General features: G+C 44.9%; 2 protein-coding genes across 2 annotated transcripts; both read right to left on the bottom strand.

Annotated features, from left to right (window-relative positions):
• Positions 1 to 45,233: 45,233 nt before the first annotated feature.
• On the bottom strand, positions 45,234 to 45,982 carry LOC127301041 (uncharacterized). The gene is made up of 2 exons (XM_051331247.2): positions 45,767 to 45,982; positions 45,234 to 45,645 (listed from the first exon to the last, which is right to left on the bottom strand). Exons 1-2 carry the CDS (start codon positions 45,912 to 45,914, stop codon positions 45,404 to 45,406), a joined length of 390 nt encoding a protein of 129 aa, XP_051187207.1. The 5' UTR covers positions 45,915 to 45,982; the 3' UTR covers positions 45,234 to 45,403.
• A 1,533-nt stretch (positions 45,983 to 47,515) lies between these two features.
• On the bottom strand, positions 47,516 to 52,865 carry LOC127301040 (F-box protein SKIP1). The gene is made up of 2 exons (XM_051331246.1): positions 52,399 to 52,865; positions 47,516 to 48,303 (listed from the first exon to the last, which is right to left on the bottom strand). Exons 1-2 carry the CDS (start codon positions 52,758 to 52,760, stop codon positions 47,730 to 47,732), a joined length of 936 nt encoding a protein of 311 aa, XP_051187206.1. The 5' UTR covers positions 52,761 to 52,865; the 3' UTR covers positions 47,516 to 47,729.
• Positions 52,866 to 72,089: the final 19,224 nt, after the last annotated feature.

Genomic DNA, 72,089 nt, shown 5'->3' with positions numbered 1-72,089 from the left:
GACCAAGAACACTACGAATACCTTTAACATCCCTAGGATAGGGCATCTTCTCAATCGCTTCAACTTTAGCTCTATCAACTTCAATACCTCTTTCAGAAATTTTATGTCCCAATACAATTCCTTCATTAACCATAAAGTGGCATTCCTCCCAATTAAGAACAAGGTTAGTTTCTTCACATCTCTGCAAAACTTTATCAAGGTTTCGCAAGCAATTATCAAAAGAATTCCCATAGACAGAAAAATCATCCATGAATACCTCTACAATATTTTCACAAAAGCCATGAAAAATAGCAGACATGCATCTTTGAAAAGTAGCAGGAGCATTACATAAACCAAAAGGCATACGCCTATAAGCGTAAGTTCCATAGGGACAAGTGAAAGTGGTTTTCTCTTGATCTTTAGTTTTAACAGCAATTTGTGAAAACCCAGAATAACCATCAAGAAAGCAAAAATGAGTATTTTTAGACAACCTTTCTAACATTTGATCAATAAAAGGTAAAGGGTAACGATCTTTCTTAGTAACTTTATTAACTTTTCGATAATCAATGCACATTCTATACCCTACAACTACTCTTTGAGGGATAAGCTCATCATTATCATTAGGCATGATACGTCTCCGACGTATCGATAATTTCTTATGTTCCATGCCACATTATTAATGTTATCTACATGTTTTATGCAGACTTTATGTCATATTCGTGCATTTTCTGGAACTAACCTATTAACAAGATGCCGAAGTGCCAGTTCCTGTTTTCTGCTATTTTTGGTTTCAGAAATCCTAGTAACGAAATATTCTCGGAATCGGACGAAATCAACGCCCAAGTTCCTATTTTCACCGGAAGCATCCAGAACACCCGGGAAGGACCAGAGGGGGGGCACTGGGCCCCCAGACCATAGGCCGGCGCGGCCCAGGCCCTGGCCGCGCCGCCATATGGTGTGGTCGCCCCTTCGACCCTCTGACGCCGCCTCTTCGCCTATATAAAGCCCCTGGATCGAAAACCCTGATACGTTCAACGAAAACCACAGAAACCTTCCAGAGCCGCCGCCATCGCGAGGCCAAGATCTGGGGGACAGGAGTCTCTGTTCCGGCACGCTGCCGGAGTGGGGAAGTGCCCCCGGAAGGCTTCTCCATCAACACCGCTGCCATCTCCATCGCCATCTTCATCACCGCTGCTGCTCCCATGAGGAGGGAGTAGTTCTCCATCGAGGCTCGGGGCTGTACCGGTAGCTATGTGGTTCATCTCTCCCATGTACCTCAATACAATAATCTCATGAGCTGCTTTACATGATTGAGATTCATATGAGTTTTGTATCACAATTCATCTATGTGCTACTCTAGCAATGTTATTAAAGTAGTTCTATTCCTCCTGCACGTGTGTAAAGGTGACAGTGTGTGCACCGTGTTAGTACTTGGTTTATGCTATGATCATGATCTCTTGTAGATTATGAAGTTAACTATTGCTATGATACTATTGATGTGATCTATTCCTCCTACATATGCATGAAGGTGACAGTGTGCATGCTATGTTAGTACTTCGTTTAGTCTTTTGATCTATCTTACACTATAAGGTTACTTAAATATGAACAAATTGTGGAGCTTGTTAACTCCGGCATTGAGGGTTCGTGTAATCCTACGCAATGCGTTCATCATCCAACAAGAGTGTAGAGTATGCATTTATCTGTTCTGTTATGTGATCAATGTTGAGAGTGTCCACTAGTGAAAGTCTAATCCCTAGGCCTTGTTCCTAAATACTGCTGCGTTACTACTGCTTGTTTACTGTTTCACTGTGTTACTACTGCCTGCAATACTACCACCATCAACTACACGCCAGCAAGCTATTTTCTGGCACCGTTGCTACTGCTTATATATATTCATACCACCTGTATTTCACTATCTCTTCGCCGAACTAGTGCACCTATTAGGTGTGTTGGGGACACAAGAGACTTCTTGCTTTGTGGTTGCAGGGTTGCATGAGAGGGATATCTTTGACCTCTTCCTCCCTGAGTTCGATAAACCTTGGGTGATCCACTTAAGGGAAAACTTGCTGCTGTTCTACAAACCTCTGCTCTTGGAGGCCCAACACTGTCTACAGGAAAGGAGGGGGAACGTAGACATCAAGCTATTTTCTGGCGCCGTTGCCGGGGAGGAAAGGTAAAAGGTACTCACACTCCGGATCTCGGCTACTAAGCTATTTCCCGGCGCTGTAAGTACTCGAAGCTATTTCCTTTAGATCCTGCAATCGCATCTTTTTGTTTCTTGTTTACACTAGTTTGGCATAATGGACAAGAATGATCTTATTATTCTATTTCCTGATTTAAAACATGGATTGTTTGATGCGAAAATTAAAAAACCTATGGAATCTTATTTGCATGCTGGTAGTAATATTAGTATGAACGCTTTGAACACCATTGTTGATAATAATATAGAAAGTTCTAAGCTTGGGGAAGCTGGTTTTCATGATCTTTTTAGTCCCCCAAGAATTGAGGAGAAAATTTTCTTTGATGATACTTTGCCTCCTATTTATGATGATTATAATGATAGTAGCCTTTTGGTGCCACCTACTATGGAGAGTAAATTTTGTTGTGATTATACTATGCCTCCTACACTTGATGAAAATAATAATGATAGCTACTTTGTTGAATTTGCTCCTACTACAATTAATAAGAATAACTATGCTTATGTGGAGAGTAATAATTTTATGCATGAGACTCATGATAAGAATGTTTCATTTGATAGTTATATTGTTGAGTTTGCTCATGATACTACTGAAAGTTATTATGAGAGAGGAAAATATGGTTGTAGAAATTTTCATGTTACTAAAACACCTCTCTATGTGCTGAAATTTTTGAAACTACACTTGTTTTATCTTTCTATGCTTGTTGCATTATGCTTCTTGAACTTGTTTATTTACAAGATTCCTATGCATAGGAAGCATGTTAGGCTTAAATTTGTTTCATACTTGCCTCTTGATGCTCTCTTTTGCCTCAAATACTATTTCTTGCGAGTGCATCATTAAAACTGCTGAGCCCATCTTAATGGCTATAAAGAAAAGAACTTCTTGGGAGATAACCCATGTGTTTATTTTGCTACAGTAATTTGTTTTTATTTTGTGTCTTGGAAGTTGTTTACTACTGTAGCAACCTCTCCTTATCTTAGTTTTGTGTTTTGTTGTGCCAAGTAAAGTCTTTGATAGCAAGGTTGATACTAGATTTGGATTACTGCGCAGAAACAGATTTCTTTGCTGTCACGAATCTGGGCAAAATTCTCTGTAGGTAACTCAGAAAATTATGCCAATTTACGTGAGTGATCCTCAGATATGTATGCAACTTTCATTAAATTTGAGCATTTTCATCTGAGCAAGTCTGGTGCCATTTTAAAATTCGTCTTTACGGACTGTTCTGTTTTGACAGATTCTGCCTTTTATTTCGCATTGCTTCTTTCGCTGTGTTGGGTGGATTTCTTTGTTCCATTACCTTCCAGTAGCTTTGGGCAATGTCCAGAAGTGTTAAGAATGATTGTGTCACCTCTGAATATGTTAATTTTTATTGTGCACTAACCCTCTAATGAGTTGTTTCGAGTTTGGTGTGGAGGAAGTTTTCAAGGATCAAGAGAGGAGTATGATGCAACATGATCAAGGAGAGTGAAAGCTCTAAGCTTGGGGATGCCCCGGTGGTTCATCCCTGCATATTTCAAGAAGACTCAAGCGTCTAAGCTTGGGGATGCCCAAGGCATCCCCTTCTTCATCGACAACATTATCAGGTTCCTCCCCTGAAACTATATTTTTATTCCATCACATCATATGTGCTTTGCTTGGAGCGTCTGTATGTTTCTTGTTTTTGTTTTTGTTTGAATAAATGCTTGTGTGGGAGAGAGACACGCTCCGCTGGTTCGTATGAACACATGTGTTCTTAGCTCATAGTATTCATGGCGAAGTTTCTCCTTCGTTAAATTGTTATATGGTTGGAATTGGAAAATGATACATGTAGTAATTGCTATAAATGTCTTGGGTAATGTGATACTTGGCAATTGTTGTGCTCATGATTAAGCTCTTGCATCATATGCTTTGCACCCATTAATGAAGAAATACATAGAGCATGCTAAAATTTGGTTTGCATATTTGGTCTCTCTAAGGTCTAGATAATTTCTAGTATTGAGTTTTGAACAACAAGGAAGACGGTGTAGAGTCTTATAATGTTTACAATATGTCTTTTATGTGAGTTTTGCTGCACCGGTTCATCCTTGTGTTTGTTTCAAATAGCCTTGCTAGCCTAAACCTTGTATCGAGAGGGAATACTTCTCATGCATCCAAATCCTTGAGCCAAACAACACTATGCCATTTGTGTCCACCATACCTACCTACTACATGGTATTTTCCGCCATTCCAAAGTAAATTGCTTGAGTGCTACCTTTAAAATTCCATCATTCACCTTTGCAATATATAGCTCATGGGACAAATAGCTTAAAAACTATTGTGGTATTGAATATGTACTTATGCACTTTATCTCTTATTAAGTTGCTTGTTGTGCGATAACCATGTTCACTGGGGACGCCATCAACTATTCATTGTTGAATTTCATGTGAGTTGCTATGCATGTCCGTCTTGTCTGAAGTAAGAGAGATCTACCACCTTATGGTTAAGCATGCATATTGTTAGAGAAGAACATTGGGCCGCTAACTAAAGCCATGATCCATGGTGGAAGTTTCAGTTTTGGACATATATCCTCAATCTCAAATGAGAAAATTATTAATTGTTGTTACATGCTTATGCATAAAAGAGGAGTCCATTATCTGTTGTCTATGTTGTCCCGGTATGGATGTCTAAGTTGAAGAATAATCAATAGCGAGAAATCCAATGCGAGCTTTCTCCTTAGACCTTTGTACAGGCAGCATAGAGGTACCCCTTTGTGACACTTGGTTAAAACATGTGCATTGTGATGATCCGGTAGTCCAAGCTAATTAGGACAAGGTGCGGGCACTATTAGTACACTATGCATGAGGCTTGCAACTTGTAAGATATAATTTACATGATACATATGCTTTATTACTACCGTTGACAAAATTGTTTCATGTTTTCAAAATCAAAGCTCTAGCACAAATATAGCAATCGATGCTTTTCCTCTATGAGGACCATTCTTTTACTTTATTGTTGAGTCAGTTCACCTATTTCTCTCCACCTCAAGAAGCAAACACTTGTGTGAACTGTGCATTGATTCCTACATACTTGCTTATTGCACTTATTATATTACTCTATGTTGACAATATCCATGAGATATACATGTTACAAGTTGAAAGCAACCGCTGAAACTTAATCTTCTTTTGTGTTGCTTCAATGCCTTTACTTTGAATTATTGCTTTATGAGTTAACTCTTATGCAAGACTTATTGATGCTTGTCTTGAAGTGCTATTCATGAAAAGTCTTTGCTTTATGATTCAGTTGTTTACTCATGTCATTACCATTGTTTTGATCGCTGCATTCACTACATATGCTTTACAAATAGTATGATCAAGTTTATGATGGCATGTCACTCCAGAAATTATCTTTGTTATCATTTTACCTGCTCGGGACGAGCAGAACTAAGCTTGGGGATGCTGATACGTCTCCGACGTATCGATAATTTCTTATGTTCCATGCCACATTATTGATGTTATCTACATGTTTTATGCACACTTTATGTCATATTCATGCATTTTCTGGAACTAACCTATTAACAAGATGCCGAAGTGCCAGTTCCTGTTTTCTGCTGTTTTTGGTTTCAGAAATCCTAGTAACGAAATATTCTCGGAATCGGACGAAATCAACGCCCAAGTTCCTATTTTCACCGGAAGCATCCAGAACACCCGGGAAGGACCAGAGGGGGGGCACTGGGCCCCCAGACCATAGGCCGGCGCGGCCCAGGCCCTGGCCGCGCCGCCATATGGTGTGGTCGCCCCTTCGACCCTCTGACGCCGCCTCTTCGCCTATATAAAGCCCCTGGATCGAAAACCCTGATACGTTCGACGAAAACCACAGAAACCTTTCAGAGCCGCCGCCATCGCGAGGCCAAGATCTGGGGGACAGGAGTCTCTGTTCCGGCACACTGCCGGAGCGGGGAAGTGCCCCCGGAAGGCTTCTCCATCAACACCGCTGCCATCTCCATCGCCATCTTCATCACCGCTGCTGCTCCCATGAGGAGGGAGTAGTTCTCCATCGAGGCTCGGGGCTGTACCGGTAGCTATGTGGTTCATCTCTCCCATGTACCTCAATACAATAATCTCATGAGCTGCTTTACATGATTGAGATTCATATGAGTTTTGTATCACAATTCATCTATGTGCTACTCTAGCAATGTTATTAAAGTAGTTCTATTCCTCCTGCACGTGTGTAAAGGTGACAGTGTGTGCACCGTGTTAGTACTTGGTTTATGCTATGATCATGATCTCTTGTAGATTATGAAGTTAACTATTGCTATGATACTATTGATGTGATCTATTCCTCCTACATATGCATGAAGGTGACAGTGTGCATGCTATGTTAGTACTTGGTTTAGTCTTTTGATCTATCTTACACTATAAGGTTACTTAAATATGAACAAATTGTGGAGCTTGTTAACTCCGGCATTGAGGGTTCGTGTAATCCTACGCAATGCGTTCATCATCCAACAAGAGTATAGAGTATGCATTTATCTGTTCTGTTATGTGATCAATGTTGAGAGTGTCCACTAGTGAAAGTCTAATCCCTAGGCCTTGTTCCTAAATACTGCTGCGTTACTACTGCTTGTTTACTGTTTCACTGTGTTACTACTGCCTGCAATACTACCACCATCAACTACACGCCAGCAAGCTATTTTCTGGCACCGTTGCTACTGCTTATATATATTCATACCACCTGTATTTCACTATCTCTTCGCCGAACTAGTGCACCTATTAGGTGTGTTGGGGACACAAGAGACTTCTTGCTTTGTGGTTGCAGGGTTGCATGAGAGGGATATCTTTGACCTCTTCCTCCCTGAGTTCGATAAACCTTGGGTGATCCACTTAAGGGAAAACTTGCTGCTGTTCTACAAACCTCTGCTCTTGGAGGCCCAACACTGTCTACAGGAAAGGAGGGGGAACGTAGACATCAAGGCACAACAGTTATTCCTCCTTTCTTAGGAACGCAATGCACAGGGCTAACCCATCTACTATCAGCAATAGGATATATAATACCAGCTTCAAGAAGTTTTAATACCTCATTCCTTACCACATCCTTCATCTTAGGAATTAGACGATGCTGATGTTCAACAACAGGCTTTGCATCATCTTCCATGTTGATGGCATGTTGGCAAATAGAGGGAGAAATCCCCTTCAAATCATCAAGAGTGTAGCCAATAGCTCCTCGGTGTTTCTTCAATATTTCCAATAACCTTTCTTCCTCAAAATCTGAAAGCTTAGAACTAATAATAACAGGATATTTTCTTATCATCAATATGAGCATACTTAAGATTATCAGGCAACGGTTTTAAATCAAAAACAGGATCTTCCTTTGGTGGTGGTGTTGTACCTAGATCTTCAACCGGTAAGTCATGTTTAAGAATAGGTTGACGAAGGAAAATTTCATCAAGCTCATTCCTTTCTTCCCTAAAGACTTCACTCTCACTATCCTCCAAATGTTGCTGCAAAGGATTATTAGGAGCAAGAGCAATAGATGCACATTGTTCAAGTCTAAAATCATTATTAGGCAAATCAGCTTTATAAGGAGTTTTGGCAAATTTAGAGAAATTAAACTCATAAGATTCACCAGCAAATTTAGTTACAATTTTCTCTTTCTTGCAATCTATAATAGCTCCACAAGTATTTAGAAAAGGTCTACCAAAAATGATAGGACAAGACTTACTAGCAGCAGAACCAAGTACCAAAAAGTCAGCAGGATATTTAATCTTACCACATAGAACTTCCGCATCTCGAACAATACCAATAGGAGAGATAGTTTCTCTATTAGCTAGCCGAATAACCACATCAATATCTTCAAGTTCACAAGAACCAATTTCATGCATGATTTCCGTGTAAAGCTCATAAGGAATGGCACTAATACTTGCACCAATGTCGCATAAACCATAATAACAATGATCACCAATTCTAACAGAGAGCATAGGAACACTGGCTTTCCTAGACTTATTAGGATGCGAAACAATATTAGAAGCATCTTCACAGAAAATGATATGACCATCTTCTACATTTTTAGTCACAAGATCTTTAACTATTGCAATAGCAGGTTCAACTTTTATTTGCTCTTCAGGTTCTATAGGTTTCTTTGCACTTTTATTAACCGCACTAGTTATAACAGAATACTCCTTCATTTTAGCAGGAAAATGAGTTCTTTCAATATAAGCTTCAGGAATAATATGATCAACAGTTTTAATTTCAACACATTTATCTATAGGTGAACCAGTTTTATCTTTGTAAGGTTCATGATACTTATCAAAATTCTTCCTAGGCAATTCAAAATGAGAGGCAAAAGTTTTATAAAAATTTGCAACAACTTGAGAGTCAAGACCATAAGTAGCACTCATATTACGAAATTTATCAGTATCCATACAAGTTTCAGTATTCTCCTGAATCCGATCAAGAAGGTCCCATTTAAACTCTTCTTTGTTGCGTGTAAATGATCCAGAACAAGTAGTATCCAGCAAGGTTTTATCTTGAAAAGAAAGTCTTGCATAGAAATTATCAATAATGATATTACCAGGAAGCTCATGAATGGGGCATTTGAGCATAAAAGACTTCAATCTCCCCCATGCTTGGGCAATACTCTCTCCATCATGAGGCCAGAAATTATATATGCGGTTCCGGTCTTTGTGAATTTCACTTGGAGGATAGAATTTAGAATAAAATAGAGGCACCATATCCTTCCAATCAAGAGAATCCCCATTCTTCAGCAATTTATACCAATGCGCCGCTTTACCAGACAGCGATATAGAGAATAGTTTCTTCCTAACTTCATCCATAGCAATACCTGCACACTTGAATAACCCGCATAATTCATGTAAAAACAGTAAATGATCTCCGGGATGGACAGTTCCATCCCCTTCATAGCGGTTATCCACAACACGTTCAATAATTTTCATAGGTATTTTGTATGGAACCTCTTTCTCACTTGGCGCCTCATCCACTACCATTGCAGTAGTAGTAGATTTTCCAAATAGGAATGCAAGAGAAGACCTCTCCATAATGAATTATAGCAGCAGGCAGAAGTAAAATCAGCACGTACAGTAAAAGTTTTCCTTACCAATTCCACTTACCAATAGCGCTTCACTCCCCGGCAACGGCGCCAGAAAATATTCTTGATGACCCACAAGTATAGGGGGTGTATCGTAGTACTTTCGATAAATAAGAGTATCGAACCCAACGAGGAGCAGAAAGTGTTGACAAGCAGTTTCGACGAAGGATTCACTGTAAATGCTCACAGACAAGTATTCAGGGGGTTTTGATATAGCAGATAAATAAAGTACAAGTAAATAAAATGCGAGAGTAATAGTTGCAGCGAGTGGCCCAATCCTTTTTAGCACAAAGAACAAGCCGGTTTGTTTACTTATGATGACCAAACGTTCTTGAGAACACACGGGAATTTAGTCTAGCGCTTTCGCTTCATATAGTTGATTAATCTTCATTGTTTTGATAAGTGTTGTGTGGGTGAACCTATGCTAATGCATCGCCCTTCCTAGGACTAATACATACTTGTGATTATACCCCTTGCAAGCATCCGCAAATACAAGAAAGTAATTAAGATAAATCTAACCATAGCCTTAAACTCTGAGATCCTGCTATCCCTCCTGCATCGATATACCAACGGGGGTTCAGGTTGCTGTCACTCCAGCAACCCCACAATTAGCAAACGAATACAAGATGCATTCCCCTAGGCCCATAAAGGTGAAGTATCATGTAGTCGACGTTCACATGACACCACTAGAAGAATAACACCACAACTTAAATATCAAACCATTAAATATTACTCAACATAGTTCACTACTAACATTTAGACTTCACCCATGTCCTCAAGAACTAAACGAACTACTCACGAGACATCATATGGAACATGATCAGAGGTGATATGATGATGAATAACAATCTGAACATAAACCTTGGTTCAATGGTTTCACTCAATAGCATCAATAACAAGGAGTAATCAATACCGGGAGAGTTTCCACTATGAAATAATCAAGATTCAACCCTAGATGTTACAGCGGAGACGAGGTGCAGCGGTGGAGATGACGGTGACGGTGGTGGAGATGATGGTGATGATGATCCCAATGAAGTCCAGCTCGATGATGGTGACGATGGCATCGATTTCCCCCTCCGGGAGGGAATTTCCCCGGCGGATTTCAGCCTGCCGGAGAGCTCTTTTCTCTCTGGCGTTTTCCGCCCCGCAGAGGCGGCTGTGTCTCCACGCGATTATCCCCAGTACCTTAGGTTTTCGGGTAGATGAAGTACGCGAAAGAGAGGCGGCCGAAGGGGGCTGTGGGCCCCCTCCCCACAAGGCGGCGCGGCCAGGGTGGAGCCCGCGCCGGCCTATGGGGGGGCCCATGGTGGCCCTCCTCGGCCCCTCCTTTTGGTTGGCTCCTTCTTCTGGAGAAATAAGACCTTCGGTGTAATTTCCGTCAGATTGATCTTCAGAAATATTGCATTCTGACGGTGCTTTTTCCAGCAGAATCCTGACTCCAGTGAATGAGATTCTCCAATAATCATGAAACATGCAAAATAGGTGAAATAACATAAATATCATCTCTAAATATTAAATATATCAATGAATAACAGTAAATTATGATATAAAATAGTGATGCAAAATGGACGTATCACGCAGCCCCGCATCCTGTTCGACGAAATGGCGCCGCCTGCCCCGACGATGGATGACCCGGTACGTGAGCTCTGTCAATGTGTGTGAGTGCCGTGTATCATGCGTATGATGTCCGGTCGTTCGTAGGACTATTGGAAGGACCGCCATGATTCAGACATCCAGGAAATTATCTATGGCGGCGGCTTCGTTCGCGATGATCGGGCCGGGACAGGCGCGCATGATGACTGGCCACCAACGCAAGATGCGGAGGACATCGACACCGCACAGCTGTTCGCCACCCAGCAGACGCAGCCAACACCCGTGTCCGTCGACGACTTCGACGACGCGCCAACATAGCCTGACATTGCTCCGAAGAAGAAGGGTAAGAGCTTGAGGACACAAGGCTTCGTCGACGACGAGGATAAGTGTTTGTGTGAAGCGTGGCTGGCAACGACCCAAGATTGTATCAATGGCGCCCAGCAAAAGGGCAAGGTCTATTGGGCCAAGGTCTTGCAGCAGTACAACGAGACCAGGATGCACCTGCCCTACCATATCACAGGCCCTCGGACGGAAGAGTCCCTCCGGAAAAGATGGAACTACATCAAACAAGAGACAAGCAAGTTCTGCTTGGCGGTCGAACATGCTATTAACAACCCCGTAAGCGGAACTAGCGTCATGACAGTGGTAAACATGATACAACCATCATCATTCTACACAATTTGCAACATTGTATGTACATCATTGGCGGCTATGATTGCAGGTATCCCGCGCCTTGGAGAAGTTCAGGGCGACGCATAAGAAGGCTTCCATGTGGTCCATTGTTGGGAGGTGCTCAAAGACAACAACAAGTGGATGATAAGCTTTGCGGCCTACCAAGAAGCTGTGAAGCATGGGACAGCGGTCACCCTCGACGGCGAAGACGACGATCAAGGCCGTCCAGTCCTTCCACCTCGTCCATGAGGCCATAAGGCTACCAAGGCCGATCTTGTCCGGGAGGCACAGGCCATTGCGTACACGCAGAGCATGGAGAAGATAATGGCCGACAATCGTGATGCCATGGCTGCTAGGGACGAGAAGAGGCGTCTGGAAAAAGAGGCCGCAGCTGCCATCTACCAGAACCTCGCGAAGGAGGTCCTCGATGTCCAAAGGCTGGACATCGAGGCCAAAAAGGCAGACGCCGAGGCGAAATTGTGTGCAGAAGACACAAGGATCGTGCTTGCCGACTTGAGCACCGTCGACGACGACACCAGGGCATGGTTCATCAAGAGGCGCACCGAAATCCGCGCGCGGGACGCCTAATTACCGGCGCCATGCGCCCAGCACCTTGGCCTCCTTTTGGATTTTTTATTATTGCTGTTTCAGGCCTTGTTGTGCCCTTTTGGACTCCACTTTGCGCCGTACCAGCTGCAAAGGGTGATGGCCCTCAATTTGTGGTTGCAATTTCGTGCAAAGTTGACGCTAGTTCATCTTTTTTGAAATCTAGCCAGTGCCGAAAATGCGTCGCCCCGCTGGAGCCAACCCCAGACGCAAACGGACGCACGACCATTTCCGCGTCCGCCAGGCGACGCAAATGGACGCCCACGGACAATTTGGGCGTCCGAAATGCGTCGCGCCACTGGAGATTCCCTAAGGGCATCTTCAGGGGGCCGACGCATATTTATGTCCGTTTGCGTCGGGCACGGACACAAAAAATGTCCGCATGCGTCTGCCCCTTCTCCAGCGGCAGTGACGCATTTATTTGACCGCATGCGTGATTAGAGAGGAGAGAGAGGGAAAGATTATGTTTGTGTGGCTAGGAATGACCGCATGCGTGATTAAAGGAGGAGATAGAGGGTTGCATGCAGACCAAACGGACGCAAACGGACGCGCAGACGACGCATTCCTGGCGCATATTTGGTCCAAGTTTGCGTCAGAACGGACGCTGCGGATGTTTTGCGTCTAACCGCTGGAGCGCGTTTTTTATCCACGCAGACGCAAACGGACGAAAAACGTCCGTTTACGTCGCCCCGTTGGAGATGCCCTAACACCAAGGGCGGAGGCCGCCCCACCGCCCGGAATCGGACACCGCATCTTCCTTTGGTCACTGGTGAGGCACAACGACACCTCCAGCGACTAGGCAGAAAGCTGCACGGAACCTGGCAGTTCGTCCAATCATCTGTCGACATCAGTTCTACAATGGCTACCTCATAGTTCATCCGTCGAGTCTTTGACATTAGAGCATCTCCAGCAGCGTCCCTCACAGCATCCCCCAAACCGCGCCGGATTGAGCGTTTGGGGGACGTGTTTTGTTCGTGCCGCGTTTGGGGGACGTTGCTCCCCAGCCGCATCCCCCAAACGCCTCCCCCAAACATTTAAAATACTTTTTTGGCATTTTTATTTCAATTTCCACAAACTAATACATAATTGGGTACGTGGTTTCCACAAACTAATACATAGTTGGAACCGTGGTGGACATAAATATAAAATATTACAAATAAACTAAACCTAACTAGGCCGTGCATCGAAGGTTTCTTGTGTTCGCTGCTAAAAAAGAACACTCGAGGGCACACCCAGTCACCCAAACTGGAAAATCCAGCGGGAGGATGGTGCCCTTGTTGGTTCTACCGATGAGGCGAACATCCAGAAACCTCTGTGCACGTATTCGCTGCGAAGAAACAACACTAGTCGTCCTCCTCGTCGGTGCTGTCGCCGAGGAAGTCCCGGCGGCAGCGCGTCTCGTCGAAGACCTTGACGCTCAAGTCCCTGTCGCTGAAGTAGGAGAACAGGAGGATGAAGCCGGCTTTGAGGCTGTGGTGGCGCGCGAACTTCTCCCAGCCGATGTTGAGGTACATCTTGCCGCGCGCGTCGTAGATCGCGTCGACGATCCACCGGTAGAAGCCGCACGAAGCCTCCCGCAGATGCATCGTGCGCGGGCGGTCGTCGCCGGCGACGTACTCGGCGAAGGAGTCCGGCAGCCTCTGGATGCCGCGCGGGTCGCCCTTGAGGACGAGGACGAACTCGAACAGCACGTCCGGCTCCACGTCCATCCCCGACGATGAAGACGATGGCGTGGGAGGCGACGGCGAGCGTTCAGCTCTGCCGCGGCCACGGCCACAGCCACGACCACGACCACGGCCGCGAGGACGGCCTCCGCCTCTACTAGACATAGCGTCGAGTCTTTGTTGAGATGGTGGCGGCTAGGGTTTGGGGGAGAGGTGCTAGGGTTTGTGTGTGAGAGGGACGATGAGAGGCGGCCCTTTTATAGGCCGGAGGGAGGCGGAGGAGCGGTGGCGCTCATTAACGCCGCCACGCTGAGCTAGGCGCGACGAGACGCGTCGCTGCGCCTCTGCGGGAACTGCACCGTCGCTGCAAAGCCAATTAACTTCCGTCGCGAGGTTGGCGACGGTTAGGTTAAAATTTATTGTGCCGCTGACGGGTTGGCCCCGCCACTCCCCGCCTCGCTTTTTGGTGTGTCCGGCGTCCCCGGAGCATCCCCTGTGGGATGGGGACGAGCTCGGGGCGCCGGACACCGTATCGGGCCGCGCCAGACAAAAATGGGCTTTGAGGGACGCGGCTGGAACGGTTTTTTGGTCCGGCGCGCCCCAAATCCCTTTGGGGGACGCTTTGGGGGACGCGGCTGGTGACATAGGCATCCCCAATGGGCCTGCCAAAGATGGTACCCAGGGTTTACTGAAGGCCCATGACTCGAAGAATAAGAAGATTCGGAAGCCCAAGATGTTATTAAGGAAAGCTAGAGTTGTATTAGTAAGTATGACTTGTAATCTTGCGGGACGGGTTAGAAACCCTCCTGGACTCTGTAACTTGTGTATTATGAAACCCTCGGCTCCACCTCCTATATAAGGGGGGGTCGAGGGACGAAGAGAGGATCGAATCTATTGTCAACATAACCCTAGTTTCATAATCATCGAGTACTTTGATACGTCCAATTTGCATCACCATTTTATATCATAATTTGCTGTTATTCATTGATATATTTCATATTGGGGCACAATACTTATGTTATTTCATCTATTTTGCATGTTTCATCATTATTGGAGGATCAAGCACCGGAGCCAGGATTCTGCTGGAAAAAGCACCGTCAGAACGCAATATTTCGGAAGATCAACTGTGGAAGGAAATTATACCAAAAATCCTATTTTTCAAGATGACGAAGGTAGCTAGAAGGAGGAGCCAGCTGGACCCAGGGTGGGCCCACACCATAGGGCGGCGCGGCCCATGGCCTGGCCGCGCCACCATGTGGTGTGGGGGCCCCACAGCCCCTTTCGCCTCCTTTTCTTCGCGAAACCCTTCGTCCCGAAAACCTAAGCCACAGAGGGTACCTCGCGAAGAGTTACAGCCGCCTCTGCGGGGCGGAGAACACCAGAGAGAAAAGAGCTCTCCGGCGGGCAGGAATCCGCCGGGGAAATTCCCTCCGGAGGGGGAAATCGACGCCATCATCACCGTCATCGAGCTGGACATCATCTCCATCACCATCATCATCATCTCCACCATCATCACCGCCGTCTCCACCGCTGGACACCGTCACCGCCGTAGCAATTTGGGTTTGATCTTGATTGTTTGATAGGGGAAACTCTCCCGGTATCGATCTCTACTTGTTGTTGATGCTATTGAGTGAAACCATTGAACCAAGTTTATGTTCAGATTGTTATTCATCATCATATCACCTCTGATCATGTTCCATATGATGTCTCGTGAGTAGTTCGTTTAGTTCTTGAGGACATGGGTGAAGTCTAAATGTTAGTAGTGAATTATGGTTGAGTAATATTCAATGGTATGATATTTAAGTTGTGGTGTTATTCTTCTAGTGGTGTCATGTGAACGTCGACTACATGACACTTCACCATTTATGGGCCTAGGGGAATGCATCTTGTACTCGTTTGCCAATTGCGGGGTTGCCGGAGTGACAGAAACCTAAACCCCCGTTGGTACATCGATGCAGGAGGGATGGCAGGATCTCAGAGTTTAAGGCTGTGGTTAGATTTATCTTAATTACTTTCTTGTAGTTGCGGATGCTTGCAAGGGGTATAATCACAAGTATGTATTAGTCCTAGGAAGGGCGGTACATTAGCATAGGTTCACCCACACAACACTTATCATAACAATGAAGATTATTTAGCCGTATGTAGCGAAAGCACTAGACTAAAATCCCGTGTGTCCTCGAGAACGTTTGGTCATTATAAGTAAACAAACCGGCTTGTCCTTTGTGATAAAAAGGATTGGGCTACTTGCTGCAATTGTTACTCTCGCACTTTACTTACTCGTACTTTATTCAACTGTTACATCAAAACCCCCTGAATACTTGTCTGTGAGCATTTACAGTGAATCCTTCATCGAAACTGCTTGTCAACACCTTCTGCTCCTCGTTGGGATCGACATTCTTACTTATCGAAAATACTACGATACACCCCCTATACTTGTGGGTCATCAAGACTATTTTCTAGCGCCGTTGCCGGGGAGTGAAGCGCTATTGGTAAGTGGAATTGGTAAGGAAAACCTTTACTGTTTGTGCTGATTTTATTTCTGCCTGCTGCTATAAGTCATTATGGAGAGATCTTCTCTTCAATTTTTATTTGGGAAATCTACTACTACTGCAACGGTAGTGGATGAGGCGCCAGGTGAGGAAGTGATACCATATAAAATACCTATGAAAATTATTGAACGTGTTATGGATAACCGCTATGAAGGGGATGGAACTGTCCACCCCGGAGATCATTTATTGTTCTTGCATGAATTATGCGGTTTATTCAAGTGTGCAGGTATTGCTATGGATGAAGTGAGGAAGAAACTATTCTCTTTATCGCTGTCTGGTAAGGCGGCGCATTGGTATAAATTACTGGATAATGGGGATTCTCTTGAATGGAATGATATTGTGCCCCGGTTTTATTCTAAGTTCTATCCTCCAAGTGAAATTCACAAGGATCGGAATCGCATATATAATTTTTGGCCTCATGATGGAGAGAGTATTGCCCAAGCTTGGGGGAGATTGAAGTCTTTGATGCTCAAATGCCCCATTCATGAGCTTCCTGGTAATGTTATTATTGATAATTTCTATGCAAGACTTTCTTTTCAAGACAAGACCTTGCTGGATACTTCTTGTTCTGGATCATTTACACGCAACAAAGAAGAGTTTAAAAGGGACCTTCTTGATCGGATCCAAGAAAATACTGAAGGCTGGGAGAACGACAAGGATAGAGAATCAGGTATAATTTATGATTATAAATGCATTGAAGCTTTTATGGATACTTGATAAATTTCGTAATATGAGTGCTACATATGGTCTTGATTCTCAAGTTGCTGCAAATCTTTATAAAGCTTTTGCCTCTCATTATGAATTGCCAAAGAAGAATTTTGATAAGTATCATGAACCTTATAAAGATAAAATTGATTCATCTATTAATAAATGCGTTGTAGTTGAAACTGCTGATCATGTTATTCCTGAAGCTTATATTGAAAAAACTCCTTTCCCTGCTAAAATGAAGGAGTACTCTGTTATAAATAGTGCGGTTCATAAAAGTGAAAAGAAACCTATAGAACCTGAAGAACAAATAAAAGTTGAACCTGCTGTTGCAATAGTTAAAGATCTTGTGACTGAAAATGTGGAGGATGGTCATATTATTTTCTGTGAAGATGCTTCTAATATTGTTTCACATCCTAATAAACCCAAACAAGTTAGTGTTCCTATGCTATCTGTTAGAATTGGTGATCATTGCTATTATGGATTATGTGATATTGGTGCAAGTGTTAGTGCTATTCCTTATGAGCTTTACATGGAGATTATGCACGAAATTGATTCTTGTGAACTTGAAGATATTGATGTGGTTATTCAGCTGGCTAATAGAGAAACTATTTCTCCAATTGGTATTGTTCGAGATGTGGAAGTTTTATGCGGTAAGATTAAATATCCTGCTGACTTTTTGGTACTTGGTTCTGCTGCTAGTGATTATTGTCCTATTATTTTTGGTAGACCTTTTCTAAATACTTGTGGAGCTATTATAGATTGCAAGAAAGAGAAAATTTTGACTAAATTTGCTGGTGAATCTTATGAGTTTAACTTCTCTAAATTTACCAAAACTCCTTATAAAGCTGATTTGCCTAGTGATGATTTTAAAATGGAGCAAAGGTGCATCTATTGTTCTTGTTCCTAACAATCCTTTGCAGCAACATTTGGAGGATAGCGAGAGTGAAGTTTTTAGGAAAGAAAGAGATGAGCTTGAGGAAATTTTTCTCCGCCAACCTATTCTCAAGCATGATTTACCGGTGGAAGATTTGGGTACAACACCGCCACCAAAGGAAGATCCTGTTTTTGATTTAAAGCCTTTACCTGATAATCTTAAATATGCTCATATTGATGATAAGAAAATATATCCTGTTATTATTAGTTCTAAGCTTTCAGAGATTGAGGAAGAAAGGTTATTGGAAATATTGAAGAAACACCGAGGCGCTATTGGCTACACTCTTGATGATTTGAAAGGGATTTCTCCTTCTATTTGCCAACATGCTATTAATATGGAAGATGATGCAAAGCCTGTCGTTGAACATCAGCGTCGTCTAATTCCGAAGATGAAGGAAGTGGTAAGGAATGAGGTATTAAGACTTCTTGAAGCTGGTATTATATATCCTATTGCTGATAGTAGATGGGTTAGTCCTGTGCATTACGTTCCCAAGAAAGGAGGAATGACTGTTGTGCCTAATGATAATGATGAGCTCATCCCTCAAAGAGTAGTTGTAGGGTATAGAATGTGCATTGATTTTCGAAAAGTTAATAAAGTTACTAAGAAAGATCATTACCCTTTACCATTTATTGATCAAATGCTAGAAAGATTGTCTAAAAATACTCATTTTTGTTTTCTTGATGGTTATTCTGGGTTTTCACAAATTGCTGTTAAAGCTAAAGATCAAGAGAAAACCACTTTTACTTGTCCCTATGGAACTTACGCTTATAGACGTATGCCTTTTGGTTTATGTAATGCTCCTGCTACTTTTCAAAGATGCATGTCTGCTATTTTTCATGGTTTTTGTGAGAGTATTGTAGAGGTATTCATGGATGATTTTTCCGTCTATGGGAATTCTTTTGATAGTTGCTTGCGAAACCTTGATAAAGTTTTGCAGAGATGTGAAGAAACTAACCTTGTTCTTAATTGGGAGAAATGCCACTTTATGGTTAATGAAGGAATTGTATTGGGACATAAAATTTGTGAAAAAGGTATTGAAGTTGATAGAGCTAAAATTGAAGCAATTGAGAAGATGCCCTATCCTAGGGATGTTAAAGGTATTCGTAGTGTTCTTGGTCATGCTGGGTTTTATAGGAGGTTTATTAAAGATTTCTCCAAGATTTCAAAGCCTCTTACTAATCTTCTTCAAAAAGATGTACCATTTGTTTTTGATGATGATTGTAAGGAAGCTTTTGAAACTCTAAAGAAAGCCTTAACAACTGCTCCTATAGTTGAACCTCCTGATTGGAACTTACCATTCGAAATTATGTGTGATGCTAGTGATTTTGCTGTAGGCGCTGTTCTTGGACAGCGAGTAGATAAAAAACTGAATGTTATTCATTATGCTAGTAAAACTCTTGATGCTGCTCAAAGAAATTATGCTACAACTGAAAAAGAACTATTAGCTGTAGTCTTTGCTTGCGATAAGTTTAGATCTTATATTGTTGATTCAAAAGTTACGATTCATACTGATCATGCTGCAATTAGATACCTTATGACAAAGAAAGATGCTAAGCCGAGGCTTATTAGATGGGTACTTCTGTTGCAAGAATTTGATTTACATATTGTAGATAGGAAAGGTGCTGATAATCCTGTTACTGATAATTTGTCTAGATTGGAAAATATTGCTTATGATCCTGTTCCTGTTAATGATAGTTTTCCAAATGAACAATTGGCTATAATAAAGGTGAGCTCGCGAGACAGTCCTTGGTATGCTGATTATGCTAACTTTATTGTTTCCAAGTACTTGCCTCCAACCTTTTCAGCTCAGCAAAGGAGGAAATTCTTTTATGACTTGAGGCATTATTTCTGGGATGACCCACACTTATATAAAGAAGGAGTGGATGGTATTATGCGAAGATGTGTTCCCGAATATGAACAACAAGAGATATTGAGTAAATGTCATGGTAGTGCTTATGGAGGACATCACGCCGGAGAAAGAACCGCGCAAAAGGTTCTACAATCAGGTTTTTATTGGCCAACTCTCTTCAAGGATGCGAGAAAGTTTATTTTATCTTGTGATGAGTGCCAAAGGGTTGGTAATATTTCCAGACGAAATGAAATGCCTATGAATTATACTCTTGTTATTGAACCGTTTGATTGTTGGGGATTTGACTTCATGGGACCTTTTCCGTCTTCAGAAGGTAACACTCATATACTTGTTGTTGTTGATTATGTTACTAAATGGGTGGAAGCAATACCTACAAAAAGTGCTGATGGTGAGACCTCTTTAAGAATGCTTTTAGACATTATTTTTCCTAGATTTGGAGTGCCTAGATATATTATGACTGATGGAGGTTCTCATTTTATTCATGGAGGTTTTAGAAAAACTCTTGCTAAGTATGGTATTAATCATAGAACTGCTTCCGCTTATCATCCTCAAACTAGTGGTCAAGTAGAATTATCAAATAGAGAGATTAAGTCTATTTTGGGAAAGACTGTTAATAAAACTAGAAAGAATTGGGCTAGTAAATTGAAGGATGCACTATGGGCTTATAGAACTGCTTATAAAAATCCCACGGGAATGTCACCTTATAAAATGGTTTATGGGAAAGCCTGTCATTTACCTTTGGAACTAGAGCACAAAGCTTATTGGGCTGTTAGAGAATTAAATAAAGATCCTAAACTTGCCGGTGATAAGAGGTTGTTGCAATTAAGTTCTCTAGATGAATGGAGAAGTGAAGCTTATGAAAATGCTAAACTCTTTAAGGAGAAAGTCAAAAAATGGCATGATAGAAGGATTATCAAAAGAGAATTTAATATTGGGGATAAAGTCCTATTGTATCGGTCTCGTCTCAGATTCTTTGCAGGGAAATTACTCTCGAAATGGGAAGGACCATATGTTGTCGAGGAGGTGTATCGTTCAGGAGCAATTAAAATTAGCTCTCTCCAAGGCAATGCTACGCAAGTGGTGAATGGACAAAGACTCAAGCATTATATCTCAGGTCATTCCTATAATGTTGATGTTGATATTATTCAAGTGGAAACACCGGAGGCTTTCATCAAAGGGCAAATTGACAGTCTGCCAGAACTCGACTTTGAGTAGGTAACAGTACTGGTAATGAAAAGTACGCAATTTACTTTCCGAACAATATTTTTGCTGTTTTTGGAAAATATGAAAAATTACGAGTTCGAAACGGAGTGGAAAGGACGCACGAGGGGGTGCCACCATAGGCCGGCGCGGCCTGACCTGGGCCCGCGCCGACCTATGGTTTGGCCGCCTCGTCACCCCTTTCCGACTCTAGTTCGATCTGGTACTTTCCTTGTGTCGTGAAATTTTTTGCTATATAATCCCCCGGACCCCTAGAGGTCCGTATATCGTTTTCTCGACGTGTTTTGTTTCGAGCTGTTTCTGCCAGGATCTGTTTTCGGTCTAGAAGCACCATGGCCTCCAACAACAAGGGCAAGGGGCTTTCGGAGGAAGAAGTGAAGAGGGCGCCATCAAGACAAGAGCAGCAAGCCGGTGGGAGCAAGCAAATCTTGGTGGGATCTGTTGACGCTCGACGTTATTTTTCTCGTAACTTGCAGGGACCTTTACCACCCGCTCTTAGCCGCGACTCCTTCCCTATGTTGGAAGAAGTTCTACGGACTACCGATGAGTTTTGTGATCAATATCGGGCTCTAAGAAGAGAAGTGGAGATACTCCAGGAGGAGAATTGCCGTCTCCGAAGAATGCTGGAATACCACTCGATTTGCATCACAAGGTCATCATCGCCAACTTCAGATAACAATGAATCTCTTCGAGTCTTAGTGCAGAATTGTCAAGCTGAGAAACTGAAGTTGAAGGAGTTCTGTAAGAAGCGCGGGAGGAATTCATCACCACCATCGCCGAAGGAGTAATTCATCATCGGTATTGGCATCCCCTTGGTTTATTCCAAGCTTGGGGGAGTGCCGCGGTATCACATCATCACTACCTTTTACTTTTATTGTCAAATAGTGTCATATCATGAGTAGGGAAGTTATCATATAAGATGGGTTGCAGTTTGGAAGTATCTCTCCTTTAGTTGGTTATCTATGTATCCCTTGGTGTGAGTTATCGTTATGGAATATTAATGAGAAGTCTTATCATTTACATATTGCACATCTTATTTTAGTTTGCAATCTCTATTATATGATTTACCTTGTCATTAGTATTGGTATCACTTTGGGAGCATTGAATAAATCTATTTGGTTTTGGCAAACTTAGCATTGGTCAATAGCAACAACACTTTGAGGTTTAAGTAGAAAAGAGAAATACATGTAGTTGTTTCATTGTCTTTCTTTCTTGTTAGCTCATAGCTTATTATTCTGAAGTTAAAACTGTTTGTGCTTACAAGGAAGATGCATGATTGTTTCTATCACATGTATATTTGTTTGTTTCCCTCGACTCTTATGCTTGCTAATTAACCTTGCTAGCCAAAGACCTGTACTGAGAGGGAATACTTCTCGTGCATCCAAACCTTAGCCCAAACCTATGCCATTTGTGTCCACCATACCTACCTACTACATGGTATTTTCTGCCATTCCAAGTAAATACTTCATGTGCTACCTTTAAACAATTCAAAACTTGTTATCTCTTATTTGTGTCAATGTTTCATAGCTCATGAGAAAGTATGTGGTGTTTTATCTTTCAATCTTGTTGGGCAACTTTCACCAATGGACTAGTGGCTTCATCCGCTTATCCAATAATTTTGCAAAAGAGCTGGCAATGGGATTCCCAGTCCCAAATTAATTAAACTAAATAGACACTCCTCCATGGTATGTGATTGACGGACGGCACCCGAAGGATCCGGTTAGCCATGGCTTGTGTAAGCAAAGGTTGGGGGGAGTGTCATCATCATAATAAAACTAAAATAAAAAGGCGCTCCTTCATGGTATGAGATTGTTGGCAGGCACCCGAGGATTCGGTTAGCCATGGTTTGTGAAAGAAAGGTTGGAAGGAGTGCCACACAAAATAAAAATAATATGGGAGCCGCTCTTTGAAGGTTTGTCTGGCAAGGGGGTTAGAGTACCCGCTACCAGTCGTTGACAACAACAAACACCTCTCAAAATGTTACTTTTATTATCTCTATATGATTTCAAAACTGAAAAAGCTCTAGCACATGATTTGATCCCTGCTTCCCTCTGCGAAGGGCCTGTCGTTTACTTTATGTTGAGTCAGTAAACCTATTTCCCTCCATCTCAAGCAAGCATTTGAGTAGTTGTGATCAAACCATTATATTGTGATTTGCTTCATCATGTTTTTATTCTTCCTTGTTCAGTACAAATTTTATCTTAATGAATATAGCTTTGCAAGTTATCAATGATCATGAGGAGACCATTATGATTGAGTATGCAAGTTGTGCCTTATAAACTTTAACATCAGAGCGATGCTCAATGAGATAAGTATAATCTGTTAATTGTTCTCTGACCAAGAATGAAGTTTGCCATCACCAATTATGATTTCTTATGCACCTTTATTTGTGATTACCTTATACTTGTTTCAAGTTGAGTTATATGAGGAAGTTGTCTACTATAATGTCTTGTGCGAATGAATATGATGCTTCTTGTCCGTATTTTATTTATCGACTCTTCACTCCATAAACATGTGGTCCTGTTTACCGAGCTCAGTTTCGCTTGGGGACAAGCGAAGTCTAAGCTTGGGGGGAGTTGATACGTCCAATTTGCATCACCATTTTATATCATAATTTGCTGTTATTCATTGATATATTTCATATTGGGGCACAATACTTATGTTATTTCATCTATTTTGCATGTTTCATCATTATTGGAGGATCAAGCACCGGAGCCAGGATTCTGCTGGAAAAAGCACCGTCAGAACGCAATATTTCGGAAGATCAACTGTGGAAGGAAATTATACCAAAAATCCTATTTTTCAAGATGACGAAGGAAGCTAGAAGGAGGAGCCAGCTGGACCCAGGGTGGGCCCACACCATAGGGGAAACTCTCCCGGTATCGATCTCTACTTGTTGTTGATGCTATTGAGTGAAACCATTGAACCAAGTTTATGTTCAGATTGTTATTCATCATCATATCACCTCTGATCATGTTCCATATGATGTCTCGTGAGTAGTTCGTTTAGTTCTTGAGGACATGGGTGAAGTCTAAATGTTAGTAGTGAATTATGGTTGAGTAATATTCAATGGTATGATATTTAAGTTGTGGTGTTATTCTTCTAGTAGTGTCATGTGAACGTCGACTACATGACACTTCACCATTTATGGGCCTAGGGGAATGCATCTTGTACTCGTTTGCCAATTGCGGGGTTGCCGGAGTGACAGAAACCTAAACCCCCGTTGGTACATCGATGCAGGAGGGGTGGCAGGATCTCAGAGTTTAAGGCTGTGGTTAGATTTATCTTAATTACTTTCTTGTAGTTGCGGATGCTTGCAAGGGGTATAATCACAAGTATGTATTAGTCCTAGGAAGGGCGGTACATTAGCATAGGTTCACCCACACAACACTTATCATAACAATGAAGATTATTTAGCCGTATGTAGCGAAAGCACTAGACTAAAATCCCGTGTGTCCTCGAGAACGTTTGGTCATTATAAGTAAACAAACCGGCTTGTCCTTTGTGCTAAAAAGGATTGGGCCACTTGCTGCAATTGTTACTCTCGCACTTTACTTACTCGTACTTTATTCAACTGTTACATCAAAACCCCCTGAATACTTGTCTGTGAGCATTTACAGTGAATCCTTCATCGAAACTGCTTGTCAACACCTTCTGCTCCTCGTTGGGATCGACATTCTTACTTATCGAAAATACTACGATACACCCCCTATACTTGTGGGTCATCATACTTTTCGGCTGAAACCTTCGAGATCTACTTGCCCTCTACATCCAACGAAACCCTAGTCTACAATACGTAGGCATTGACGAGTTAATACCTCGTCAATTGGCGCCGTCTGTGGGATCTAGAGGTGACAAGGAGCTGATCTCGATGGCACGTTCAAGATCATCGATTTCGTCGGTAGCAAGCAACAAGATGGATCGAGGTAAACAGACCGAAACTAGTTTAGTCAATTTTATTCCTCACCCGCTCTCCCGTTTGGATGCATATGAGTATCTGGAGGAGCCCATGGAGATGACGGTCGGAAAATTCCGATTCTACATCAAGAAAGAAGGGTCATATCGTATCGAAGTCCCGATTTCGTCGGGATTGTCAGCGGTCGACTCCGATTTTTCATCAGGCGAAGAGGAGATTTCGTCGCCACGCCTCATCAGCTCCATGGCAAGCGAAAAGCTCGCCAAGATCTTCAGCGGCATGTCCTTCGAGTCGTCTGCGGACTCTGATATAAGCAGCGACTCAGACAGCGTCGATAGCTTCAACTTCATCGACAGATCTGTTGCTCTGGGAAAGGTCTTCACCAATCTATATGATGGTGTCACCAATCCTGACAAAAGTCAAAATTCAAAATATCATCAGATCTACGCAATTGAAGAAACAAACCGAGCAGAGCCGGAGACGTCAGAGGCTTTCGACAATGTGGGAAACCCATATGTTGATCCCGCTGACCTTAGGCGAGGTTTAGGCACTAAATATATCGGTCCTACACCACGTCTAAGAGTTCAACTCCCGCAAGAAGCATGGGATAGAGCCGCAAGAGCCATGGATGGTACAGAACCAATGACCACAACTGCTACGGCAGAAGAATTACAAGCTTATCAATATAAACTCGCTCGTGTTGGCAGAGAGTTAGAAAAACAGACAGCTGCATTAAATAGAATACAGGAGGCAGCCTCCGCGTCAAGCAGGCGAAGAGCAGATCTAAGTCGACAATCAGGAAATTCGGGAGATAGTCACAGAGAAGCTCGAAGGAGAGCAAGATCTCGGCTGCAAAATATACCCGAAGCAGAGAGGGAGAATTTAGTTCAAAACCTCGACATGTCTTTCATGTCAATCGACACGAGGGGAAATATTATCCCTAAAACACCGGAAGCTGAGTACATGGCAACGCAAGCTTTCATCCTCGCGTCCAGGCCACCTCCCGGAGATCCAAGAGAAGCGTTATATAACATGGCCATGGCAGGATGTGGAGCCATGGGAGCAGCGTTCGCGGCTACACCCCCCGAAGGAACTGCAAGGCAAAATAGTCCGCGACCTACTGCAGCAGTGCAAGATCCACCGAGAGCAAGTGGAGTCAGAGATACAGCGACTCAGGCCAGAGTGGATAGAGCGTGACAAGATAGAAGAGAACATCGGCAGTCACCAGAACTCGTTGAAGAAGATATGTGTGGACTCCCGTGTTTTACGCGACGGGTTCAAAAAACTCGAGTCCCGTCAGGATTCAAGTTGCCAGACAGTTTCAAAAAATTCGATGGCCTGCAAGATCCCGAAGATTGGCTTGTCGACTACCTTGAGACGGTGAAACTGATAGGTGGCACCAGAGCAACAGCCATGCAAAGTATTCAAATACACCTGAGCGGAGCCGCGAGATCTTGGATCAAGAAACTCCCTCCAGGATCCATCGACAGCTGGGATAGTTTCGAGGATGTATTTGTCAAAAACTTCCGATCAACCTGCAAAAAACCGGCATCACTAGAAGAGTTGAGGTCGTGTCGACAAAAGCATGATGAATCAATGAGAAAATACATCAAAAGGTGGAACATCATCAAAAACTCGGCAGAGAATATATCTGACGAGAGAGCAATAGATGCGTTCGTGGCAGGAATTCGACGAGGAGATTTTGTCGAAGACTTGGGGAGAACCAACCCAAGGACAGTGTCAGCATTGATGGAGATCGCGAATAGATGGGCAGACGGAGAAGATGTTGTTCATAATAAGCGGCACAGGTCACCGGAAGAGGACCGTAGCCGAAATTTTCAAAATAGAAGACGGTTTTCTCGACAATTCTCGATTTATGATGCTCCTGGTCAAATATTGGCTGGTTTTCGGGGAAACACTGGAGGAAACAATAGAGATGAGTATCAAAGGAGTAACGAGCAGCGAGGCGACAGTAGAGATGACTCTCGAAACAACAGGCAAAATAGTGGGTCAAGGTTTCAGAGACCTTTCATAACTCCCGAGGATATGATGAACGGGCCATGCTAGATGCATTTCTATCTCAACAACAATGGGAAGAGGCAGTCAGGACATCTGCAGAAGGACTGTCGCAATTTTCAAGCAATGATGCGGGTTGCAGGGCTAGCCAATGCTCAAGCAATAAATAGAAACCCCCAGGGACCCAGGAGTGAGATCCACCTCCCACCTCCTCCCGCGATCACGGACGAAAATCGACACCAGCTCAGAATAGCGGCAGCACCACAACCACCTCCATATGTTGATCCTAACTCCAATGGCGCGGTCTCGATGATTTAGAAAGCTAGGCCATCTAATAGGGCTCGGAAAGTAATCTCGTGACAAGTGTTCATGGCAGAGAAAATGCCTCCACCAACGATAGAATACTTAAATTGGTCGGGGCAAGACATTGGCTTCACAATTGCGGATCACCCGCAGCAAGTTCCTCGACCAGGGCAGTTAGCACTTATCTTACCAGCAGTGATCGCAGGATTCGACGTATCTCGAGTTTTCATAGATGGAGGCAGCAGTCTAAACCTTATGTATGCGGATACACTAAGGAAGATGAACATATCCCTGGCAAATCTAAAACCAACTGACACACGTTTCCATGGAATTACACCAGAGAAGCCGAGTTATCCGTTGGGAAGGATCAATCTCGACGTCCAGTTTGGGACCCGAGAAAACTACAGGATAGAAAGGTTGGAGTTCGAAGTTGTGGATTTTACGTCGCAATATCACGCTTTGTTGGGACGACCAGCATATGCTAGGTTTATGGCGGTACCACATTACACTTACCTGTTATGGAGGCTACCTGGACCTAAGGGACCAATTACAGTTAAAGGAAGTTTCGCGTTAGCTGATAAATGCGACAAGGATTTTCATCGACTGTCAGAAACCTTCGGGATGCAAGCGGAATATATGGCGTCAAGGCTCACGACTGATTATGATGTGTTTCCAGATGCGGGAAGGTCACTCAGGGAGCCAACCTTCAATACTAATAAGGATTCAAAGGAGGTGCAGATTCACTCAACAGACCCAAAGAAAACGACGTCCATTGCAACAAATATGGACCTCGCATAGGAAAGCGCGCTCATCGAGTTCCTCCGTGAGCACTGGAAAATCTTCGCATGGTGTCCAGCTGACATGCCAGGAGTACCCAGGGAACTTGCCGAGCACCACCTAAACTTGGATCCAATAGCAAGACCAATCAAACAACCTTTGCGGCGTTTTTCGGAACCAAACCGCAAAGCTATGCTGTCAGAGATTGATCGACTCAGAGAAGCTGGTTTTATCAAGGAGATACATACAGAAGCCACATGGGTAGCTAACCCAGTGCTGGTCCCGAAGAAAAACACGAAAGTCCTTCGCATGTGTGTCGACTTTACGTGTCTCAATAAACAATGTCCAAAGGATCACTTTCCCCTCCCAAGGATCGATCAAATCATCGACTCCACGGCAGGATGCGAACGTCTTTCCTTCCTAGACGCATATTCTGGTTATAACCAGATCAGATTAAAAGAAGATGATGAGGTAAAGACAGCGTTCATAACACCTTATGGCATGTTTTGTTACAGAACAATGCCTTTTGGTTTGAAAAACGCGGGAGCAACATATCAGCGGATGATGAAGAAGTGTTTGGCAACACAGATTGGGAAAAACGTACAAGTATACATTGATGATGTCGTCATAACATCAAAAAAGGGGACAACATTGATCGAGGATTTGAAGGAAACTTTTGACAACCTTGACAAGTTCTGCCTCAAGCTGAACCCGACGAAGTGTTCTTTCGGCGTCCCTGCAGGAGAACTTCTTGGGTTCCTAGTATCAGCAAGAGGGATCGAGGCTAATCCAGAGAAAATCCAAGCCATCGTAACGATGCGGAAGTCGACAAAGTTGAAAGAAATACAACAGTTAACTGGGCGAGTCGCAGCATTAAGCAGATTCGTCGCCAGGCTAGGAGAGAAGGCATTGCCGTTCTATGCTTTAATTAAGCAAGGAGAGAAGTTTCAGTGGAACGAAGAGGCGGACAAAGCTTTCGAGGACCTCAAGCGCACAATCTCGACACCACCAATCTTGGTGGCGCCTAAAGAAAAGGAACCCCTCTTGCTTTACATTGCAGCCACACCTCAGGTGGTCAGCACAGCTCTTGTAGTTGAAAGGGAGGAAGAAGGAAAACTTCATGGAGTACAAAGGCCAGTATATTTCATCAGTGAAGTATTATCGCCTTCAAAACAGCGGTACCCGCAGTACCAGAAGCTAGCATATGGGGTGTTTACGACAACAAGAAAGTTGCGACACTATTTTTTGGCACATCCGATAATAGTGGTCAATGAGGCACCTTTATCCAATATATTAAACAATCCAGAAGCTACGGGTCTTGTCTCCCTTTGGGGAATAGAGCTTTCCCCTCGGGACATCACGTATGAAAAAAGAAAAGCAATAAAGTCGCAAATTCTACCAGACTTCATCGCAGAGTGGATGGAGCTGCAAAATACGGGACCCCCAGATCTATCGAGAACCTGGATTATGAACTTCGACGGGTCCAAAAGATTAGAGGGAGCTGGAGCAGGCGTGATACTGATATCACCTGAAGGCGATAAATTAAAGTATGTCTTACGGATGATGTTTCCAAACGTGTCTAACAATGAGGCAGAATACGAAGCTCTCATACATGGGATGAAGATGGCGAAAGCTTGTGGTGCAACTCGATTAAAAATCTTTGGCGACTCACAATTGGTGGCTCATCAGGTCATGAATCAGTGCGATGCAGTCAACGAAAGCATGATAGCATACAAGGAAATGTACAACGAGCTGGAGAAACTGTTTGACGGGTGCGAGGTAAATCACATCAGTAGGCTAAGTAATGATGAAGCCGATGTTCTTGCAAACATTGGGTCGCAGTGTCTCGCGATTCCACCAGGCGTGTTCTGGGAGGAGATAACAGAGAGATCTACAAAGCCGAAGAAACCAAAGAAGAAGGAGAAGGATGAGAAACCCCCGGGAGCCACGGAAGAAGCACTCGAAGAAGAAGAGGAACAGGATCTAGTAATGATGGTGCAAATCCCATGGATGCAGACGTACATATCATACATCCTAAGGAAAACAATACCCGACGATCCAGTTGAAGCAAGGCGAGTTATTAGACGTTCCAAAGCCTTCACTATGGTCAAAGGAGAGTTGTACAAGTGAAGTATTTCGGGTGTGTTACAAAGGTGCGTCACACCCGAAGAAGGAAGGGTAATTCTGAAGGAAGTACACGAAGGAGTATGCGGTCATCACGCAAGCAGCCGAGCTATCGCGGCCAAGGTTTTCAGAGCAGGGTTTTACTGGTTGACAGCAATCGAGGATGCGAAGGAAATAGTGCGAACTTGCGACGCGTGCTAGAGATTTGCCGCAAGGCCTCATTCTCCGGCAGCAGAGCTAATGCCAATACCGCTGTCTTGGCCCTTTGCTCAATGGGGTCTCGATATGGTGGGAAAACTACACAAGGCCTCGCCAGGAGGATACGAGTATATGCTCGTCGCTGTCGACAAATTCACCAAGTGGATAGAAGCAAAGCCGATAAATTCACCAGACGGAGCATCGGCAATCAAGTTTGTGAAAAGCATTGTCTTTCAATTTGGAGTACCTCATAGCATCGTCACGGACAATGGCAGTAATTTCACATCCAAGGAATTCAAGGCGTACTGTGCAGAGGTGGGCATCAAATTGCACTTCGCGTCAGTTGCGCACCCGCAGACCAACGGTCAAGTCGAAAAAGCTAATGGTATCATCTGCAACGGTATCAAGAAGCGCTTGTTAGGACCATTGGAAAAAGCTCGACATACTTGGCCAGAAGAGTTGCAGAGCGTGTTATGGAGTATTCGAACAACACCAAATACAGCGACACAGGAGACTCCGTTTTTTCTGGTCCATGGAGCTGAGGCAGTACTGCCGATAGAAATAGAGCATGACTCGCCAAGAGTCATGAAATACGACGAAGAAGCTTCCAGAAGAGCATTGGAAGACGATGTCGACGCACTTGATGAAGCTCGAGACGAAGTGTTATCACGGGTCGCTAAGTACCAACAAGACCTGAAAAATTACCACAGTCGACGTTTGCGACCAAGATCTTTTCAAGTTGGAGACTTAGTTCTGCGACTCAATCAAAAGCCATGAAAAACTCGAGTCGCTGTGGCTTGGCCCTTACATAGTCACAGAAGTAATTGAAGGAGGAGCATACAGGATAAAGGACAAGAAGTTAGGAGCTACCGAGCCAAATCCTTGGAACGTGGCACAACTCAGGCGTTTCTACGCCTAGAGTCGAAATATAGTCCTCCTTGCAAAACTACAATGTACTGAAACACCCGCGAGTTTTCAGACGCACTCTTTTCCTTTTTCAGGGCACCGAGTGGGGCTGGAAAAGGTTTTTAATGAGGCGGACTCGCGGTGCTGGAATATAATAAAGATAGTGGAAGTATATATCTTTTTCTTCGACACACTCGGGGGCTTGTGCCCAGAAGTTACAATATATATACAACGCCAATGCACAAAATATCTCGCCTTGGTGCAAAGCACCTCGCCAAATAAAAAAGACGATACAAAATAGTGATCGACAAAAAGAGCTCGGGGGCTAACACCCGCAAAAATAGTACAATCAATATAGTTTATTGTTCTTGCCTTGGTTCAACCTCGCATACACAATAGAGAAAATCGTCACCAAAACACTCGGGGGCTTGATGAGGAAAAATAAAAATATTTACTGGCTTTACAATATAGATTATGTTTACAACATACAAGATGCAATTCCTGAAAAGACTCGACAAGCTAAAAGAGAAACTCTCAATTGCTGCCTAGTATATCATCTATGGTCATCCGTTCATTATTTGAAGTACAAGTACGATGTTCAGCATAGCTGCCCTTCACGAAGAACTCAGCATCCATCCGAAGAAGTTCATCCATCATGTCTTCTGCTACAGGAGTTACAATATCGTCAATTTTGCCAACGTTCCTTTTCCTTTTCGCCATCTTGGCCAGGCACTTGGTAACAATTTGACTCATGTCAAACTTGGGATAGCAGATTTTTATCATCATCATAGCAAATCTGGCACCGGCAGATAGTTGGGCCCGCACAAATCCATGGATCCGAGGTGCATCGCGAAATTTATCCATCAAAGCAGGAAGGGTCTCTGGCATCTCATTACATGGGAACATGGTGCTGTAAACTAAGGACAATGTCCTTGTACAGAAGTCGAGAAAATCACGGACCTGACTCGCACGATCTTGAAATCTGACGATTTGGCGGGTACGTTCAGGTGTAACCCAAAAGTTGGACCCATGCTCTTCGGCAAGTCTGAGAAGCATATTGGATCGAGCTTCAACACGTTGATCCTCGGCAGCGGTATCCAAAAAAGAACCTGTTTTCAGCGGAGGAATCAGAAAGGAAGGAAAAACATGGGGAATGAAGATAATTATGGTCAAGTGAATGAAGTATACCCGCCATATCCAAGCTGGAATCAAGCATTAGCTCAAGCATGAAATTCTCTCGTCGAGAAGTTTCAGCAGCTGCAGCAACCGCGTCCTCTTTTACAGCTATAGCATCCTGGGCTTGCTGAAGCGCAATCTTTTCCCTCTCCAATGATTTACGAGACTGCTCCATTATTACAAGTGCTTGCTTCTTCATAGACTGCAGCTGTTGGCGGAGGTCTCTCAAATCTTGTGTGGAATCCTTACACGAGGAATCTCCAATAAAGTCATCACCGATAGATATTTTCGTCGGGTACGAAGAAGCAGGCAAAGTATCGGCAGGGCGATGAGGTGAAGTATAGTTATCAAATATCAACTGAAAAGAAAAGGTTCGACATCAATCATCAAGCAAAGATAGACTTCCATTGATTTTCAAAGTATTTACATAGCTATTACAAAAGGATGGTTCCTAATGAACCAAGGGGACGGTTGTCGTCAAATCTACAACGGCGACAGCACCAAAAGAGAAAAACAAAAAGAGAAAGCAAAGGTGGTCTACTTGACCTCCGGCTTTGATGAACTTGGAGCGGGAGTTGGCTTGCATCCGAGGTAGGCGAGGATTTTCTTCGAATTTGGCTTGGCAGCCTTGATCAACGACTGCCACTTCTTCGTTTCCATCACCGTCGTGTCACCAACTCTCGTCCAGTCGACATCTTGTTGGCTGTCAGCGACCAAGGCAATAGTGCCTTCGACGCCAACCTTCAAACCTTCTTGGCGAAGTTTAAGCCCAAGATCTTCTTGGGAGTTGAAGTACTTGGCGAGATTTGTGAAAATCTTGGGCTCTTGTGTCTTCGGGAAGAAATAAGGAAAAAGACGCGACATACCTGCTCTGGCTTCAGCAAGGCCTTCGCGTGCTTCTTCTCCATGAAATTCAAGAAGGGAAAGCTCATCAAGTAACTGATCGCCTTCAGGACACTCCAAGTCAAAATCCTGTTGTGTTTTCCCTACAAAGAAGCAAAAGAAAGATCGTCAAAGATTGCGCAAGGATAAATTTGACAACCCAGATAAGTAGCAAAGGTTTAAGGGCTTACTGACAAAACGTCGACTTTGCGATTGCAAGCGACTGAGGATTTCAGCTTCATGAACAGCTTGCTCGGATATGTTGTCGCTCAAGGCAGTTTCCGCGTCATGAAGTCTTTTTCGAAGATCTTCGACAACGGCGGCATCTACCTTAGCCTTCTTGGCATCTGCTTCAGCCTTCTTACGAGCTTTTTCACTTTGCTCCAGTTTACGAGCAAGTGCGTCAGCACGCTTGTTGGCTTCCATAGATTTTCTGACAAAATAGTCGACAACAATCAAAATCATGACAAGAAAGGAGGGAGAGGTCATTTGCCAGAAGAAGTAGCAGAATATCACCTTCGGCTTTTTTAGCATAGTTGTGGTACCCGACAAATTGGGTACCGAGATGGATGAATTCCTTCATCAAAGGCTCACAAAGGGAAAAGAAAAGCAAGCATCAATAAGGTAAAAAGCTCGACAGCAAAAAACAAAAAAGAGTCGATAGCATCGAAAAGTATTTTGCACAAAAGAGGAGAAGTGAGTAATTTACGTCATCCAAAGGAGGAGTCGTGGAGCCACCAAGTTGTAAGGCAGGCTCCTTGGATGGCTCGACCCTTGCCCTCTTTGGCGAAGGGGCACGAGGGCTTGTAGGTGGAGTTGGATGCCCAATGTTTTGCTGAGGAGGCGAAGTTTCATCTCCATCAGGCTGAGCTTCAGATACAACTAAAGTACGCGACGTACTCGTTCGAGCAGTCGCGTCAATAGGTTGCTCTTCTTCTTCGTCACCACTGCAATAAAATGGCGACAATATAAGAATCAAGATAGACAAAAACAACGAGAGCAAAGCAACAAAGAGTAATAGGGAACTTATGAGCTGACAAGGGCATCCTCGTAAGGGTTGAAAGTTGTTTTCCTTTCGGAAGGACCAGTTTCTTCGGCTTTGGAGGAGCCGGAATCGGTGACTTCATCCCTTTTTCTCTTGTTCATTGGAGAAACAGCGGAAGGAAGGGAGCGTGTCGAGGCAGTGGCCTCAGACTCGGCTTCTTTTTCAGAAGAAGCCGCGGATTTTTGAGAACCTGCGACTTCACTTTCAGGGCGAGAAATACCCTGGTTGACCACCTCGACAACGGTACGTTCTTCGACTTCCCCACCTTCAGGACGAGGAGGAAGAGAAGCCAGAACAGGGTGGTTCTGTGAAAAAGAAAGAGTGTCGACAAACAGTTATGCAATAGACGCTAGCAAGATAGTAGTCGACAGATACCAAAAACTCGAGAAGACAATATAGTAGTCAAGAGGAACAATTACCTCGGGAAGGGGATTGGCGCCACTATATGGCGTAATGCGGCAAGAGGATGGAATAGTATCTTTCTTGCTGAGCGACGAGATCCTTCGGATCAGTTTCTCCAAATCCTTTATAGGAAGGTCTTTGGAGAGCCTGTCGACGTCTTCTTCACCAGCGTACATCCAAAGGGGATTTTCGCGAGCCTGGAGAGGCTGCACTCTAATCCTAAGGAAATAGGCTGTGATCTGAATACCCGACAGTTCCTTGCCACGGGTGTTCTGCAGCTCGTGGATGCGAGTCATCAGCGCCGCTGTCACCAATTTCTCATCTTCCATGGCTTCAGCATCCCAGGAACGGCGGCGAAGGATTTTGGCTCCTCCGTCGAAAGGGGCGATATTGTTCTCCATTGAATCGGAGCTCTCTTCATGCACATAGAGCCATCTCTTGCGCCACCCTTGGATGGAGTCGGGGAATTTGACGTCGAAGTACTCGGCGTCAGAACGAACACAGATAACAACATCGCCGATGTTATAGGCGACGTTGTGGGAGCCATTACGGCGGAGGCAGAAGATGCGCTTCCACAGAGCCCAATTAGGTTGGACTCCGAGGAAGCATTCACACAATGTGATAAAAATCGACACGTGCAGGATGGAATTGGGCATCAGCTGATGCAGCTGAAGCCCATAGACAAAAAGAAGACCTCGAAGAAACTCGTGGATAGGGGGAAAAAGACCGCGGATGAGATGGTCAACGAAACTGACCCGGTATTCGATTGGAGGCGATGGATAGCTCTCCTCCTTGGGGAAGCGCATCGCGTTCTCCTTCTTGGTGAACCCCAGCTTCTTCAGCAGGTTCATATCCTGATTGGAGATCTTGGATCTCTCCCACTCCAGATCTTCAGCAGCCATCTTGGATTCCGGAGTGCTATGCCTGGTGAGCCGCGTGCGCGGTGGCATCAAATAGAGTGAAGGAGAAAGGTGCGAGCGTGGTTGAGCGCAAGAGGCAATGGGAGCAGTGGAGGATTTTTGCAGAAGAAGAACATAGGTGTGGCGCGAGTGAAAGTATTGACGGAGGAAGACGAAGACATTAAATAGAGGTGCGGTGAAACGACACACCGTTGGATGAAGAGATTGCGGAATAGATGGTGTACACATGGACAATGGGTAAAAAGTAATTTCATTCAGACGAGAAAGAACAGAAGCTACAGTACGTGCGCCAGGAAAAGTGGAGGACGTGTGTCCCCCACTTGCACGACGTGTCAACTTGATGAGCAATTTGGGTCCGCAAGGCAGAGAGAGCAGTTCTCGCGTTTTCCCGATACAGCGGTCGTGGCTATCGTCAGCAATGATGTCACCTTGGCAAGAGAAAATCTCGACTATGACGCTTCATAAAAATGGCGACAGCAAAAAATTATTGATTATTTCGAGAGCCTTTGATCAAATACAAGTTTTTGCCCAAATGCTCGGGGGCTACTTTGGAAAAAAGAAAAATTCAAGTATGACAAAATAGAAATGTCGAGAGCCTATGACCAAATGCAAGCATTTGTTCATAGCCTCGGGGGCTACTCCCATCGGGAGCGCTGGTCGTGCACCCGATAGATGTGAAAAGTTCGAGAAAGAATGAAAATATAAAGACATGAGGCATTAAAGTGTTGAGCCTACAACCAAGCACTAGTCCTTGGCTGTAGCCTCGGGGGCTACTCCCATCGGGAACGCTGTTCGCGTGCCCGATGAAATTACAAAAAAAAAAGAAAGAGAAAGAGGAAGAAAGAAAAGAGGAAGAAAAAAGAAGTGAGCATATTTTGAGTTATATAAATAATTCTACATATACTCCCATCAGGAAGGCAAAATAAGTCATCCGTTGACTCAATAAAATGTGCTATTCCAACAGCCGAAAAAGCACTCGACAATATATTCTCAGAGCGCCAAAGTAGCGAATAATCTCTGAATGCCGCAAAACTTTGCGAAGGTAAGACCCCAGATCCGTTATGAGTGGCGTGGCGCCGTCTCTGACGTCGGTTTGCTACTTTTTTCCGTATCAACAGATACGAAGAAAAATCCTAACGGACGCGTTAGGTACCCGATAAAATATGACTGGGACTCGACAGAATGGTAAGACCTTAAGCGGCACCTGTCGAAGTTTACACCAGTATCCCGAGATCATGTCCAGGGACGTGATCTTGAAGTAGGTTTTTGTGGATTGCTTAAATTGCATATCCAAAGATATGTGATAAATTCGGCAGATTTATTGAATGATTAAAGTTGGAGATTTTCCCTGACTCTTCGATTCAAGCAAAATCTCGGGGGCTACTGACATAGGCATCCCCAATGGGCCTGCCGAAGATGGTACCCAGGGTTTACTGAAGGCCCATGACTCGAAGAATAAGAAGATTCGGAAGCCCAAGATGTTATTAAGGAAAGCTAGAGTTGTATTAGGAAGTATGACTTGTAATCTTGCGGGACGGGTTAGAAACCCTCTCGGACTCTGTAACTTGTGTATTATGAAACCCTCGGCTCCACCTCCTATATAAGGGGGGGTCGAGGGACGAAGAGAGGATCGGATCTATTGTCAACATAACCCTAGTTTCATAATTGTCGAGTACTTTTTGGTTGAAACCTTCGAGATCTACTTGCCCTCTACATCCAACGAAACCCTAGTCTACAATACGTAGGCATTGATGAGTTAATACCTCGTCAACTGGAGATGCTCTTAGTTCGAAGGCATGGCCATGGCAACCTTCGTCCGTTAGTTCAACACCGGTCTGAGGCCCTTTCCCTTTTATTTGTAAGCATGATCCTAATGGGATTTGTCTTTTGTTCTCCTGCTTTAATTTTTGTACACTGTTGTGTTTTCAAATTTTATCGCATATTTAAGCTTGACATCATAGGTTTTGTATCCTGGCTCCGGTCAAGGTATATATGCTCACTTTCTGCCACCGACTCATCTTTTCATGGCCCTGCAAGTTGCACAAGTGTATTTCAACAATATCTTCAAGTTACACGGTCTTTTTACTACCATTATTTTTGATCGTGATCTCATCTTCGCAAGCACATTGTAGCAAGAAATGTTTCAGTCTGTCGAACACCCAAGGACACCTTCGATGGTTAGTACATGCTCCTCCGAATGAATCGGCCTCTTATCTTCCACTCGCACAATATTTTTACAACATGAGATTTCACTCCATTTTAGGACTCCCTATTTAAGGTACTATGTGGCCATCCTCCTTGGCACTCACGTACCAATGCTTGCACAGTTCTAGATTTAGAGAAGTGACTCATTGCAAAATTCATCAACTACTCAGGCTCCGCAATTTATTAAGCATGACGCGGATAAGCATCGCTATGAACGAGTTCATTTGAATTGGGCGATTTGATGTATCACAAAGTGCAACCTCGGAGAATCCAAAAAAAAATCTGAGTTATTTGTTCCTTCCCTGCTCAAATGCGTGGGTGATATATCTTAGGGATTTCTATTTTCGTGCCCTCAGATTCTTAGCTGTACTCAGTTTTTCTCAGCCCCTTAGTTTTTTCTCGGTTTTCCCCAAGCCTTTGTCTGAAACCAACACAAGGAGCTCGGACGGAAGGAATCCTGTTTAGTTGAACGTTCTGTGCTGACGTGTGGGGCCGTGTCGTTTGTGGGGCCGCATCGTGTGGGGCTGGTAGGAAGGGACCGCGTGGGACAGGATGAGACCATGTTTGGTTGTACGTGAGAGCTGGGTTTTGTCTCTCTCGGCCCAAATTGGCATTTTTAAGAGCATATTTTCCCTCTTTCTCTCTCTGTCTTTTTCACCAAATTAGTATCAAATCTAGAGAAGCTTCTATTTATGTCTTTCTTCAATTATTTATGCTTTTGGCCCTCATTTTTTGCTAAATATGGCAGCAAATCTAGTAGCAAATCTAGAAGCTAGTATATGATAAATTCACAGCATCATAATCAGAAAACTAAGTATAATACATAAACTGCATACAGCAGCCAAAAGCAGCCAATAACATTGTTAATGTTCACGACAAACTAAGCTGGAAAAAAATACAAGACGCACGCAATGTATGGCCAACATGAAGATTAGGATACCCCAGGATGAATGAAATTTGTTCTTCATTCCTCATATATTTCTTCGTCGCTCCATTCGTGCGTCATCCCAAGTAAATATTCATTGAACTCCAAAAGCCTTTGTTCATTTCTCATACCGTAGTTTCCTATTCTATCCACACGTAGTGGCTACTCATCACAGGCCTTTGTATCATGAAAGTACTCTCTGATATAACCCAAATCCGCGTAGTAGATGCAGCCAGGTCGAAGTGTCGGGTGCACTCTGGTGTCAACGCAGATACACCGGATATAATGCACGAAGAAGACATGACTGCCAGTGTTAGTGCCCGCATGGAGAGAGCGGCTCTGAGTGTCCACACGGTACACCAATGATTGGTCCTCCAAAAGCATGTTGTCCAACAACACAAGCAGAAGATCACCATCCGACTTCACAAGGTAGAACTTGTCATTTCCAAAGTTCTGGAAATGAAATTAGTGTCTCCATCTTGACAGTGCTCGCGCGCTGCTCCAGCTGTACATTGGTGCACACTAATTGTCCGACCCCAGAATTGTCCACAACTATTGCATACAATTCCCCATTGAACGGGGTAATGCAACGCAGAGAATGGTGCTCGTCAAAAATCTTCCTTCTCCCCAATCTTCATATATATCCTTAGTTGGAGTGCTCTCATCGACCCAAGCAATTCCCTACGGGTAATGTGCGGAAACGAAGACCATAGTCGAGGATTTTATTACAGCGACTGAATCCAGAAGAACAGATGGCATCTACGCCTCAAACATAGTGTTCGATGTCTTTGTGAGTGGGTTCAAAAGCCGTACCTTGTGCGGCTGGTTCTTCTGGGCAAGCACGATGACGCCACGGAAAAAGCAGACGAAGTAGTATCTAAAATATATTGATGAAGATAACATTCAGCACTAAGTTGTTTAGGATGAAAATAAAAATAGATTAACCCTATAGATATGGAGGAATTTGAACCTTGCATGAACTTCCGATAGATCTATGGTGACGTAGCGGGATGTGCCGAGTTGGAGGAAGGTGAACTCAGCGCGCGTGGAAGGGCGTGGTCTACCATGATCCATTCGTGCAGGTGCACGTCGGGCTCAGGTAAACCTGAGCGCCAATTTCTACAAACTTGCCTCATATAGCAGAGTAGGTGTCCACGTACTCCTCGTTCGCCAGTAAGCATTCGCCGATCTTGTGAAGTGGTCTGTCAGCCATGAGAGAGGCCCAGTTCACGGAGGCGCCGCGCTTGGATGCGCCGCCCTCGGAGGCGACGGGCTCGGCGGCGACGGGCTCGGATGCGACGGGCTCGGAGGCGACGGCCTCGGAGGCGACAGGCTCGGGGGCGACGGCCACCGGCGCATTCTTCTTCTCCATCGCCGGCAGGGGAGCGCGCGTACGGCGGTTGGAGTTTTTTCCTTCGATTTGGAGAAGTTGATGGGGCGTGAGAGGCGTGGTTTCGTGCGTGAGAGTGAATGAGACGTACTGTGTGCAGAGGGAGGGAGAGAGGGGCTTACGCGTCCTAAATGTGACCCGCGTCCTACGCGTCCACTATTACACGTCTGCACCGCGACACGCGTCAACAATTGCACGTCTTCCACTTCTGCACCGCAACACGCGTCCTCGATTCTAACCCTGAAAATTTAGATATACTCAGGTATACCCTCGAGTCTTATACTACCATTTTTTGTGTGCTCAGTTTTCCCCTTGGGTGCTAATACTGGCTAGTGCAATATATTCAGTTTTACCCTCAAGTGGCTGGTCAACAGAGAGTCAACAAATGGGATTAACTAGTTAAATGAGTCATTTAGTGTGCAAAAAATTCCAAAAAAGAGTGGCACTTACTCATGGAGTCTTCTTACGCGACCTGCCACGTTGGGAACCATAACAATCATAGATAAATCAAGTTTTACCATGAATTGCCACTTCTCAAATCACCTAGTAGCTATGAAGGTGCATAGTTTTCCACAATAAGCCCTACCCAAAACAGCTTTTCCCAAAACATACTTCTTTGTCTGAATGAGGCCACAATTTTCACACTCATGTATATTTGTATTGCAAATAGTTTGAGGTAGGCCAAGATGGGTTTTATTGTACAAAACACGCATTTTTCATTTTTTAAATCTCATATTTGAATCCCTTTGTCTGTTTACTACTCACTTGCCCTTGGTTTCTTGATACTACTCAGTTTTACCCTCTCCCTTCACAAATTCTCACAGACGCCCAACATTGCCCTGATTGGTCTAGCCCATGTCACGCGGATCGTGCCCGCCGACCGTTGATCGTATGATCTAACGGGCAGGATAACCCCTATCTCTCTCTCTGGTCGGGGCCACCACCCTCTCTCTCTGGCGGCGGTTAGCTTCCACCCTCTATGTATGCTAAAGGGTTGTTACCCAGTACGCTGAAGTTTGGTTTTCTGTATTATTTTTCACGAGCTAAATTGTAAACTCTTTTAGGCATTATTTTTCACGCAAAAAATGATAAACCATCACCGATTTGTTGTAGCCATTACTTTTCACGCAAAAAATGATAAACCATCACCGATTTGTTTTAGCCATTACTTTTCACGCAAAAAATGATAAACCATCACCCATTTGTTGTAGCCATTATTTTTCACGCAAAAAATGATAAACCATCACCGATTTGTTGTAGCCATTACTTTTCACGCAAAAAATGATAAACCATCACCCATTTGTTCCCTTTGTTGTAGCCATTACTTTTCACGCAAAAAATGATAAACAATCACCGATTTTTTGTAGCCATTACAGTAAAATGATAAACTATCACGAATTACCATTTCTTTTAGGCATTACTTTTTACGGTAAAATGATAAACTATATCACGAAGTTCCATTTCCATCAAGATAGTCCGCATTACTTTTTTGTTGAGATATAAACCCCCACAACGGTCATCTCCTCCTTAATTTATTGTGTAAACCCCCACAACGGTCACATCCTCCTTAATTTATTGTGTAAACCCCCACAACGGCCATCTCTCCCTTATAAACACCCACAACGGCCATCCCTTGTGTGAATAGGTTATGCCTCTCTCTTCTTCGTTCACATACACTTGATCCATTGCCACGGCTTCAACGTCTCGGACGCCGACCAGAAGGGAAAGGGGAAGGGGAAGGGGCGGCCGGGGTGGTGGATCATCATCATTGCCACCACCACCGTCAACACTGCCATTGATCATAGAGGAGTTCTTCATCGTCGTCTACGAAGACCCTTTGGTCAAGAAGGTACGTACGCGTTCCCACATATATGATGCATGTGATTAATTATGGGTATGTTCTCAAAAACCTTTAATTTCAAACGATCGGCGCTCGATATCTTTGCAGGCTCTCCCAAAAAAGTTTGCGGACTATCTTGACGGCCAGGAGCCAGCTAAGGTGTATTTGCGAGCAGCTGACTGCGGTCCTCGTCTCTGGACCGTGGAGGTCCTATTTGACGGACAAGGCCGGATGTACCTCGACAAGGGCTGGGAGAATTTCTCCATCGCGCACGGTGTGGATTTTGGCTACTTCGTACACTTCAAATATGAAGGCGATGATGTGCTCACAGTGAAGGTGTTCGACGGAACAATGTGCAGGCAGAACTACTACTCGAACGACGAAGATACTAACGATGAAAGCGACGACAACGTGAAGCCATGCATCCATCCCCTTTAGATAAGGGGATTATGACCAAGAATACATATGTAGCTTAATATGCATCGATTTAGAGATCTAGCTATTTTCTATATACTATGCATGTAAAAAATAATATCGCAATTTCCACCATGATTCGAGCACCACAACCTCCAAATGATGCCGATGCCGATGCCGATATCGGCATGGTCAGAACAGCTATGCTCGCCGCCGCTGCTAGGTCACCGTCGGGATGCACCATGTTTAGCATAAGATTCACTTTAGATTAAGCTGCGAAAATAGTCACCTGCCATTGGTTGAGGCGGCCCCACAGAGCGGCTCTATATGATATTCTCTAAATAAATAGACGACCCGAGCGGTCCTTGGCTGCAGAGGCCCCACAGAGCGGCAATATATGATTTTCTCTAAATAAATAGACGACCCCACTGGTCATTGGCTGCGGCAGCCCCACAGAGCGGCAATATATGTCTTTTCCTGAAAAATAGACGACCTCACTGGTCATTGGTTGCGGCTGCCCTATAGAGCGGCCCCATTTGTCATTGGCAGCCCTATATTTTACGAGTCTAGTCTTTCTTTTTAATGGGGAAGAGGCCCGAAGGCCCAACAGGCTGTATTACATGGTGGGGTAAATTACATAGAGGATCCTAATAAATACAATAAAAGAATAGCATATTGATCCTCAACTAATAGAAGAAAGTCCTCTAGAAGAAATTCAAAAACTATGATAAGTCCTTCTCCGTCATAGCTCCGGCACGATGTCAAGACACGGCCACCGTCGCCGACACCGAAGACTATGCCATTTGGGCCGCCGTTAGAGTGGAGCGCCGCACTAGGACCAAAGATCCTCCATATGCATCAGCCCACCGGCCTGGAGGAAGAAGATGATGCGGTGGCAACCCAACACCACAAGGATTGGCTTTTGTGGGCCATGAATCGCATCGACGAACTTCGCCTTCTTGGGTGAACTCTGCAAGCGAGCTTCACGAACAGCTTCACAAACCAAACATCGAGTTCTCACCTCTAGATCTGCCCCCCATATTTCACCACCATGGTGACGAGATGAAGCAGATAGAGGAGCAAGAAGAGCTCCAAGCTTGACCTCCAGATCTAGAGGCAGCCCTTCGAGCTTATTTAGTAGGAGAGCAGCATGTGAACTCCCTCCCGTCTCTGGCTCCGACCGCTAGAATGCCATGGCCAAGACCCACTCGGCATGGTGACATTCTCCACTAAGGGAAGCACTAAAAGCCCTAAACTAGTAGACTCACACCCACTATACACAACATCGGGGGGGGGGGGGGGGGCTCGCCTCAGGCAGTCATCTTCGGCGACAATGGCCTTTGCTTGGCCCATGACCATCTCCAACGACGATGGTCTTCGCTTCGCCCGGGAGGGAGGAGAGTAGGGGTGACAGATAGGATAATTTCCGTACCAAATTCTGGGCCGAATCAGTTTTAATAAATCTATATCTTATTTTTGAGAATTCGAAGGATAGGGATATCCGAATCCGCAATATCCAGATATGATGTAGGTATATATGGTATAGCAAATAGCATGCGGATATGGATCATCCGAAATTTAATTAGGATTAGCCCAATGTTTCAACCTAGATTATCCGATTTTCTACTCAAAATTCAACGCCAATTTTGTACAATCATGAGTTAGGGAGCTACCTATTTTATTTTACAACCATGTCTATTCAGTCTATATTTATCCCATCACGATGAATGCTCGGGTTTTAGTATAAATCTTGTCTCTGTTGTCTTAATTCATTGACTATTGTAGGCTCGAAGGGTTAAATCCTCTACACTTTTGCTGAAATTATAAATCTCTACCTATAGAAGTATTTTTTCCGATTAATTTTTTGTGTCCAACTCCGCTCCGTTTCCAATCCGAATATGCTGTCCGATTTATCCACATTTGAATCCACAACTGGTTATTATCTGCTCCCCTCCAAATCCAAGAGAAAAATGTGATAGAGGCAAAATCTAATCGTATTGGTTTACACCCCTAGAGGAGAGTGCTCTTGAGAAAAGGGATAGAAAGAGCCGCTCCTGGTTGTCTCAGCGTCTAGTGAGATAGTACATGACTGGTTCATGTCTCAACTCTCAGCAAGAAGCAAGTACCGCCACAAAAGACGAGGTAACACCGACTTCTCCTCCGTCCTTACAACCGATTTTCCGCCGCTTGTTCCAGTGCCTTGTCTGGATCTATGCTGGTGAAGAAAGGGGATGCGGCCACCATTCATGTTCTTTTCAATGGAGCGGCTTGCCAGTTCAGTTTGCTACGTGGTGATGGCTCTGCTGTCATCCATCAGTACGTGTTTAAGAACAACCCACCTTCCAACTTCCATGGGGGTCACGGGCTACACCATTACCAACCAGACGGGCCAAGAAGGAACCGAAGTTGGATAGTGGGCCTTGGGCCTTGCAAGAGTTGGACAGCGGTTGAGACTTGGTTAGCTGTAAGCGTTATCGAATATGGCATACGAATCCTGGACTCCTACCTACTGCCTTTCTTTCTCGCCCGCCTCTACAGCTCTACTCTCGATTCCTCATCGTCCCTGCCCCTCTCCCTTGTCGCTGTTTCTGTGCAGCTCCTCGAGTAAATCAAGTAAAATCGTTACAATACATGACAAAGAACTCGGCCGCAGAACTCAGAAAGTCAGAAGTATGAACTTTCTTTCTTTCTTTTGACGGGGAGAAGTATGAACTATCTTGCTTCTTGCAGCAAAAAAAAAAGAAGTTTAAACCATCTGATTGTTGCTTGCTAATTGAAGAACTGGAGGAACATATAGTCTAACGACTAGCCAGTGAACAATATATCAGTACGATACCGAGAAACAATTACACAAACCATTTCCGAAACTGCAACGCAACTAGCACACACCAACCGCAACAAGATCGGCACTTCAGAAGCTGAGCGCCGCGAGGAGGATGGTAGTGGTGAAAACCAGTGCCAGGACGGAGGTCACCGGAGCCGGCAGCGGCATAGCAACCCCGTTCTTGCTGTTGTGAGGCCTTGTGTTCGCCGCGCCGCCGCCGGTGTTCCTCCCACCGCCGCTCGCTCCACCGCCTGGGCCGCCGCCAGCCATGTGCGCATGCCCAAACTTCCTGGGATTATGCATCTCCAGGAGATGCTTGCCTTTTGTTTCTGCGGAGCAAGCAGCAGTTACAGGAATACATTTTGCTGTCAAACTTTAGTTCCATAGCAAAGGCTGGACCTGAAACGTCAAGAAAGCAGAAGAGGAGATCGATACACGCTAGGTACTTACCAAGCAATCCCTTCGCCTGCACCTGGAGATGAGGCCTCAGATGGTGATGAGCTGCATCGGCCATGACGCTTCTCCCAGCTACTGCACACCATGTGCCATGTGAAGCAAAGGCCAAGAGGAGGAAGAGAGCAAGAGTACCTTTCTTCATCTTGAGATGGACTGGTGGCCAACAGAGAAACTCCGATGTGGAGTGTGGGTGGAGGCTCCTATTATACCTCCCGGGTACAGGAGGGTAGCTAGTAAGATAAGACCACTCCACAAGTTTCTCTTTTTTACAACACGCAAGACCACTCCACAAGTTAATTGCACGGTGGTACCAGTTCAGCTTTGTGCTTTTCTGAGGCAGACACCGTGAAGAAAAGATTAAAGGAGAGATTGCAACGTGCCTTTCTCACTTTTCATTGGCTTTCAAAATCAGGATTAGAGCTCTCCCATAAGATTGCTGTTGATATTAGCTCAACTCCCAAACAGGCAACAGTATCAAATGCTTTTGTTCATGTGCTATTTGCCACCACTGGTTTTTCTGATGGGGGAAAGATCGAGGGGGCAAAAGACAGCACGAGGCGCAGCTTTGATTGCTTTCTGCGCATGTGATTGGCGCAGAGAATCCATGATGCTATTGCTCTACATGGACAAGAGCCTTTGCCAGCTCTGACCTACAGTACAGGATTTTTGCTGTCATCTAGAAATACAGAAACTGGTTTCTTTTTCATCTCCTTTTTGTTAGTGACTACACGGAAGGAACGTCCGATGTAGTGTGGTCTCTTCCCTCTGAGATGTAGTTTTCGCCGAATTCTGAACGGACTGAAGTTTTCAGACATGTGACTAGTGCGGAACAATAGTTGTATCAACAAAAAATTGCAGGAAAATAACAAACCCAGACATATCATTAAAAATTCTTACGAATTATGCAAGAAAAATACGAAAAAGGTTGGAAGGTACAGGCTATGAGTAGTCAGTGCAAATGATGGAAATAGATGTGTGAAACTACACATGTTGGTTGGTTAAAAGATACACATATAGGCATCGTCATCCTGAAAAGGATAAGATGATGTTATTACTACTCCCTCCGATTCATAATAAATGTCGGTAATTTAGTTTAAATTAGCGATCCTAGTATGGGGGTTTAGTTTAAATTAGAGCTAATTCTTATTGTGGATCTGATTACACAGAAGGGCACTGAAATTTTATCTTCACTGCGACAGAACCTACCTTCTTTCTTCTTTTTCAAGCCGCTAAAATTTCAGAATCTAAGGTTCTCTGCTTCTTTCTATTCAAAAATAATAATGAAACACCCACAGCCAAGTTTGTTGCGATTTGTTGCATAAGGCATATATTCGCCCAGGATCCTAACACTAACACATAAACCAGATTGAGATCTCAACTGACCAAAAGGCAATGCATAATCTTCCCACAGAACGAAGGCATCATATCTGTTCTCATATGAAGGGACAGAAAGAAGGGTCGCCATTGTCGAAAGGTGGTTTTGGATCAGCATCGAATAAAGAAAGAAATCGCCACGTTACGTGGGCACCAGTTACGCCAGTATTCCACGTTAAACCAAACCAAGCTCGCAAGGGTCCACATCTTCAACGAAAAAAAATCTTACAAGGGTCTACACATTATATGAGCTGACCATGTTCAACACTTCTGTAGGATATTTTCTAGTGCAAACGTTCTGTTTGATTTCCAAAGCATCACATAAACAAATATAACATGCGTAATATGGATGTTTTTTGCAAGAAAATATTGACAGTAAGAGGTCAGATATATAAAACTACAGTTTATTACAGCACATAATAACATTACAAATAACAGAAGCACAACAGTTTTTCATGTGTATATTTTCGAAGCTGGGTCAAACAGGATGCTATTATTCTACAACAAACAAACCTCCCATGCATACATACTAACAGGTCAAGGGGGACTCTCAACGCGACCCTGGCAAGCTTGATGCTTCATTTTATATCTGAAAGACATTTGTCTGGAACCTCTCATCATATAACTGCCAATGTCCGTACCTCTCCATGTGGAAGGAGGACCTCGGTATGTACAAGTTTGGTTTAACCAGAGTCTCCAGATTCTTCAAATTTCCAGCAGCCTGCTCTATTCCCCTGGATGTCAAATTCGCGCAGCCAAACAGGTCCAGAATCTCCAACTCCTTGCATCCTTCAGCAATAGAATTAAGGCCAACAGCAGATAGCTTCGCGAACCTAAGCACCAGATGCTTCAGCTTCTGCATATATTTTGAAATTGTGATGGCTTCCCTATCGCTGTCTTGGGGGCATTCTCTTAGATAGTCAGCAGGAACTATTCCAGTATGCTCTGATGAATCAAGCCAGTTGAATATGCTCCTTTTGAGCACTATGAGGTTAGGGCAATTCTGACCAATCGCCTCGAGTGACTTGTATGAAACCTCGTAGCAGTAGCTGATGTCCAATTCCGTAAGAACAGGACAGCATGATGCAATCGTAAGCATCGATCGATCAGTTACACTCCGGCTGCTTCTGATGGAAAGGATACTGAGCTGTGGAGATCTGCATATGGATGAATGAATGAATGAACTCAGAATGATACTTCCAGTACAAATGAACAGATGGAAACCAGACACTATACATAAAGACATGTCAAATCCAAGCAAATAGGTGTCAGTAGAATGACACATACACTCACACTGCCACATAAAATCAAACCAGAGAAAACGCAGTAGGAAGAACAACTTAAGTTTATTGAGCCGGACAAAGCATCTTCAATTTTTTGCCACCTTGGTCAATGCAGGCACCAGCACAAATGGCTACTTTGGTGTAATCGAGCATCTGAAAAAGTGCAATCAACGGGCCAGTCTTCTAACAACTAGCTCCTCCGCAGAAAGAAGTAACATATCAAAAGTGGCTTGTTTTCGAATTAAGGATGTTACTCTTAAGTTTTTAATAGCAATATTTTTTTCTGGTTTTCGTGTCAATTAATTGAGATATATTAAACTGTACTTGAGTAGACAAAGAGACTGACATGTACAGCAAGGAGGCCAACCCTCATATGTCAAAATCGTAAATTTTTAGAGTACTCTAAATACTTAAAATTGTCTGGGAATTTTCTTACGACTGTCGAACTTCATTTGGCATTTTCCTAGACTCAATTGGTTTTCTGAGCAATTCCTAAATCAGAAATTCTCTCACAAATTCATCCTCCGTATGGACCGACTCTACCCAGCCCATTTGCTCCTTCTCTTTCTACTTAGGGCCTGCCCAGCTTGACCTTGTCCTGCATGCTCCACCTCCAACTCCAAGCACCTGCACGAGCACAGGATGCTGCCATTGTGGACAACATTGTCAACTGCCCACAACCTGCACCACAGACGCCTGAACCGCTTCTTCCCATCGTCTGTTTAAAGCGCCAAGCCCACTGCCCCTCTCTATTCATGTTCCGCACAGCCAGCCCCAGCTCTCCTCACCCTTCTTCGTGAGCACATGAAGCCATTGCCACCATTGAAAGCTGCCACCAGAGACGACCGGGCGGTTTCCTTCACACTGAGACTCGTCACGCACCCACGAGGAAGTAGCACCGAACAAGTTAGAGCTTCATCCACCACATCGCCAGAATCTGACGTTTCTTCCCAAACTCAGTCCACCATTTCGCTGCCACGTTCATCTACTCCGGTGAGGTACAGCTTGATCACTTCATATCGTAGACTTTCCTAGAAGTCTCTTACGTTTATTCTCAATCAATTTTGAGGTCCATGATCCGTAACTCCACCTTCCCACACTACCACAGCGCCACTTCATCCATCTTCATTGCCGGCTGGCCGCTGCGCCGCAGACTAGTTCCCTGCTACCAATGTATTTGTATTTTTTTCACTGGTTCACTGGCTCAATTTTACCCATCTCATGACTCCCATGACCATGCTAGCATTGGCCACCAACAACACCCAATAGCTCATGTGGCCCTGTCTCTACATCCTGTCTGTACAATTAGCTTTCTTTTGATTTCAGTTAACCTGTGTAGCCAGTTCTGTGCTTCCCCGTAGTTCACACAGCTAGCATCCAGTGTGGAGTAGATGATGATCCATCATGCAGTTAGAGTCTAGAGTTTATACATGTTCAAATAATACTTGGCTAGGAGTTCATGTTGACACCTGTTAAGTTGATAGCCTCTGTTTTAGCTAGCACATTTAGTACTATGGTTGCATGCGCATGATAATTACTTGCTCGTGTAAAATAGCTGTCAGCTTGCTCAGAACACTAGTTGATAACTGCTAGTGTTAATTTAAACTGTTAATTTCACAGATGCATGTTGTAGTCGTTGGCACGTATCGACAGTGAGCTAATTTCAATATCGTAGAATCACATTTGTTATTTGTCTGTTGCATAAGAAATGACCAGGCTATAAAAAAAAATACTCCCTCCGGTCCAAATACGTGTAGGTGACTTAGTACAAACTTAGTACTAGATTAGTGCAAAATTCCCGACACTTATTTTGGATCGGAGGGAATACTACTTTGCTAATTACCAAATTGATCAAGTTATAAAATTGTCACCAAAGTTTGTGCATATTAGACCCTTTTCACATGTTTCATAATGTGGTAATTGCTATAGTATGGTATGGTTATGGACATTATGCGACCGATTGTAAGGAACCTGTAATCCTTAGCACCCCTATCCTATCCCTCGACACTCAAAGGAATCTTCATGCCAGCTTGTCTGCTCTTTGATCTCTGTTTCTCCCGTGATACGTTTTGGAGTTTGAAGTAAGGTTAATTATTTTGTTGCAACTTACATTAAAATAAGTAGGGAGTGACGAGGCAGGAGATCAGGATCAAGGCTTGTTTTCTCGCCTAGAGTTGGCGCAGAATTAAATGATGCTTAGTCATGCTTCCTAGCATGCTTTTTAAGGCGCTAAGGTGATCTAAGGAATTTGGGGACCTTTCCACCTTCTAAGCACTTAAAGCGTAAGGCGAGGCAACACCTTAGACACATAAAAATTATCATATATGGCAACCAGATATGCGATTTAATACTCCCTCTGGCCCAAATTAATTGGCAGCTCTTGAGTACACTTGTACCAGATATGAGATTTAATACTCCCCCTGTTGACAACATTCATTCATGAGATACTTGAGTAACACAATCCTTTGCATACTTGCATGGCAAGTGAATACTAAACACGAGTATGCATCCCTTTGTTTCAACATTACAACGATGAGCCTAAATGTGTATGGTTTGGCCAACTAACCTCCTATGACGTAGTGGTGACTTCCGTTGAGATATGAGTAGGAAAGAATGTGCAATCCTTGTATAGCGCAAGAGGGCCAGTGCAGACGAATAATGTCTCTTGCGGTTAATAGAAAGTAGTAGTTTAAAGGTATCGTTGTGAGGGCTTGGGCAATTTAGCCGGAAGATTGTGAACCACCCAAGTTATCAATCTTGTATCTTGTTGATAAAGGTACACAGTCTGCAGAGTGCCAAATTATTCGAATAGCCATGTCTGAGGTCATGGATGAGCAAAGGAGCCTAGTTATGCTAAGACCTGTTTTCCCCGCTTCACTCATCTCATTTTGTTGGAAGTCAGGTTGTAAGATCTTCATTAAGTTGTGGCAATTGAAGCCATTGTTGCCGAGTTGTTAAACCCCGCTGCTTGATATCCACAGCGTGGTGTTGAGATTGCACTACAACCCCAAAAATCTAACTGATTTAGATTAACAAAATCGTCTTGGAATCTATTTAAAATATTACCACCTAAAGATGCAGTTGTACGAACTGAATCACAACCTTCCGTTGGCAAGCCTGCACGTGAAGTACTCATTGACCATGTTTCTGATGTGGTTTCCAATAGGTGATAAAGCCAAGGAGGATGTCAGTGGGGATTTCTACAAGGACGACGTTTGAGGGGACGCATTGCTTTTTGTCGACTACCTGTGCAAGTGCACTTCGGAGTTTCTGCTGCTGTTTTATTTCTTTCAACGATGCAAAGTTCATATGACCTAAGCATGTTGGACCATGAGAGTATGTAAGACTATTTTCTTATTATTAATTTCAGATGCATATATGTACACTTTGATCACTCAAGATGAAGTCCTAAAAATAAACACATACACAATCGAAACCGATTGCTTCCTCTAACAGCAAGTGGATGACCACAATAGAGTGGTACCCATGTTGAATTGAGGCTATTCTTCGCTGAACATAGCAGTGTGACAGAAGACAGATACGATGGTGTTCCCATGCTCCAAAATGTTTTCAGACCACCAGGATGAAACTGAGTTGAGTTGGGTTGACGACGAAGCTTGCACGGATGGGCAGTGCCAATGATTTTCTGTGGATTAGCTAACTGTGATGGATGGTGGTGGACTTTAGTTGGCTGGGACTTGCGAGAACAGATATTTGCCCTAAAATTTACGAGCCTAATATCATTTCCCCTTTAGTTGATCGTAAATGGTTCAGATACTCTATGAGCCCCCACCCAATTTCCTTGCACACACTAAGCTTATGTTTAGTTGATTGTAACCAATATCAATGGAAATGCCCTCACGGAACCTACTTTTGAAGTTCATTGACAAAAGAAAAAAGGTTGCACAAACGTATGGGCACATCGTCGCACACGAGCTCAACCCCATCAGGTTAAGAGATTACACGCACCTGTTGGCGGCGAATGCGAGTGCGTCATCGGAACAGTGCCGGATCCGGACCTCGCGGAGCTCCCCCGCGGCGAGTGTGGCGGTGGAGCGGAGCATAGCGTCGACACGTCGCTGGAAGGCAGGCGTCCACCACTCGGCGGCGTCGGCGCCGATGGACTCGAAGGCCGGGTCGAGGTCGAGCGCCGCGAAGAGCGCCGGCCGGGAGCGCGCGGCGTCCCGCCACGAGCGGCAGCACGACATGGCGCCGCGCCACAGGTCCTCCTGGTCCAGCCGGGAGAACGCCTCCACCAGGCACACCGTCGTCAGATCCGACCAGTCCCTCTCCTCCGGCGCCGCCTCGCTTCCTTCGACTACAGCCACCATCTTGCTAGCTAGGGTTCTCCGCCCTCCTTTCTTTTCAGTATTTCTCTTTCGTGATTTGGGAGAAGACAAAGAATGAAGCCATTTTGGCGTCTCCTCGGGACGAGTTGCTAGCATAAAACCAACATATTTCAGGACGCGATGAAATGGCTCCCGAGCACATCTACACCTGGTCGCTGATTGGACCACTTGCGGTCTGACTATTGTGCATTTGTATTCCCTCGAGCGAATACGTCTTACCAAAAACGCAGGTATCGTACAACCTACCGTGGACCCAAGTTGATGACACGGTCTGGGTACTTGACGGACCGCTGGCCCGTAACTGTGAAAAGGTCATGTGCCGCTAGTACATAATTGTAGAATTGCACAGCTAAAGTTACAGTTTCCTCGCCTAAGATCAGGGCCAAGACGCACATGGCGACGCGGGGTGAGCCGGGGGTGCCGCCGACCTGATCTCCCTCCACCGATCTCCTCGACCGGATTCAGCTTTCCTCCGCCCCCAATCCCTTCCCATCCTGCAGTCCCTCGTTGCCAGGCGTGAAGGCGGCCGCCATCCTCGGCCCGTCAGCTGTATCCTGGGTCGAAGCAGAAGTTGTGCGGCTCCATGGCTTCGGCAACCTCTCTGCTGAGGTGGAAGTCGACCTGTCGCGGCCTCTTGCTGCCTGTCTGTAGCTGCTGTCGATGAGGACGACGGCAATGGAGGTGGAGTCATGAACTCTGTTGTCTGTAGACTAGTATTAGTTCATATCTGCTAGCTTAGTCATGGGATGGTTGAGTGGTAGATGCGGCAGATGGTTCCGTCCACCGTCGGTTCATGACGGAGCATATAATGCTCTGCTCCGTTTCATCCTTGAGTTAATGCCGTCAGACAAATTAAATGCACATACAGGTGTGTGGGCCATCGGATGTGTCAACATTTCACTATAAAATATTATACCTGAAGGAATACAATAGGATCGCACGAATCTAAGTGTGAATGAACTGTCAGGATAAAGAGAGCATCTGAGCCCGGGTTCAGAAACGAATTTTCCCATATTTCAGGCTAAATTTTGATTTTAGTTTATGTTTCAAGAGAAAAAAAAAACTACCATATTTTGCTGAGGTTTCGCAAAAAAAACACTAAACTTGCTTTAATTGCGAATTGACAGAGAATCTGACGGTGAGATCCACCAACAGAGATGACATGGCATGACTGGAATAGATAGGGATGCATATGTTAGAAAGGGGGCGGCATTTTGTAAAAAAAAATAGTTGGCCCACTAGTTAGGATGAGGTGGGAGGAAATAGACAAATTGATAAGGCCCCTGCCTCACCCGTTAACCTCGTCTGGCCGGCGTGCACACCGCCGCTGAACTTCGGCAAGGCAGGACGTCGGCCATCCTCCCCTCACCAGCCTACCTTCCCGCCTGCATTCACTTTATCCCTAGTGAAGTAGAAAAGAAAGGCAAAGCCATAATAGATCTTGAACATATTGTCACTATCCAATCACTAAAATCATGCTACTCCATCTAATACACACATCACCCCACGCACGCTCTTGCACATATGTTTGATCAGAACAAATACTTAAGAACGGGTTCATAATATGCATCCATCAATACATCTCACGATATAATATGATCAGATCTCATAAAACAATATCATAGAATAAGGTTCCACCACATAGGTATTTCAAATATGGCCAAAATCATGATAGGCAGCTTATATGGCACTAAGAACTATGAAGAACATGAGAGAAATAGATCAAGCTAGTGCCACAAACCCGTAGTCCAGAGGTGGACTACTCCCTCTTGGTCATGGTGATGATGAAGACGTTGGAGAAGGTGGAGATCCTGTAGGGATTCGTATCATAGAAAACAAAAAAAATCCTACCGCAAGAACGAATAACAAGCCAAGATCTAATCTAGTAGATGGTAGCAATGAGGTGAAGATCAACATACCATCGAAGATCGCTAAGCGTTAATGAGATTAGATCTCATGGTTGATGTAGTCGATCACTTGTCGCTTTCAAAAGCGCGTAGAATATCTTGACGGTGCCACAGTCGGGCAGCACCTCCGTACTCGGTCACACGTTCGGTGTTGATGACGACGTCCTTCTCCCCGTTCCAGCGGGCAGCGGCTGTAGCAGATCCTCCTCGGAATCCCGAAAGCACGACGGCGTGGTGACGGTGGTGGTGGAGATCTCCGGCAGGGCTTCGCCTAAGCACCGCGGAAGTATCGGGAGGACGGGGTGGCTAGGGTTTGGGGAGAGGGGGCACTTGGGGCGCCGACCTTGGGTGCCCTTGGGTGGTGCGGCTCAAGTGGTGGCCGGCCCCCTCCCTCTCCTCCTCATTATATAGGTGGAACCCCTAGGGTTTGCCCAAAGATTCGAATAAGAGTCCAACTCAAAACTTACCATATGGGTGAAACCTAGGGGAAGTGGGATTGCTCCCTTTCCTTCCCCTATGGCCGGCCATGGAGGTGGAGTCCACCATGGACTCAACCTTCCCCTTTGGCTGGCCGGCTAGGGTTGGTGGAGTCCATCCGGGACTCCACCTTCCATGGTGATTTCTTCCAGAAGGTTCTAGAACATTCTAGCGCCTTCCATAAATGCATCGGATCATTTCCAAACTTGGAAAGTAACTTCCTATATATGAATGTTATTCTTCGGACCATTCCGGAACTCCTCGTGATGTCCTGGATCCCATCTGAGACTCCGAATAACATTTGAACTCCATTCCATAGTCCATATCTACTTAAAATGACATCAAACCTTAAGTGTGTCACCCTACGGTTCGAGAACTATGCGGACATGATCGAGACTCCTCTACGATCAATAACTAATAGCGGGACCTGGAGATCCATAATAGCTCCCACATATTCAACGATGACTTTGTGATCGAAAGAACCATTCACATAAAATAACAATTCCCTTTGTCTCGCGATATTTTACTTATCCGAAGTTTGATCGTCGGTATCTCCATACCTAGTTCAACATCGTTACTGATAAGTACTCTTTACTCGTACCGTGATATGATATCTCCTGTGAACCAGTCACATGCTTCCAAGCTAATCAGATATCATTCCACCGAGAGGGCCTGATACGTCTCAAACGTATCTATAATTTCTTATGTTCCATGCTACTTTTATGATGATACTCACATGTTTTATACACATTATATATCATTATTATGCATTTTCCGGCACTAACCTATTGATGAGATGCCGAAGAGCCAGTTGTTGTTTTCTGTTGTTTTTGGTTTCATAAATCCTACAAAGGAAATATTCTCGGAATTGGACGAAATCAACGCCCAGGGTCTTATTTTTCCACGAAGCTTCCAGAAGACCGAAAGGGAAACGAAGTGGGGCGACGAGGCGCCGACACAACAGGGCGGCGCGGCCCAGGTCTTGGCCGCGCGGCCCTGGCGTGTGGGGCCCTCGTGTCGCCCCTAAACCTACCCTTCCGCCTACTTAAAGCCTTCGTCGCGAAACCCCCAGTACCGAGAGCCACGATACGGAAAACCTTCCAGAGACGCAGCCACCGCCGATCCCATCTCGGGGGATTCAGGAGATCGCCTCCGGCACCCTGCCGGAGAGGGGAATCATCTCCCGGAGGGCTCTTCATCGCCATGATCGCCTCCGGGTCGATGTGTGAGTAGTTCACCCCTGGACTATGGGTCCATAGCAGTAGCTAGATGGTTGTCTTCTCCTCATTGTGCTATCATGTTAGATCTTGTGAGCTGCCTGATGACCCACAAGTATAGGGGATCGCAATAGTCTTCGAGGGAAGTAAAACCCAATTTATTGATTCGACACAAGGGGAGACAAAGAATACTTGAAAGCCTTAACAGCGGAGTTGTCAATTCAGATGCACCTGGAAACAGACTTGCTCGGAAGAGTTTATCAGTAGTAACAGTTTTATAGCAAGAGTGGTGAAATAACAAAGAATAGAGTAACAAAGACAGCAGTAGTGATTATAGTAAACATCAGGATTAAAATACTGTAGGCACAGGGATGGATGACGGGCGTTGCATGGATGAGAGAAACTCATGTAACAATCAAGGTAGGGCATTTGCAAATAATAATAAAATGGTATCCAAGTACTAATCAATCAATAGGCATGTGTTCCATATATAGTCGTACGTGCTCGCAATGAGAAACTTGCACAACATCTTTTGTCCTACCAGCCGGTGGCAGCCGGGCCTCTAGGGAATCTACTGGAAATTAAGGTACTCCTTTTAATAGAGCACCGGAGCAAAGCATTAACACTTCATGAACACATGTGATCCTCATATCACCGCCTTCCCCTTCGGTTGTCCCAATTTCTGTCACTTTGGGGCCTCGGGTTCCGGACAACAATGCGTGTATACAACTTGCAGGTAAGATCATAAAACAATGCATATCATCATGAAACAATAACATGTTCAGATCTGAGATCATGGCACTCGGGCCCTAGTGACAAGCATTAAGCATAACAAGTTGCAACAATATCATAAAAGTACCAATTACGGATACTAGGCACTATGCCCTAACAATCTTATGCTATTACATGACCAATCTCATCCAATCCCTACCATCCCCTTCAGCCTACAGCGGGGGAATTACTCACACATGGATGGGGGAAACATGGCTGGTCGATGGAGAGGTGTCGGTGGTGATGATGGCGATGATCTCCTCCAATTCCCCGTCCCGGCGGAGTGCCAGAACGGAGTTTCTGGTCCCGAGACTGAGTTTCGTGACGGTGGCGGCGTACTGGATGGTTTCTGGCGACTTCGACTTCCTATCTCGCGTTTTTAGATCGAAACCCTTAAGTAGTCCAGAGGGGGGCGTCAGAGGCTGGCCGAGGGGGCCACACGCTAGGGCGGCGCGCCCCCCTTACAGGCCGCGCCGGCCTAGTGTCTGGGGGCCCTGGGCCTCCCCAGGCCTGCCCTTCTGGCTCCGTGATTCTTCTGGAAAAATAAGCCCTTCGACATAAATTCCGAGGATTTTCCTGAAAGTTGAATTTCTGCACAAAAACGAGACACCAGAGCAATTCTGCTGAAAACAGCGTTAGTCCGTGTTAGTTGTATCCAAAATACACAAATTAGAGGCAAAACAATAGCAAAAGTGTTCGGGAAAGTAGATACGTTTTGGACGTATCACTGCCTATCATGATCAAGATCATCTATTTGTAATGCTACATGTTGTGTTTGTTGGGATCCAATGAATATTGAATACTATGTCAAGTTGATTATCAATCTATCATATATGTTGTTTATGTTCTTGCATGCTCTCCGTTGCTAGTAGAGGCTCTGGCCAAGTTGATACTTGTAACTCCAAGAGGGAGTATTTATGCTCGATAGTGGGTTCATGCCTCCATTGAATCTGGGACAGTGAGAGAAAGTTCTAAGGTTGTGGATGTGCTGTTGCCACTAGGGATAAAACATCAATGCTTTGTCTAAGGATATTTGTGTTGATTACATTACGCACCATACTTAATGCAATTGTCTGTTGTTTGCAACTCAATACCGGAAGGGGTTCGGATGATAACCTGAAAGTGGACTTTTTAGGCATAGATGCATGCTGGATAGCGGTCTATGTACTTTGTCGTAATGCCCTAATTAAATATCATAGTACTCATCATGATATATGTATGTGCATTGTTATGCCTTCTTTATTTGTCAATTGCCCAACTGTAATTCGTTCACCCAACATGCTATTTAACTTATGGGAGAGACACCACTAGTGAACTGTGGACCCCGGTCCATTCTTTACATCTGAAATACAATCTACTGCAATTGTTCTTTACTGTTCTTCGCAAACAAACATCATCATCCACACTATACATCTAATCCTTTGTTTGCAGCAAGCCGGTGAGATTGACAACCTCACTGTTACGTTGGGGCAAAGTACTTTGATTGTGTTGTGCAGGTTCGATGTTGGCGCCGGAATCCCTGGTGTTGCGCCGCACTACACTCCGTCACCAACAACCTTCACGTGTTCCTTGACTCCTACTGGTTCGATAACCTTGGTTTCTTACTAAGGGAAAACTTGCTACTGTACGCATCACACCTTCCTCTTGGGGTTCCCAACGGACGTGTGTTAACTGCACGCATCAAGCACTTTTTCTGGCGCCGTTGCCGGGGAGATCAAGACACGCTGCAAGGGGAGTCTCCCACTTCCAATCTCTTTACTTTGTTTTTGTCTTGCTTTATTTTATTTACTGCTTTGTTTGCTCTTATATCAAAATACAAAAAAAATTAGTTGCTAGCTTTACTTTATTTACTGTCTTGTTGCGTTCTCCATATTAAAAACACAAAAAAATTAGTTACTTGCATCTACTTTATTTTGTTATCATGTCTAGTCCTGCACTTGTTACTCCGTCACCCGAGGAATTGATCTTTACTTTTAAACAAGGGAGTGAGGAGAGTTTTGAAGAAGCTTGGTCTAGAATTTTGGATTTTTATGGTAAAACTGAACCTAGAATGACTCTAAGTTTGCTTCTTAGTAATTTTTATTTTGGGATTATTGTTCGCTATAGATATGCTTTGGATGCTTTAGTGGGAGGAGATTTCCTTCACTGCAATGGGGATCAAGCTTTTAATGCCATAAAGAAATTGGTTACATCATCTAGCTCAGCTAGTAATTTCGATTCATCTCTTGCTAGTATCTATGATAGACTAAACACTCTGGAAACAAATATATCTTGTTTAAAAGAAGGGTACAACCAGATTCGTGAATATTATGATTATGTCCAGTAAACTTTAAACCTTCAATGTGGATCCCTACTATTAAAATTACTATTTGTGGTGAAATTTTTTATGCCCGTTGTGATATTATGTCTGAGTTTTGCCTTATGCCTAAAAGTATCTATGAATCTTTGACACTTTGGGAACTTACTGAAGGTGGAGAAGGAATAACTCTTACTGATAATTCTGTTATAATTCCTGAGGGAATAGCTAAAGGTGTGTTCACAACTTTTCTTGGAAGAACGGTATCCACTAATTACCTCGTTATTGAATGTGTAGGGACAGGACAAATCACACTTGGAAGATCCCTGCTGAAACTCTTGGGAGCAACCATAGATGTGGGAAAAGGCACTCTAAATTTTACCTCTACACCTGGATGCGGTCAAGTATTTCCTAGACCAAAGAGTAAGAATAAGAATAAGAATGATAGGCGCAACACCCCTGGTAAGAATGTTAATGCTTCATCTCTTGATAACACTTGATTCACACTTTCTGCGCCTAGCTGAAAGGCCTTAAAGAAAAGTGCTTATGGGAGACAACCCATTATTTTACTTCTGCAGTTTTGTTTTATATTTGAGTCTTGGAAGTTGTTACTACTTTAGCAACCTCTCCTTATCTTTATTTTATTGCATTGTTGTGCCAAGTAAAGTCTTTGATAGTAAAGTCAATACTAGATTTAGATTACTGCACAGAAACAGATTTCTAACTGTCACGAATTTGAGTATAATTCTCTGTAGGTAACTCAGAAAAATCTGCCAATTTACGTGCGTGATCCCCAGATATGTACGCAACTTTCATTCAATTTGAGAATTTTCATCTGAGCAAGTTAAGTGCCCCAGAAAAATTCGTCTTTACGGACTGTTCTATTTTGACAGATTCTGCCTTTTATTTCGCATTGCATGTTTTGCTATGTTTGATGGATTTCTTTGTTCCATTAACTTTCAGTAGCTTTGTGCAATGTCCCGAAGTGTTAAGAATGATTATGTCACCTCTGAATATATGAATTTTCAATTATGCACTAACCCTCTAATGAGTTTGTTTTGAGTTTGGTGTGGAGGAAGTTTTCAAGGGTCAAGAGAGGAGGATGATACAATATGATCAAGAAGAGTGAAAAGTCTAAGCTTGGGGATGACCCCGTGGTTCATCCCTGCATATTTCAAGAAGACTCAAGCATCTAAGCTTGGGGATGCCCAAGGCATCCCCTTCTTCATCGACAACTTATCAGGTCACCTCTAGTGAAACTATATTTTTATTCAGTCACATCTTATGTGCTTTACTTGGAGCGTCTGTTTGCTTTTATTTTTGTTTTGTTTGAATAAAATCGGATCCTAGCATTCTTTGTGTGGGAGAGAGACACGCTCCGCTGTTGCATATGAACACATGTGTTCTTAGCTTTATTCTTAATGTTCATTGCGAAGGTTGAACTACTTCGTTCATTGTTATATGGTTGGAAACGGAAAATGCTTCATGTGGTAATTGGTATAATGTCTTGAATAATTTGATACTTGGTAATTGTTGTGCTCATATAGATCATGTTTAAGCCCTTGCATCATGTACTTTGCATGTATTAATGAAGAACTACATAGAGCTTGTTAAAATTTGGTTTGCATGATTGGTCTCTAGAGTCTAGATATTTTCTGGTTAAGGTGTTTGAACAACAAGGAGACGATGTAAAGTCTTATAATGCTTACAATATGTTCATATGTGAGTCTTGCTGCACCGTTTTATACTTGAGTTTGCTTCAAACAACCTTGCTAGCCTAAACCTTGTATTGAGAGGGATTACTTCTCGTGCATCCAAATCCTTGAGCCAAAAACTATGCCATTTGTGTCCACCATACCTACCTACTACATGGTATTTCTCTGCCATTCTGTTATCACCAGAATTTGACCGAGTCAGAGGTGGGCCACGATTGAGATGGACTTGAAGATATACATGGAAGGAAGAACAAGAATTGGCCTTATACACGAAGTTGGGCTGAATTGCCCATGTATCTGTAATATAGTAGATCGCATCTTAGATTAAAAGTTAGAGTTTTACTCGTGCACGGTTAGGTGCACGTCCGAATTAGAAAGTCCGCTGGACTATAAATATGTATCTAGGGTTTATGGAATAAACAACAACTCACGTTCAACCCAAACAAACCAATCTCGGCGCATCGCCAACTCCTTCGTCTCGAGGGTTTCTATCAGGTAAGCGACATGCTGCCTAGATCGCATCTTGCGATCTAGGCAGCACAAGCTCCACGTTGTTCATGCGTTGCTCATACTGAAGCGTCTTTGATGGCGAGCAACGTAGTTATCATAGATGTGTTAGGGTTAGCATAGTTCTTCGTATAACATGCTTACGTAGTGCAACCCTTGCATATCTAGCCGCCCTCACACCTATCTTAGGTGTGGGGGCGGCACCCCGCTTGATCATTATTTGGTAGATCTGATCCGTTACGATTGCTCCTTGTTCTACAAGGATTAGTTTAATATCTGCAATAGTTAGGCCTTACAAAGGGGGGGAGGATCCAGCGGCGCGTAGGGTGTCGTTCGCAAGTCCTAAACAGGATGTTCCGAGGATCAACTTCATGTTGGTTTTTAGGCCTTGTTTAGGATCGGCTTACGATCACCGTGCGTGGCCGCGAGGCCCAACCTGGAGTAGGATGATCCGATTATGCGGTGAAAACCCTAAATCGTCGTAGATCTCATTAGCTTTGTCTTGATCAAGCCGGATCACCAGATATTCTTGCTCCCCGGACGAATCAGGGGTGGATCGGCTCTTTGAGCCGATTCACAGATAACCTGAGAGCCGATCGAGGCTCGTATTTAATGTTTACGTGTATGCCATGCAGGAAATTAAGCGAGGCATCCCCATCACCTTCCTGACCAGGTATAGGTCAGGTGGCACGCCCTTGCACTTCGCATCGGACGTGTGACCAGAAGAGCATTGCGGGCCGTCGCTCGGAGGGGTCTCACCAGCCGCAGCTCTAGGCTCTTCCGGCTCTACTGTGTTGACCGTCGCTGCCCGCCGGTGGGTTTTGGCAGTCAACACATTACGGCATGCTCGGTGGGACAATCGTCTACATCAACCACATCGCCATCTACATCCGAGATGGCGGACGGCACGCCCGATCACCTACGAGGAGCTGCTGACGAGCTCAAGAAGAGATATGACGAGATCAAGGTCACCCTCGAAGCCGACCTCATCGGCTCTTTTCGAGAGAACCCGTTCCCATGGCATCGAGATGGAAGGGATTCTCACCGCAAGGTGCACTCGATGGGATAGACCTCTACGCCCGTCGGAGGAACGCACCAGGGGCTGCGGCGGGAGATCAACTACTTGGTGGCTCACTCGCTACACCGCCACTCTGAAAACCTGGTCAACGTGTGGGAGCGTGTCGCTCTGCGCGTGATCCAGGAGATCATGAGCCACCAGTACTCGCCGTCAGGACCAGCTCTCGGGACGCATCAAGGGGAGTTGCCACTCCAGTCCCGTCCACCGCTGCCATATGCGTTGGCAGCACCAGCTGAAGTGCCGGCTACACCGGCATTCGTCGTCTACAAGATCGGTGGTGACCCTAGTGACTACCGGTTCTTGGCTGAGGCGCCTAAGGAGATCCCTCAAGGATACGCGTGCACGTATGTGCCGATTGTGGCGATCGGGCACTCTCAAACCAGGCCACAACATCGGGGACTCTTGCGAAAACAGGAGGAACGTCGGCGACGTAGCTTGAGAAGCGCACGTGGCTAACTAAGTACGCCACCCCGACGAAACTCCAGAGCCCAGCTCCTGCAGTTGGCTCGAGCTGGAAAAGCAAACATGGCTGGCTAAGTACGCCACCCCGGCGAATCTTGAGTGCAACTCCTGCCAAAGACAATGGATCAGATCGGTACCATACGAGAGACCAGTTCGGCATGGTGCCGAAAAAGAAGGGCAATCGGCTATTCCAAGCCGTACCCGACGAGTACGAGATGATCCCACTTGCCACCTAAATATCGGCTCCCCGACTTCTCCAAATTCAGTGGATCGGATGGCTCCAGCTCCATCGAGCACGTCGGCCGATATTTGGCGCAACTAGGACCGGCTTCGGTGTCGGATCAGCTACGCGTGAGGCTCTTTTCACGGTCCCTCACGGGATCGGCTTTCGGATGGTACACCTCTTTGCCGACAAACTCCATCCGGTCTTGGAAGCAATTGGAAGAACAGTTCCATATGCAATACCATTCGAAGCTTCCGAGTCTAGCATTGCCGATCTAGCACAACTACGTCGAAGCGCGGAGAAACGGTGACAGAGTATATCCGGCGCTTCAGGGAATCTTAGGAACCGATGTTATTCGGTTCGTATAACTGAAAAGGAAGCGATCGAGTTGGCGTAGCTGGCCTTGCAACACAGCTCAAGGACATGGCCTCCCAAGCGATTATCCCTCGTGGCGCACATGGTTCAGAAACTATCGGCATATGAACAGCGCCACCGGACCTGTACCAAGACAAGTTCAAGCGTGCGATAGTCCTGGTCGATGCGAGAAGAAGACGAAGTTCTGCGGGAGACCAAGAAGTAGCGATGGCTGAGTGGACTCGGGGAGGAACCCCCGTGTCCCGCAAATGGGTAAAGCCACCAGGGCCGCCTGTGGGATTTGATTTTGACGTGACCAAGACCGAACAAATCTTCGACCTCCTGCTCAAGGAGAAACAGTTGACGATTCCCGAAGGTCTCAAGTTCCCCACGGCGCAAGAGCTGAACGGAAAGCCGATACGCAAATGGCACAACTCGCTCTCCCATGCCACCAACGACCGCAGGTGTGGCGTCGGCACATCCAAGCGGCGATAGAGAAGGGGCGTCTAATTTTTAACCAGTACGCCATGAAGGTCGACACCCAGCCCTTCCCGCCGTTAACATGGTAGAAGTCACCTACCCTGAGGGTTGCCAGCCAGGTCCCACGTTCAGCATCAACATGGTAGGACCTGGGAACCACACTGGCAAAGATGGAGATGAGGGCAGCTGCTCTCATAGCAAGGACACAGAGGAGGCCGCTCCACGCGATCGGCTCCATCATGATGGCAAGCGCTACGTCACGAGAGGAGAAGTGAAGAACATAAGATATCAACGACCTCTCTCGATCACCTCCTCAACAAATATGTGAGTCGGTATGACCAACGCCGACGGTCCAACTATGATGATGAAGGAGATCGTACGGCTAGAAAAGCCGAGAAGACATCGTCGGCATGATCGCGATGAGGAGGAGCACGAGCGCCGTGCCACGGACAGGTCAAGGGAGCAAGATGACAACGCCGGACATCGGGACTGCCCTTTCTTCGGACAATCGCTGGGATTCAGGAATGAGCCGATTGCCCACAATCGGCAGCGCAGAATGCAACCAAGAAGAAGGAGGCAGCCAACGTGTCCGTGTTCAAGCGCTTAGGGCCTCTCCCGTCACAGAGCAAACGTGCTGAGTCCCTCGGTGGGCAGATCTTGAGGATTCCGAAGACGAGGGACCGAGAAGAAGAAGACAGGTACCACCGTCCAAGGTGGTGCTCGACGGACTCAGCCGTTCACAAAAACGCAGGGTTCAGCGGTTGCGCGGCCTGGAGGAAGCCGAAAGGTTATACCTGCATACGCTTAGGAAGGCAAGGCCTGATCTGGCTGCGAAGGTTCAGCGAGCCCTGGATGAAGAGGGTCGTCCACGGAAAATGGAGTGGCGCCCCAAACAAAGGAGAGCCGATGATGAAACATCGGCTGGCACGAACATGGTGTTCATCCTCCCTTCGGAGTTCAGTGCTCCAGGGTTAGATGAGATATCCGTGGCACAACTTGACTGCAGCCCACGGCCGGTTATCTTTGAGAAGCCACGAGAAAAGAGCTACAGGCATCTGAAGGCCCTGTACTTGCGAGGATATATCAATGGGAGGCCTGTAAATAAGATGCTGGTGGACACCGGAGCGGCAGTTAACATCATGCCGTACTCTATGCTACGTCGGCTGGGACGCTCTAGCTCGGATCTAATCAAGACCAACGTGACATTGAGCGATTTCAACGGCCAAGCGTACGAGGCACAAGGAGTTACGAACGTGGATCCGACCGTAGGAAGGAAAACTATCCCTACAACGTTCTTCATCGTCGATAGCACGAGCAGTTATGCTTTGTCTGCTGGAAGAGATTGGATCCACGCCAATCTTTGTATTCCCTCCACGATGCACCAATGCATAATACGATGGGATGGAGATGAGGTAGAAGTCGTCCAGGCCGATGACTCAGCCGAAATTTCAACGGTGGCATGAACGCATGGGAAGCGGCGGGCCAAGAACCCCTCTCAGGCATCAACTTGGACGATTGCGAGCGCATCGATGTGACAAAGGGAAGGGTTAAGCTGGTTTTATCCACCGGCACGACCATGTAGTTGAAGCAAAGCGATGTGCAACTTGGCGAGGCTGATCCTTGTGATCGGCCCCAAAGGTCTATGAAGGGACATTACAGAACCTTCGATCGGCGCTCCAATCATTATGGAGGCCGGTCCCAGACAATCGGCCAAAATTATCCTCACCACATGTTCGCTAGTGTTCGCCCTTGACCCTATCGGGAGCCGACGTGCGAATTACGAGCCGATCTCTCGCCATTCTTTGACAGATTCGGCTCGGGGGCACCTAAACATGGGAACAGATGCGGGGTACATGTGGGCAATGAAATGCGGGGGCCGATAGGAGAAAATCGCCAGTAAAAAAAAAAAATTTAACAGATGCAAGGGCATCGACTTTATAATTGAGACGCAGCCGATGCGCCGCAATCGACTCTAGTGGAATAGTGCGATGTTTATCGAGTCTCCACCAACTCCAGGCCAGCGGGGGTGCCTTGTTGCTTCGAGGGAATAAAACAATGGAATTTCTTCACCGCTTCGAGCCGATCCGGGTTCTGAACCTTTTTGTCAAGGATTTCCAATCTTTGGGGCTAGTTCAGCTGAGACGGAAGGTTATCGGCTGTCTGAGGAAGAAAGGGGATCGGCTTTGGCGCATTCTCTCTGATATTCTCGCCTCGAGTAAGGCTCGGGGGGCAGCAGGCTCGAGTAAGGCTCGGGGGGAAGCAGGCCTGGTGGATACTCTGTTTCGCTCTGTTTAAAGAGCCGATTGGGATACCATCGGCTGATCCTTCATTGCAACCTTCTTCACAAATGATGAGTACTGAAGAGGATTATTGGGTTTGGTTGGAAAAGTTCAAAGGTTTTCCTGAAGATCCTGCATTTTCCACCAGATTTAGAAAATCATCAGTTGTAGAAGGGAAGGGTGAATTTCAAAGGACCGATGCGGTGCTATCGGCTCATTACACATTGGCAAAGGGGACGAATCGGCAAGGTCAGTAGAAGAGGGAATCGGCTCAATTAAACTCGGAAGAAATCGGCAGAATCAAATTGGGGAAAAGTTCTTCATTGATAGGCGAGATTTCTTACGTAAAGAGCTAATCGCTCTCAAAAGGAAATACTAGGGGATACATTGCCCCATCTACTACTGCTGGCCCTATTCTAGAGGTCCTATCTACGGGCCATCACTGCCCTCGTCGTCGCCGCTGTCGGCGCTGCTCCCGGCGGGCTCGTCGTCGCTCCAATGGCCGCCGACCGGGCCCTCGTTGTCTTCATCTTCTTCGTCAGCGTCGTCCTCGTCGCTGTCGAAGTCGCTAAGGTTGCCCGGCCAAGGGCAGAACCGCTTGGCCGGCGGCTCGTCGGAGGAGCTGTCGTCGTCGTCCTCCTCCTCCTCCTCTTCCTCCTCCTCCACCCCCTCGGAGGAGGTGAAGTCATCCCAGGAGAAGCGATCGTCATCGCTCTCCTCCTCCGATTCCCCGTTGGCGAGGAAGCGGAGGTCGCTCTCCCCGTCCGTCGAGGACTGGTCGTCCTCGGACCAGATGGAGAAGTCATGGTCTGACTCCTCCCCGGCCGCAATGGCGCGGCGGATGTTGGCCGCGTGGACCTCCGCCGGGTTGTACTCCGGCGTCGGCTCACGGGATGTGGAGGACTGGCTGGAAGGATCCGATGGGGCAGAGGAGGAAGAAGACATGGTGGCGCAGGAGGGCTTTTGGAGTGCTAATGCGAAGGAGATGCAGAGGAGAACTGTTCGTAGCGGTTAAATAAAAGGGGATATAGTGGAAATTCAATGCCACAGCAGTTTTCGAGGAAGTGGTGCCTAAAAGAAAAAAAAAACTGCCAAGTCACGGGGAGAAGTTGAGAAGGCAGGGCATCATGATGAAGGATACTGCAACGGTTCTGCCACGACATGACCCAACGAAGGAAAACAGAGTGATTTTGGAATTACCAATTCCAAAACCAGGGGGGCATGTGTTATCACCAGAATTTGACCGAGTCAGAGGTGGGCCACGATTGAGATGGACTTGAAGATATACATGGAAGGAAGAACAAGAATTGGCCTTATACACGAAGTTGGGCTGAATTGCCCATGTATCTGTAATATAGTAGATCGCATCTTAGATTAAAAGTTAGAGTTTTACTCGTGCACGGTTAGGTGCACGTCCGAATTAGAAAGTCCATTTGGACTATAAATATGTATCTAGGGTTTATGGAATAAACAACAACTCACGTTCAACCCAAACAAACCAATCTCGGCGCATCGCCAACTCCTTCGTCTCGAGGGTTTCTATCGTAGCGACATGCTGCCTAGATCGCATCTTGCGATCTAGGCAAAGACAAGCTCCACGTTGTTCATGCGTTGCTCGTACTGAAGCGTCTTTGATGGCGAGCAACGTAGTTATCATAGATGTGTTAGGGTTAGCATAGTTCTTCGTATAACATGCTTACGTAGTGCAACCCTTGCATATCTAGCCGCCCTCACACCTATCTTAGGTGTGGGGGCGGCACCCCGCTTGATCATTATTTGGTAGACCTGATCCGTTACGATTGCTCCTTGTTCTACAAGGATTAGTTTAATATCTGCAATAGTTAGGCCTTACAAAGGGGGGGAGGATCCAGCGGCGCGTAGGGTGTCGTTCGCAAGTCCTAAACAGGATGTTCCGAGGATCAACTTCATGTTGGTTTTTAGGCCTTGTTTAGGATCGGCTTACGATCACCGTGCGTGGCCGCGAGGCCCAACCTGGAGTAGGATGATCCGATTATGCGGTGAAAACCCTAAATCGTCGTAGATCTCATTAGCTTTATCTTGATCAAGCAGGATCACCATATATTCGTGCACCCCGTACGAATCATGGGTGGATCGGCTCTTTGAGCCGATTCACAGGATAACCTGAGAGCCGATCGAGGCTCGTATTTAATGTTTACGTGTATGCCATGCAGGAAATTAAGCGAGGCATCCCCATCACCTTCCTGACCAGGTATAGGTCAGGTGGCATGCCCTTGCACTTCGCATCGGACGTGTGACCAGAAGAGCATTGCGGGCCGTCGCTCGGAGGGGTCTCAGCCAGCCGCAGCTCTAGGCTCTTCCCGGCTCTACCTGTGTTGACCGTCGCTGCCCGCCGGTGGGTTTTGGCAGTCAACACATTCCAAAGTACATTACTTGAGTGCTACCTTTAAAATTCTATTCTTTGTCTCCGCAATATATAGCTCATGGGAAAATAGCCTTAAAAACTATTGTGGTATTGAATATGTTGATATGTGTCTTATCTCTTAATAAGTTGCTGGTTGAGCGGTAACCATGTTTCTGGGGACGCCATCAACTTTTACACCTTTGTTGAATATCATGTGAGTTGCTATGCATGTTCGCCTTGTCTGAAGTAAGGGCGATTTTCATGATCAAATGGTTTGAGTATGCATATTGTTAGAGAAGAACATTGGGCCGCTAACTAAAGCCATGAATCATGGTGGAAGTTTCAGTTTGGACACAAAATCCTCAATCTCTTATGTGAATATTATCTGTTGTTAAATGCTTATGCATTAAAGAGGAGTCCATTATCTGTTGTCTATGTTGTCCCGGTATGGATGTCTAAGTTGAGAATAATCAAAAGCGAGAAATCCAATGCGAACTTTCTCCTTAGACCTCTGTACAGGCGGCATAGAGGTACCCCTTTGTGACACTTGGTTGAAACATATGCTATGCAATGATAATCCGTGTTAATCCAAGCTAATTAGGACAAGGTGCAGGCACTATTGGTATACTATGCATGAGGCTTGCAACTTATAGGATATCTTATACATAACACATATGATTTATTACTACCATTGACAAAATTGTTTCTATGTTTTCAAAATAAAAGCTCTAGCACAAAAATAGTAATCCATGCTTCCCTCTGCGAAGGGCCATTCTTCTACTTTATGTTGAGTCAGTTTACCTACTTCTTTCTATCTTAGAAGCAAACACTTGTGTCAACTGTGTGCATTGATTCTTACATGTTTACCTATTGCAATTGTTATATTACTTTGTGTTGACAATTATCCATGAGATATATATGTTGAAGTTGAAAGCAACTGCTGAAACTTATATCTTCCTTTGTGTTGTTTCAAAGCTTTCTACTAAGAATTTATTGCTTTATGTGTAACTCTTATGCAAGTCTTATTGATGCTTGTCTTGAAAGTACTATTCATGAAAAGTATTTGCTATATGATTCAGTTGTTTACTCATTGTCTTCATCATTGCTTCGAATCGCTGCATTCATCTCATGTGCTTTACAATAGTATTGATCAAGATTATGATAGCATGTCACTTCAGAAATTATCCTTGTTATCGTTTACCTACTCGAGGACGAGTAGGAACTAAGCTTGGGGATGCTTGATACGTCTCAAACGTATCTATAATTTCTTATGTTCCATGCTACTTTTATGATGATACTCACATGTTTTATACACATTATATGTCATTATTATGCATTTTCCGGCACTAACCTATTGACGAGATGCCGAAGAGCCGATTCTGTTTTTCTGCTGTTTTTGGTTTCAGAAATCCTACAAAGGAAATATTCTCGGAATTGGACGAAATCAACGCCCAGGGTCTTATTTTTCCACGAAGCTTCCAGAAGACCGAAAGGGAAACGAAGTGGGGCGACGAGGCGCCGACACAACAGGGCGGCGCGGCCCAGGTCTTGGCCGCGCGGCCCTGGCGTGTGGGGCCCTCGTGTCGCCCCTAAACCTACCCTTCCGCCTACTTAAAGCCTTCGTCGCGAAACCCCCAGTACCGAGAGCCACGATACGGAAAACCTTCCAGAGACGCAGCCGCCGCCGATCCCATCTCGGGGGATTCAGGAGATCGCCTCCGGCACCCTGCCGGGGAGGGGAATCATCTCCCGGAGGGCTCTTCATCGCCATGATCGCCTCCGGATCGATGTGTGAGTAGTTCACCCCTGGACTATGGGTCCATAGCAGTAGCTAGATGGTTGTCTTCTCCTCATTGTGCTATCATGTTAGGTCTTGTGAGATGCCTATCATGATCAAGATCATCTATTTTTAATGCTACATGTTGTGTTTGTTGGGATCCGATGAATATTGAATACTATGTCAAGTTGATTATCAATCTATCATATATGTTGTTTATGTTCTTGCATGCTCTCCGTTGCTAGTAGAGGCTCTGGCCAAGTTGATACTTGTAACTCCAAGAGGGAGTATTTATGTTCGATAGTGGGTTCATGCCTCCATTGAATCTGGGACAGTGAGAGAAAGTTCACGCACCATACTTAATGCAATTGTATGTTGTTTGCAACTTAATACCGGAAGGGGTTCGGATGATAACCTGAAAGTGGACTTTTTAGGCATAGATGCATGCTGGATAGCGGTCTATGTACTTTGTCGTAATGCCCTGATTAAATCTCATAGTACTCATCATGATATATGTATGTGCATTGTTATGCCTTCTTTATTTGTCAATTGCCCAACTGTAATTCGTTCACCCAACATGCTATTTAACTTATGGGAGAGACACCACTAGTGAATTGTGGACCCCGGTCCATTCTTTACATCTGAAATACAATCTACTGCAATTGTTCTTTACTGTTCTTCGCAAACAAACAACATCATCCACACTATACATCTAATCCTTTGTTTACAGCAAGCCGGTGAGATTGACAACCTCACTGTTACGTTGGGGCAAAGTACTTTGATTGTGTTGTGCAGGTTCCACGTTGGCGTCGGAATCCCTGGTGTTGCGCCGCACTACACTCCGTCACCAACAACCTTCACGTGTTCCTTGACTCCTACTGGTTCGATAACCTTGGTTTCTTACTGAGGGAAAACTTGCTACTGTACGCATCACACCTTCCTCTTGGGGTTCCCAACGGACGTGTGTTAACTGCACGCATCAGGGCCCACAGTATATATATCCGTCATTAGGATGGACAAATCCCACTATTGATACAAGTGCCTCAACCCTATACTTTCCGAACACTTAATGCCACCTTTATAACAACCCATTTACGTAGTAGTGTTTGGTGTCATCAAAGAATCCATCCGGTGTAGGTGATTAACAAGATCTCATGGTCGAAGGATTAAGTTACTATGCATATCAAAGCTTGAAGCATAAAGAACTAAATGACTTGATCATATGCTACGCTTACTACGGGTGTATGTTCATCACATCATTCACCTAATGATATGACCTTGTTATTAATAACATCCAATGTTCATGATCATGAAACTATGATCATCTATTAATCAACAAGCTAGTTGAACAAGAGGCTTACTAGGGACTCTTTTATGTTTACATA

The sequence above is a fragment of the Lolium perenne genome, chromosome 7 (genome assembly GCF_019359855.2).
Source record: "Lolium perenne isolate Kyuss_39 chromosome 7, Kyuss_2.0, whole genome shotgun sequence".
In the NCBI taxonomy this organism is placed as follows: domain Eukaryota; kingdom Viridiplantae; phylum Streptophyta; class Magnoliopsida; order Poales; family Poaceae; genus Lolium; species Lolium perenne.
The sequence above is the reverse complement of the archived record's forward strand: the minus strand, read 5'-3'. Positions and strand labels throughout refer to the sequence as shown.

What these genes read in the sequence shown, in the direction of transcription:
- LOC127301041 (XM_051331247.2), bottom strand. Translation starts at nt 45,914, where the DNA reads ATGAAGAAAGGTACTCTTGCTCTCTTCCTCCTCTTGGCCTTTGCTTCA. An exon ending in GCAGGCGAAGGGATTGCTTG is followed by an intron (nt 45,646 to 45,766) that starts GTAAGTACCTAG and finishes CTTGCTCCGCAG; the next exon opens with AAACAAAAGGCAAGCATCTC.
- LOC127301040 (XM_051331246.1), bottom strand. Translation starts at nt 52,760, where the DNA reads ATGGTGGCTGTAGTCGAAGGAAGCGAGGCGGCGCCGGAGGAGAGGGAC. An exon ending in CTCGCATTCGCCGCCAACAG is followed by an intron (nt 48,304 to 52,398) that starts GTGCGTGTAATC and finishes ATCCATATGCAG; the next exon opens with ATCTCCACAGCTCAGTATCC.